The sequence below is a fragment of the Petromyzon marinus genome, chromosome 50, assembly GCF_048934315.1.
Source record: "Petromyzon marinus isolate PM22_M1 ecotype Great Lakes invasive population chromosome 50, UKy_Petmar_22M1.pri1.0, whole genome shotgun sequence".
In the NCBI taxonomy this organism is placed as follows: domain Eukaryota; kingdom Metazoa; phylum Chordata; class Hyperoartia; order Petromyzontiformes; family Petromyzontidae; genus Petromyzon; species Petromyzon marinus.
This window is the reverse complement of record NC_133716.1, coordinates 12,217,281-12,289,369: the sequence shown is the minus strand read 5'-3', so window position 1 is coordinate 12,289,369 and position 72,089 is coordinate 12,217,281. Positions and strand designations below refer to the sequence as shown.

At 48.6% G+C, this 72,089-nt stretch overlaps 1 long non-coding RNA gene across 1 annotated transcript; it reads right to left on the bottom strand.

Moving 5' to 3' along the window:
• Window positions 1–16,665: 16,665 nt before the first annotated feature.
• Window positions 16,666–28,370, bottom strand: LOC142931172 (uncharacterized). The gene is made up of 3 exons (XR_012947156.1): window positions 27,885–28,370; window positions 27,559–27,747; window positions 16,666–17,112 (listed from the first exon to the last, which is right to left on the bottom strand). It is a non-coding gene; the product is annotated as an uncharacterized LOC142931172 (long non-coding RNA).
• Window positions 28,371–72,089: the final 43,719 nt, after the last annotated feature.

The window sequence follows — 72,089 nt, the reverse complement described above, 5'->3', positions numbered from 1 at the left end:
CTACTGGGGTAGTCCATTACCGCAAATTAGCTTGGTTCGGGATGGTTGCCTTCAGAAATGAGCTGCGGTCACCGCAGACCCCGCGGCTGCCGATGGGCCCGGCTCGCACGCCGCAGCCGCGTTGTCCGTATATCTGTTCCCGTAAGTTCTTTCAGAAGTGGGATTTATTCTTCCATCCTTAATAATCACAATAAAAAATACCACCTGACAATCTTCTGTGCGGCGCTAGCTTCACTCGCGATCCTTTGACTCGCGTCCTCGCCAGTTCATGGTCATCGGTCCGAGACAACCCTTTGTACAGAAGAGGAAACGTCTCTCTTATTTATATCGAGTCGTGTGTGTGTGCACCGCTTCTTATCGCTTCTGTTACGTGGTTACTTTTGCACCGATTTATATTCGCTTCATTATGTGTGCTGCTGTTATGCTCCATGACGAGATAAGCGAGGTATTGTGGTTCATTTGTGGCAAGCAATGATGACCAGCAACTCAAAACGTAAGTTTGCCATTTCGGCGACCCATGTTCAGGCTTGCGAATAAGACTCCGTCAGGTCTGAGCCCTCTGCCTGGTTGAACTCAATCACCTTGACTATCTTCACGAAGAGATAATTTTTTTACACATGTCCCCGATGGAAACACTCAAAACAATCCCCCCTGTAAGTGTAATTTGGACGGTCATTTAAGTTGTTATATTTTGTTGCAATGCCACGTGTGGCCAAACCGTAAGTGAATCTTGGTTTGCATAAATAAAGATGTTCATATGTTTGAACGTGAACACTTGCTGGGAATTCTTCATAACACGGTCATTAATTACCACTGTAATGAAAAATAAGGATATATTTTACCCTTTCATTTGCATGGAAATGTTTGCATGCTTTGCCACAAGTACGTGTGGTTAATGCATACGTGATGTCATGCAAAATATATCTATTTAACATCTTAACGCCTCCTGTTTTTTGCCAGAAAGGGTAAATCCTTTTGTTTTATTTATTTATATATATTTTTATATTGGCAAAAATGCCCCATAGTTAATTACCACTGTGTATACAACAATAACAACAACAGCAGCAGTTTCCTGGCTTGTCGACTCTCCCCATGACCTTGGCTGATGAGCGATGCAGTCTGCAGATAATCCACGGCTTGCGATGTTGGCGTCGCTTCAACGCGATTTAATAACACAGGAGCGCAGCGTTTGCATGTACAAGGGCTCCTCACTCAGCCTCATCCAGACCACCAACTCAAAAGAACTGAAAGTGTGGCCAGGTCGTTGAGACCACATACACGGGTTCGGAGAGAATGTGGCCGCCCCAACAAGCAGCGTTGAAACGGACAACTGTGGAGACCGGGTTTTGTCCTCATTAGGACTCATCATCCATAACAAAGCTGTTTTGTTCATTTGTTTAGATCGCGTAAATACAAATGAGTCGTTAAACCCGCCACCACCCGACACAGCCAATCAGTAAAGTTCATGACGTAAAACAACACGCGACAATAAGTTACGAGTTCAGCACTCGCCGGTGTGTTGGAGAGGAATACCACCGCAACATTGCAATTCAAGTACCGTGACGTGTCGCTGGTGATGACAGCCAGCTGCAGTCAGGAGATTTGCCGGAAAGGACTCATCAGTAGAATTTTAGTCACCCATGGTTCAGCCACTCTTAACCCCCCCCTCTCACCACGGTGCCGAGTGGTCGCTACGCGCTTTGCAGCTCGTGTTGCAGCAATGCGGCGGGGTGACCCGCGCGGACTCTCACCGAGTTCCCCGGAGTGGAGCGAAGTGATTCCGATGCGACGGCCAGGCCGCTTGCCGTCAATTGGACAACCGCGCCTGGGTTGATATCGGCCTCGGCTCTCTCCCCTCTCTCACTGCAGAGGCTGCGAATGGGACGCGGCAGGGTGTGGTGGGGCTGGCGCTTGCAAGTGAGTGCGGGGCAGTGCTCGTGGATTGAAAGGCTTCGTGTGCTTGCGCGTGCGGCTGTGTGAACGCGTGTCTCTGATGTGTGTGTCTGTGGTGTGAAGGTGCGTGTGTCTGTATGTACAGGCGCGCGTGTGTGTCTGTGTGTAAAGGTGTGTGTGTGTAAAGGCGCGCGTGTGTGTGAAGGCGTGTGTGTGTGTTGTCGTGTGTGTAAAAACGTGTGTGTAAAAGCGTGTGTGTAAAGGTGTGTGTGTAAAGGCGTGTGTGTTGGCGTGTGTGTAAAGGCGTGTTTGTGTGGGTTGGCGTGTGTGTAAAGGCGTGTGTGTGTTGGCGTGTGTTTATGTGTAGGCGTGTGTGTAAACGCGCGTGTGTATTGGCGTGTGTATAAAGGCGTGTGTGTGTCGGCATGTGTGTGTGTTGACCTGGTCAAAGCCTATGATACCATCAGTAGGCCTGGGCTCTGGTTTGTTCTTCGTGCTTTCGGAGTCCCTGACCCGCTGCTCACGATCATTAAGGACCTTCATGATAGTGAGCGGGCCCGGGTAAAACTACGTGGTCGGGAGTCGGAGCCATTCCCTGTTCACTTTGGGGTGCAACAAGGATGTCCTCTGGCTCCCACATTATTTAACATCTATTTCGACCACGTAGTTCGTGAAGCCTTCAATAGCCGTACCGGAGGAATTTCCATCTGGTACAGATACAATGGGAGGCTGATCGATGCCCAGGTGCGGTCAAGGGATGGCTCCCTATTGCTCAACCATGTTATGAATGTCGATGATCTGGTAATTGCTGCTCACTCAGAGGAGGAGTTGGAGGCGCTGCTGCAGAACCTGGAGCTTGCCACTAAGAGGTGGGGACTTACCATCAGCTCCACCAAAACTAAGCACCTGCCTGGGTATTTTGTACCATCGGACACTCCATCCCCATAACTCCCAATTGGTGATAGGGCAGTTGTGGGGAGAGTGGAGAGTGTCCCATACCTGGGCAGTGTGCTCATGACCGGCTCCGTTTTGACAGCAGAGGTCTCACTCCGAATCAGTCGAGCGGCATTATATTTTTATCGGTTGCGTAACGCTGTGTGGAAGCTGCCTGGTCTGTCGCTCCGCACGAAGCTTCAGGTGTTCTCGGCCACAGTCATTCCTCTCTTCCCTACGCTTGCGAAACGTGGACCCCCCTAATGGAACATCTTCGCCGGTTAGAAACATTTAGGCTGGCCTGCCTACGATCCATCTTGGTTGTAACCAGGCTGGATTGTCTGAGGAGCTCACATATCCTTGAAATATCTGGAAAAAGTCCCATCAGTGAGCTCTTCCGGCAGGCAAGGCTGCGTTGGCTGGGTCATGTAGCCCGCATGCCCAGCCACCGCATGCCTAAACAGCTCTTGTTTGGCCGGATCGAGGGGGCTAAACGGACGCGGCATGGGCTAGAGAAGAGATGGAGTGATGTGGTATAGGAGGATGTGGAGCTGAGTGGACATGCCGATGACTGGTACCAGCAGTGTCAAGATCGGCCTCTGTGGAGGAGGCTCGTGAAAGACGCTGCTACTGGGCAGTTGGAGGTAGTCGCCCTCTAACAACAACGGAGGGCGGAGGAACGACGGTCACAACAACGAACGGAGCGCCGGGTGGCTAAAGCACAGCAAGTTGGCACGGTAGGGGGCACAGGTGGTGCATCAGCCGGCCATTTCGGTCATCTCAGTCAGTCGACCTGTGGCACCTGGGTCTGCCCCGTGACCTGCCAGCGGGCGTTCGACACTCCACGTGGCCTCAACGTGCACATAGCCTGGCACAAGCGTCGTGGTGACGTCACCGCCACTTAGTGGCGAATGGCTGTTATTGTTGTGTGTGTTGGTTTGTATGTGTAAGCGTGTGTGTAAAGGCGCTTGTGTATAGGCGTGTGTTTAAGGCGTGCGTGTGTTGGCGTCTGTGTATAGTCGTGTGTGTGTAGGCGCGTGTCTGTGTGTTATGGAGACAACCAGACAGCCGTCCCTGTGGCTTCATGTGTCGTCTGCGCCCATCTTCCCCCATGCTTCCTCTTCTCCACATGGGGCGTAATTAACTGCTTGCAAATCTATTATATTAATAGCCTTTCCAAATGCCAATGCAACTCATTAAAGCATCGCAATACTTGTGAGGAATCTGCCTCCAATGATCTAATGGGCCATTATTATCCTGATGGCTTTGCAAATCCCGCGAGCCCCGAATAAACCTCATTAGATGGGCTACAGCGAGTAGTAATAATAATTAGCCGGCTCCTGGTCCGAATCCGCGTTTTAATATCAGTTAATTTAGTTGTATTAATAAAGCCCACATCATTAGCTTTTCCTTAAGCTGTGTTAAACGCCTTCGTGCTGATTTGTGCTTTTCTCGCGCCGAAAGTGCCGCCGCTGCCCTCTGTTCTCTTCTTTAACGCCACGTTAAGTGGATTCCAATTTGTCGCTTTCAATGCCCCGGGGTTCAGATCGTGCACTCGCGGGCCTCTGTACAGACCCCACTCCCTGACTCCCCCGGCCCTGTCAGCCCATGGCCCTCGCAGCACAGAAGCCAAAGACAAAGATCCCCCGTGCAGCTTTTCACATTCTGTTGGGGCAAGTGCTGTTAGCGAGCACCTATAAAGGCCGGCACGGCAGACGACGGGGTGGATGGCCAGCACCACGCCCGGCCGCCTTTGTCTTCCTAGTGGCGATGTTTATGCACCGCACCAGGTACTCATTTGAGGCCGAGTCGACCTAGGTGGAGGCCCAGGACCGATTCAGATATCCGTGACTGGTGTTGAACGCAAGCGGGAATCTAACTCGGGACGCTGGGTTCGTATCTCAGCGCACTAAACTACACTACCGCTCCCAGAACCCAACACACACAGACACGCACACACACGCGCGGACCATCGTCTCCATCACATAACGCTGTTCCCCTCCACACCCGCAGCAACTATAGTATTTTTTATTTAACGACAACATCCCATCAGCCACGCGGAATTACGTCTGGGCGTTGCACAATTGCAGCAGCCATTGCGGTCCAACGCTCGCAACACCCGAGACGTGCCTCAACATTCGGCGTCACATCGGCAGGGTCAGGTTTGGTTTCGTTGCGACGGCCACTTTACACAATCGACAATCATCATACCTGTCAACCCCTTATCAGTGCCTACCTTATTACAGACCGATTGATACCTTATTGCTCATCCCGTGCCATTATAAATCTCAACGTTCATCCAACAAAGTCAGTCCCATCACAAGGGAGAAACAAACGGACCAAAAATGTGCCCGTATTGAAACGGCTGTACGCTGTATGGACCTGAAAACTCAATTTCCCTGCACTAGAATACGGCTAAACCGTATGGGTTGACAGCTATGAAGCATTTATGTTCGTTGAAGCTGGCTCCCTCACAGCAGCAACAGCAGCGAGGGGTGAGGCTCGATGGCCGTACCGAGCCCTCCATGCGGCTCATCCCGGATCACCAGGATTGCAGCACGGGTCACGACCCCCATCTCGAAGCACCACACCCACACGCTATGGCTATTGTATGGTGAAATGGACCCCTGCCATAGGAACGTGGAATGGTCATTGGTGGCTCAACGCCTATGGCGGAGGAGCTCACGACTCTCCACTCTTGGCTGAGCGGAGACTCTCTCACCTTCTGGTGCAAGCGCTGTGCGCTGTCTCCACTGTGTGTCGGGAAGCGTAAGTGTCCACCAGACGGATAGAGCTTTGGAGGAGAATATTTATTTTACTTAAACCAAAAAGAGTAACAATAAATGTGATTGTCCTTTTGGAAGGAATAATTCAGAATTCCCGTATGGTCCAAAGTTAACGCTGTGCACCTGTGCTGTGTGTTGTTAAATCCATTTGTTTCTAGCCTCCGACACTCGTTGTCTTTTTGTGTTGCGATCAGGGTTTCGTCCTTTACGGATCTGAATCGTTCTGCAGGAAATTCCGCGATAGCCGCTCTGCTGCGTGTGGGAGGCGTGAGTTTGCCGTGCAGATCTCATTGAGGCCCTTTTGGGGCTGGGTCCAAGTACAAAATGGGGGGGCTGGTGAGGAAGCATCTTTGGGGGCTGCCGGATATGGATGGGGAATTAATGCCACATGAGAGCGCAAATAAACAATGGAGCGTACATATTAGGGGTAATAATTTTTTTTACTCTATACATATTTTCAATTTCTCCGCACAGACCGGCTCCGCAGCGGCCGACAGAATGGACCGGCTCAACCATCCGCACACGTGAATGTAATGCATATTTGGGGCGGGGGAAGTATGCATGTATGTATGTTGAACTTCTTTCGCGCCGTACGCAGTCAACCGTGCTAATCGGAGGCGCCAGACCTCACAGAGCAGCGGAGGAGAAGGAGTGATCTCCTACTGAAGCAAAAGGTTTACTCGGGGATGTGACAAAAAGCCTCCTCGCATGGTGGAGCAAATGGCGCGTGAAGGGGAGCGGAGCGGTATGAGAGGACGCCAGTGACATGGAGGGTGGGAGCGTGCGGGCACGAGGTTGTACAGCTGGAGGGTGCGTGCGTGTATATGTACGTGTGTGTATGTTAAACTTCTTTCACACCGTACATAGCCAACCGTGCGAATTGGTGGTGCGGGGCAAGGCCAACAAACTTAACCTATAACGCAAAAAGCAGTTATAAAGAAATTAGTTTTCAATCGAGATTGAAAAGTGCATAGCTCCCGTGGTTTCCTAATATCGGAAGGAAGATCATTCAAGACGGCCACAGAAGTGTATCTGAAAGCGTGCGATACAGTGACCGTCTTTGTTCGATGGTTAGCCAAAAGCCACTGCTGCTGCAAGGATGAACAGAGTTCGCGTGAAGATGGTCTGTCTATGCTCCTTCATTTGTGGCAAGCAATGATGACCAACAGTGCCCAGTCCAGCAGCCCTCACAGAATCAGAATCTGTATTTAGCCTGGAAAAATCTGATGAGCTATGAAGCTCTTTTTCACAGATGTCTAGTATGTCCCCTTTATAGCCTTAACAGACTATGAAGGCCAGAACGACCCACCAATGGGTGGGTGGCCAACACCACGCCAAGCCGCCTTTGTCTCCCTAGATGCCATGTTTATACATTGCACCAGGTACTAATTTGAGGCTGAGTCTACTTAGGGGAGGCCTAGGACCTGTTCAGGTAATCGTCACTGGTGTTGGCCGTGAGCAGATAATCGAACTCGCGACTCAGGTTCATAGCATAGAGTAGCGCTAACCGCTACACTACCGCTCCCTACAACCAATGGCGGAGCCAGGATTTTCAGGTAGGGGGGACAACCCCTCCAGCAATGAAAAATGATAGGAGTTGTTAGTAAGTAAGGACTTGTCCCTTGCTTTTTATTTGACGCGTGTGCGGCAATGGCGCAGTCATTGATCAAGGGTCGAATTCGAACCGTGTGTGATCGGCATCGCGCTCACTAAAGGTATGCCCTCAGGGAAGTCGTGTACTGGAAACGCAACTGCGCACAATTCTGAGTCACTTATAACTGCTTTGTTGTTACTTATTGCCAATTATGGACTCATACTATTGTCCTATCATCTCATAGAGTCCCTGGCACAATACGCTACACAGTGGCAGTGGGGGTCGCAAAATGCCGATTTATCTTACCTATAAAAGGCATTTTTTGTCTGTGTGTCACACCTATTACCGTCATGAGGGGAAAAACGGTGGTCCAATCTCCGACCCCCAGGAACAGGTTTGCAGATTTACTGAGCATTTATGTGAGGTCCTGGGGGAGGGGAAAACATCGTGGCACAAAGTGGGGATGACCATGCTGAGGCTGCGGTGCCTCAAATATTGGAATAAGTCACCCCCTGTGAGTGGCTGGCTGAGGTGCCATCTGTTGAGGAAGTACTGAAGGCGATCCGGAGTCTGAGACCAGGAAAGGCACCGGGCAGAGATTATCTCCCAAGCGAAATGCTGAGGGAGGGTGGCATTTGTGCACAGACTGCAAGATATGACACCATAACAACAGTCTGGACCACTGGACGAGTTCCGCAGGATTGGAAGGATGCCCTGGTAGTCCCCCTATTTAAGAAGGGGGACCGCACAGACTGTAACAACTACCGGGGCATCTCACTCCTCAGTGTGCCGGGAAAGGTCCTGGCAAGGATTATTCAACATCGCCTTGCCAGGCACACTGAGGAGAGGCTTGCGGAGCCCCAATGTGGTTTCAGGAAAGGGCAGTCCTGCACAGATGCCATATTTTCTGTCCATCTGCTACAGCATAGGTGTATGGAATTCCATACACCTACATCTCTGCTTTATTGACCAGGTCAAGGCCTATGGTACCATCAGTAGGCCTGGGCTCTGGGTTGTTCTTCGTGCTTTTGGAGTCCCTGACCCTCTGCTCACGATCATTAAGGACCTTCATGATAGTGAGCAGGCCCGGGTAAAACTACGTGGCCGGGAGTCAGAGCCATTCCCTGTACACCTTGGGGTGTGACAGGAATGTCCTCTGGCTCCCACATTATTTAACATCTATTTTGAGCAGGTAGTTCGTGAAGCCTTCAATAGCTGTACCGAGGGAATATCCATTAGGTACAGATAAAATGGGAGGCTGATCGATGCCTGGGTGCGGTCAAGGAATGGCTCCCTATTGCTCAACCATGTTATGAATGCCGATGATCTGGTTATAGCTGCTCATTCATAGGAGGAGTTGGAGACGCTGCTGCTGAGACTGGAGCGTGCCACTAAGAGATGGGGCCTTACCATCAGCCCCACCAAAACTTGACAAAGTACCATCGGACACTCCACCCCCACAACTCCCAATCGGTGATGGGGCAGTTGTGGAGAGAGTGGAGAGTTTCCCATACCTGGGCAGTGTGCTTATGACCAGCTCCAGTTTAACAGCAGAGGTCTCACTCCGAATCAGTCGAGCGGCAATATATTTTCATCGGTTGCGTAGCGCTGTGTGGAAGCTACCTGGTCTGTCACTCCACACTAAGCTTCAGGTCTTCTCGGCCACGGTCATTCCCTCCCTTCTCTACGCTTGCAAAACGTGGACCCCCCCCTAATGGAACATCTTTGCCGGTTAGAAACATTTAGGCTAACCTTCCTACAATCCATCCTGGGTTTAACCAGGCTGGATTGTGAGGAGCTCACAAATCTAGATTTGAAGCTTTCGTGACTGCAATGATCCATACTCTTCGGTTCTATTCGGTAAAGTCACGTAGGTAAAAAATAAAACAACAGAAATCACGACGTTTCGGCCACAACACAAGTGGCCTTCATCAGGTGAAGGGACCGGACTGTCCAGAGGACAGCGTTGGAGTGAAGACAGCCAAGCCCAGGTCGCGTCCTTTAATGTGAAGGGGAGGAAACAAAAAACGCCTTGACAAAGTAATTAGCATAAAATGATGTAGCATTAAATGATGTACTGGACTGGCACGGGGGGGGGGGCGGGGGGGGGGGGTAGTTTACATAATATTGGTGTGAAGGGAAAAAAGCTGCTGTGAAAGTTTGGGATACCACTACTTGAATAAATGTACTGCACAATTGAAAAATAGTTTATTGTTTGGTATGATTTAGAACATCTTTCCAATGATTGCTTAATTTGAAACCATCCTCTCAGTTGAAATTGTGTCTGTGTTTGTAAATCTGAATTGCCTCGTGGACAAATCTCTGATAAAAATCCGTGGGTTTGCAGAGAACCTTGGTATCGGAGAAAACTATATCGTGATCACCCATAGCGTTGTAACAGTGATCAGCTACGGCAGAAGAATTCGTTCTGCTGTTTCAAATCTGATTTGTGCTCGCGAATTCGGTCAAAGACATGTCATTTCGTCTCCCCGATATAGCAATCACCACAGGTGCAGCTCAATTTGTAAACTCCGGGGTACTGTAAGTCAGGAATGACATCCTTCACGTATGGGATCAGGTCACGGATTTTGTGTACTGTATTGAACCGGACCAGGATCTTGTGTTTGTTTAGAATTTTGGAGATCTTTTTAGTAACGCCTGCTATATATGGTAGTGTGATGGTTTTGATTAGAGTATCAAGTGGTTGTTTCTGTATGGAGGGAGAAACAGCTTGGCGGATGGTACGGTCAGAGTATCCATTCGTCTTGAGGGCCAGATGTACATATTTTAATTCACTGGTCAGGTGGTGTTGGTCCGAAATGCAATGAGCCCTGTGGTATAACGTTTTGATGAGAGAATTCTTTTGAGTCGGGTGGTGGTGGGAATCAGGTATCAAGTAGGAATCTGTGTGGGTGGGTTTCCTGTAGACAGAATGTCCCAATGAGCCATCAGGTCTCCTCTCAAACAGAACATCCAAGAATGGCAGCTTGCCATCTTTCTCCACTTCCATGGTGAATTTGATGGCGGGGTGTCTGGAATTGATGTGGTCTAGGAAAAGGTTCAAAGCTGGGAGGCCATGTGGCCAAATGACGAAAGTGTCGTCTACATATCTCTTCCACAGGGAAGGTCTGAGGGTGGAAGTCTGGATGGCGTCTGATTCAAATTTCTCCATGAAAACATTGGCTATCACTGGTGACAAGGGGGAGCCCATGGGGGTACCCTCATTTTGTTTGTAGAAGGTGCCATTCAAAGTAAAGTAGGTATTGGTGAGGTAGTGCCTAACCAGCGCAGGTGTATCGGGGTCTAGTCCATGTTGGACCAAATTTTCAATTATTTCAATGGTATCAGGTACTGGGACCTTGGTGAACAGTGAGACCACATCGAAGCTGACAAGGATATCGTCAGGGGACAGTACAACGTCTTTGACCATAGACACCAATTGGGCTGAGTTAAGTACTGCTGAGGTGGTCTTGCCAGTGAAAGGCAGCAAGGTATCTGACAGATAACGGGCTAGCCTGTAGGTAGGGGAGTTGATCGTGGATACGATGGGTCGTAGTGGGGTGCCTTCTTTATGAATCTTGGGAAGACCATTGAATCTAGGGGGTCTTGCAGCAGAAGGTTTTAGGGAGGGACGTTTTGGTTCGATTAGGGAGGTCGAACTTGTGATGATCTTGTTGGTTTTTATCGTTAAGCTATTAGTAGGGTAATTTATTTTTTATTTTTGAGTAACTTCCATCGTTGAGCAGGTTCTGGATTTTGTTGTTGTATGAATCTTTATCCATAATTACAGTAGCGTTGCCTTTGTCGGCTGAGAGGATGACTATATCACTTCTGTTTTTTTAAATTCGCGAGTTCAGAGCGTTCATTTTTGCTGATGTTGCTAATGGGTTTCTTAGCATTCTTAAGAAGTGGCTATTTCAGCTCTCGCAACGTCTGCTTGGATGTGTCCTACGCCTTTGAGGGCTACATCGACCTGAGAGATGATATCATCTATTGGTATATGTTTTGGGGTGACAGCAAAATTTAGCCCTCTAGCCAGTACTGTTTCTAGATTGTCCAAAATCGGGGTGCTACTCTGATTAATGACGATTTTGTTAACGTCTAGTTTTGTTATATGTGGAACTGGGTTCTTCTTTGATAGGTGGTTGAATTTAGAAATCAGGTTGAAGGGATGTTGCCCACAATGTCACCTATTGTACATTTATTTTAAGGTCGCAGTTTTCCTGTTCATTGTGTCTTTGTGCACCACTGCCAACGCAGCATCACCAGAAATTTTTTTTAACTTTGTTAATTATGGAAATCTCGAAGAAATTTACTTCACACGAATGACAATAATTTTCTTCCATACAGTAACCTTTACTGCTGTTTTCAGTTATACTAACAAAAACAACAAAAAACCCCCAGTGTAATATGTAGTAGTAAGAGTCTTTCGTGACCAATATTATCCATAATAGAGGTTTTTGGGTTAAATAGCGTAAATATAAATGGGTCGTTAACCCGCCACCACCCGACAGTCAATTTGTAAGATTTGTCACGTAAACAAAACGTGGCAATTCGTTACTAGTTCAGCATACCGGTGTGTTGAAGAGTAAACCCATAACATCCACAATTGCCTCCTGAATCGGCGATGACCTCCAACTTACTCCGAGTGCGCGGCGATCGTTCCAACGCCCCCCCCCCCCACACTGCGGAGACGACCCCCCCCCCCGTCTCTCCCTCCCCTACGGGGCGCCGCGCGGCGTCTGGGCCGCGTGGACCCCTGGGGCCCGGCGTCTCCAGCCTCGCCCCCATCGATCGCCCCCCATCCCCCGGTGTCATGTGTCGGTGCCGATAGCCACTGCGGGGAAACTCATCCCCACACACACACAGAACTGTGTCCACCCACCCTCGACTGGCAGTGCGTTCGTTACTCGTGGTCTCACTGCAGGAATTGATGTGCTTTTGCACTTTATTTCTTTTAATTTCTATTTAGTGACTTGTTTAGCGTGCCTTTACTTTGCACTTCTATTGTGTTTTCGTACTGGTTCTTGCTGTAACTTTATGACACGCCCCATACTGGACATCTGTGGAAAAAGAGCTTCATAGCTAATCGGATTCCAGCAGTCTAAATAAAGATTCTGATTCTGACATTTAAATATTGTCACGCTCGTTTATCCAGGAAAGTCTAACCTAGTCTCAAGAGACTCTTTTTCAGGAGGGTCCTGCCAAGATTTCGGAGTAGGCGATGTTACTGCTGCTGCTGTGTGTGATCCAATTGGAGTAATATGCAGCTTTGGCCAATAACCTAGTTATACTATTTTAGCTGTGGAAGGAAGGCAACTGGCAGAAAACCTTTTGCCGAAAAGGGGGGGGGGGGGGGTTGGAGGGGGAGATCATACAAACTCTACACAGGAAGGTGTCTGGGTGAGGAATCAAACCCAGGCTTGTTGCTGTGAGACACGAGTGTTAGCACTGCAGTGCCACCCTGCCACCCAAAAGTCTAGAGCAGTGTCCTTCATTGCAAGACCCGCGGCTCACCGGTGGCCCCTGGTGGCCTTTAGTGCGGCCCCCGACAATACACGAATGTGAAAACACCCCTTGGCAGGCGGTGTGGCGGCCCTCACACTGATGATGTTTTATCGGCAAAAGTGCGCCCCCCCCCCCTTTGAAAACGAGTAGCATTTTGTGGCATTTAAAGTGAACTTTTGTGAATGGCTGTAGAATTTTGTGAATGGTGTAGAATCACAGCAGCTCAGCCGCCTCCTCATCTATTTGATTTCAAAAACGCTGTACATCGCGCACTGATAGGACAAATCTGTCTCAGAGCACTACGGTCACCGGGCTTCCCCGGGTGATGATCACCGGCCACCCACATTTCACCCCTCCATTAACCGATTCTGTATTGATTGGAAATGCCCAAAACAAAAGATTAATTGTTTTGAATTAGGCACTTGGTTTAAGTGTTTATAACTTTTAAATGTTAATTTTACAGTTTATTTTAAAACAAATATTTCTCGTAAAAAAACAGTCCGAAAATGTTTATGGTGGCGCTGTGCCACCTCATTTCATGGCCTGTCCGTGAATTATTGATTTTTGTTCTTCCACGAGAGTTTTGCAAAACTTAATCTGAGCAAATTCATGGCTCTAGTGACGAGTGACTGCTACGTCGTACGTGGTCAGAAAACGCTGTAAGCACAACGCGTTGAATGCACAAACATGGAAGCTGTTCAATTGTCATTCCTCGCAGAGGCAGCTTTTGGCTGGCCACTGAACAAAGGCGATCACCGCATCGTGCGCTTTCAGGTGAGCTTCTGCGGCCATCTGGAACGCTCTTCCTTCCGATATTACCAAGCCACTGGAACTATGCACTTTAAATCATCCAGATTGAAAACTAATTTCTTTATAATTGCTTTTTGTGGTTAGTTTGTTGTCTTTCCCCACACCTCCGATTAGCGCTTTTGGCTACGTACTGTGCGAATATAGTTAAACATACACACGTACAACTCGACGCGTCTAGGGCATCTGTTTCTGCCATCCTCACCACTTGTAGAGCTGCAAGGCCATGTTGAGCCGGAGAGTAATAATTGGCGTCTCGATCCGGGATGGCGGGAATTGATTTGTTGCTGCGATTTTGTAGCGGGTATTGTGTTGAACTTTACGAGACAGGATTACCGCACAGTAATCATAGACCGAGGTTGGCGGAATAACATGTCTTGGGCTTGGTCTCCAGTGGAGACTACGGCAGCCCCCAGCAGCTCCCCTCCATTGCTACCCTAATCGTCGTCTGTGAGCCAGGATCATCGCGAGGTTTCGGCCAATTTACTCTATAAAATTTTTATTTTACCAGGTAAGGCCCACTGAGCTGTATAGCTCTTTTTCAGAAGTGACCTGGCTATCACAAATGATAGCTCAACGAAGTGGCTTGTCATGTGGAAGTGTACAGTAGCCAAATACTCTAAACGCGTGTTTTTAAATGTGGAGGGAAACACCGGAGGACCTGGAGAAAAATCCACGTGACCACGTGGAGAGAGACACGCAAACTCTAAATATACAGCAGGCGTCAGGGTCGGGATCGAAGCCACGACCTCCTGTATACCAGGCGGGGCCTTTAACATCTCGCCACCGTGGCTTATTCCACGCTGGCAGCAATGGTAATCTTGGCTCTAAGACCCCGGTGGATTGTGTTATTTATTTATTTCCTTCCCGCCATTCACATTGGCAGTAAAATTACTAAGACCTTGCGATTTAAAAAAAGATAACCATTTTATTTCCATACTCTTTGGTTCTATTCGGTAAAGTCACGTAGGTAAATAATAAAACAACAAAAATCACGACGTTTCGGCCACAACACAAGTGGCCTTCATCAGGTGAAGGGATCGTGCTGTCACGAAGACAGCGTAGGAATTAAGAAAGTCAAGCCAGGTTGCGTCCTTTAAGCTGTGAGGGAGGAAACCAAACGCTTTGAACAAAGGAATTAGCATAAAGTGCTGATAGACCACCTAACACGGGGGGGGGGGGGGGGGGGAGGGGAGTTTACAAACGTTGTTTTGAAGGGAAATAAGCTGCTGTGAAAGTTTGGTATATCACTACTTGGATAAATATACTGTACCATTGAAAATTAGTTTAATGTTTGGTATGATTTAGAACATCTTTCCAATGATTGCTTAATTTGAAACCATCTTCTCGGTTGAAATTGTGTCTGTGTTTGTAAATCTGAATTTCCTCGTGGACAAATCTCTGATGATAACCTATAGGTTTGCAAAGGACCTTGGAATCGGAGAACACTATATCGTGATCACCAATAGCGTTGTAACAGTGGTCAGCAAACGGCAGAAGAATTCGTTCTGCCGTGTTTCAAATCTGATTTGTGCTCGCGAATTCGGTCAGAGACATGTCGCTTCGTCTCCCCGATATAGCAGTCACCACAAGTGCAGCTCAATTTGTAAACCCCGGGGTACTGTAAGTCAGGAATGACATCCTTCACGGATGGGAGCAGTCTTCTTTGGTTCTTTCGGTAAGGTCACATAGAATGAGAATAAAATAATAAAATAACACAATAAAATTCTCACGACGTTTCGGCCACAACGCAAGCAGCCGTCTTCAGGTCACGGATTTTGTGTACTGTATTGAACCGAACCAGGATCTTGTGTTTGTTTAGAATTTTGGAGATAGTTTTAGTAACGCCTGCTATATATAGTAGTGTGATGGTTTTGACCGGAGTATCAAGTGGTTGTTTCTGCATGGAGGGAGAAACAGCTTGGCGGATGGTACGGTCAGGGTATCCGATTCTCTTGAGGGCCAGGTGTACATGTTTTAATTCACTGGTCAGGTGGTGTTGGTCCGAAATGCAATGAGCTCTGAGGCCACTTGTGTTGTGGCCGAAACGTCGTGTTTTTTGTTTTATTTTTTTACCTATGTGACTTTACCGAATAGAACCAGTCACGAAAGCTTCAAATCTAGAATTTTATTTCCAGTTGGAAGAACGATTTCAAATAATGGGCTGTCATCTAGGAAGGAGCTTTTGCAACGCTGTGCTATCACCACCCACAAGCCATTCTCACAAATTGCACCTGCAAGGGGCATTTTGCAGATGCACACCCAAAATTTGGGCTTAATATTCAACAATGATCAGACGCCGTAAAATGATTTTTAGTTGTTTTTTAAAGTGCCGCTGCTGCAACTCTGAGTGCCAGTCCTGGGCTCGAGACATGCCCTCACTTCCTCTGCCTTGGCAAGCTGAGCAGAATGCAATTCAATACGAACTTTAATTCGTTTCACAAAGAAAAATCTGACCCTAGGTGGGTGCAGCGATCATGGCTGCGGCACGGGGAGTGCGTACTCACGAGACGGCATGGCGAGTCCACCTCGGCACTCCTCCGGGCACAGAGCACACGCATACTGTGCAGCCACACCATGCGTACATAGATGGGTGTACGTATGTAATGAGTGACTTCCGCGACACGTCGTGTAGAGGGTACGCTTCTTTATTTCACAATCGGGCACAGCACAGGCTAATGTTATCTTCTCCTTCTTCCGAGTACACACTTTGGATATTAACGCTGTTACCAACTACACACACGGTTAATCACATGGCGGGGCTCTACTCGTCCACTCAGTGGCTGACGGCGTGCCGGTAAGGGCGGTGGAACTCCACAGGAGATCTGCCACAAGGCCGAACGACGGAGAGAGATGATGGCGAGCAGCGACGCAGTCCGGAGTCAAGACTCCACACACCGACCCCAAGTCCTCCTCCGCCTCCGCTTATATTGCCGCAGGCGCAGGTAGGCTCCGCCTATGGCCACGCCCTCTCATGGAACTTTCTAGCCATTTCTCAGAGCTTCTCGGCCAGCCCCGCCCTTCACCTGTGGCCCAGAAACCTCTCCCTTGGGGATTGGATAATGTTTATAGTGGTGCCTGTACCTGTGCTTCCATTTTCCAATCAGTAGATGTCACTATCTCATTACATCACCCCCCCCCCCCCCCCCCCCGTAATGTAAGAGCACGTATGCGCAGTATAAGATTGACAATAAAGAGATGTAAACAGGACTCGTAGCATGTGCCTTAAAGAGCGGGACAATGCGTGGAACAAATTTCCCGCAATAACGAGGGGACACGGCGAGAAGGGGATATATAAGGGGAACGACGGAGGAAGGGAACAAAATGCAACAACCCTAGACACTCCGACATTCCCGAGCAACTCCAGAGCAAGGATCAACGGAACCGCAAGCATTTGGACCAAGCCCGCGACGCTGGTCCGTCAATGGGGATGGCCTTCTGCTCCCGCTCAGGTGGCGTCCCAACCACCGGATCGTCCGGGGCCGCGGACCGCAGCACAGGAGGCACAGGGAGCAGCAGACTCAGCAGCAACAGGCACATCCTCGATCCCGGCGAGGTCCCAAGCCCCGTCCACGGTTACAGGCCTGGATGCTGTAGAAGGCAGGACACAGTGTTTCCGACACACGCCCTCTGAACGAACCATCCCCGGTCCGTCGGACACATCAGACACCGGCAGGCCAATCGTTGGAGATGCAGAAGCAATACGTGGAGGGACAAACGGCTTCAACCGAGAAGGATGGACGAACCAACGGCGACGGCCCACCTGGATATGCACACATTGTGGCTGTTTCACCTCGACCACTTCCACGGGTCCTTGCCAGGGCTTATGTAACTTAGGAGATATACCAACTAGTACCTGGGGGCAATGCAACCATGCGTTGTCGCCGATGGACCATGGCAACTTGCATTACGTTCATTGTGCACCTGTGTTTTGGCAGCGCTAACTCTGGCCGCCTCTTGAGCCGTAGAAATGCTCTGTAGGGAAATTTTCACATGCTCAGACAATCTGGACTTCCCTTTATCCAATTATGAACCCAATTGGGCATCTATAGGGGGCACATTCTCCCTCCCATACATGAGAAAAAAACGGCGAAAACCCCATGGAAGTATGTGGGGCCATCCTATACGCGGCGAGTACACTCGGCACACGCAAATCTCAATCCATCTGCCCAGCGTTGACCGCCTGACAGAGCATGGAGGTCAAACTTCTATTCAGGCGCTTCACCATCCCATCTGTCTATGGGTGGTATGGCGACATCATAATTTTCCTAGTACTCAAAGCGTAGCAAACCTCACGCACCAATGTAGACGAGAAATTGCACCCCTGGTCAGTGAGCAATTGTTCCAGGGCTCCCTTGTCCATCACGTAACCATACAAAAACGCCTCCGCAATGGAGGCCGCTGACTGGTCAGGCAGCGGCCAAGCCATAGGCCATCGGGAAAAATATTCGAGCCCCACAAAAATAAATGTATTCCCTCTTGGAGTGGCCGGAAAGGGCCCAAGGATATCGAGCGCCACCAATTCGTTAATATGTGAAACCGAAATGGATTGCAGCGGCGGATTTGACTTCCGCTGCGGCGGTTTCCTGCGTGCGCATTCAACACATCCTTGGATCCATCTGGAAACATCGGCTGTCATCCCCGGCCAATAATAGTCATGCTGTAATGTCAAGAGGGATTTCCGGACACCGAGGTGCAACAGCTTATCCTCATGCAACGAGCGAACCAAGTCACCCCGGAGAGCGGTGGGGATGACAACCCACCAGCGATCCAACATATCCTCTCTCCACATCAAAAGGCCGTCATGATCAATCGGGGCCCAACAACTGACGCAATAGTTTCCTGTGCATTTTCCGCGTGACACCGCAAGACCCCTAAGGAATCGTCATTCAGCTGCTCGTGCACCCAAGCAGAGCGTACAAGCTGCAACACGCTATCGACCGGTGCAACCGGCCCAGCGGACTCCGAACCAGCAACTGCAGACATAACAGCAGCCAGCGGCAACACAGAGGGTCTACAATGGCCTGCCCCCGACGAACATGGACAACGAGGCGTTTGAGGCAACCAGGACAAGGCATTTGCGTTCCAATGTCGAGCACCCTTCCGATATATCACGCGGAACGAGAATTCCTATAAGATTTCAAGCCATCCTGAAAGTTGGCCAGAAGGTTGTTCGACCTTCAGGGAATACTGGAGGGCCGCGTGATCCGTACAAACAACGAACTCCCTGCCGTAGAGGTAAGGCCTGTATTATCAGATGAAATAAACAACGGCCAATAATTCCCTCCGAGTGACACAATAACGACGTTCCACGGGGGAGAAGACATGGCTGCCGTACGCGACCACCTTCTCAACCCCGTTTTTAACTTGAGACAAAACGGCACCTATGCCCGTGTCACTAGCGTCATTGTCCAGGATAAATGGCAGGGAGAAATCGGGATACTCGAGGGTGGGCGCGTCAGACAGCCGTTTACGAAGGGATAAATCTGCAGCCTCTTCCTCCGGACCCCACCGGAACCTTTTATTCTTAGCAGTCAAAGCATGCAAGGGTTTGGCGACCATAGCAAATTGTGGCGACCGTAGCAAATTGTGGCATGAACCTACGGTAGTCTGACACAAACCCAATGAAACTGCGCACATCACCCACACACTTGGGGGTCGGCCAATCACACACACAGGTCGTTTTCTCCGGATCCGTGGCGATGCCCTCAGTGCTAACAATGTGACCCAAATAGCGCACTGAGTTTTGTAACAAATGACATTTCACTGGCTTAAATTTCAGATTGGCTGAGCGCATCTTAGCGAAAATGTAAAGCAGACATCGAAGATATTCGTCAAAAGTGCGTCTGAACACGATAACATCGTCCAAATAAATGAGACAAGAGGCCCCTTTGCAGGCTAGTCAAGACGAGTTCCATGAGTCGCTGAAAGGTGGCTGGAGCCGAATTCAAGCCCATCGGAAGGCATTTAAACTGAAAGAGTCCCTGGGGCATGCAGAACGCGCTTTTAGGCTTTGACGAATCATCAAGGGGAAGTTGCCAAAACCCCGAAGGCAATTCGAGAGTAGAGAAAAACCGCACGCCGGACAAGGCATCCGGACTCCTGGTCGCTACCTCCCGGCGATGCATGCGTTGAGCACCCTGTCATCGTAGAAGCCATGATGAGCGACACCAGCTGCACAACCACCGTACGCAACGAGTCTAGTTGCTCTGCCACCTTCCCCCAGCCGTCTTCGGGCTGCCGGTGTGGGGGTGTTGCATTCGTGCCAACCATCCCTGGTGCAGCGACCTCTCCCGCCGTGGTTTTCATAACCGGAACCATGGCTCCCGGGGTCGGCAGGTCTTGGATTCCATTTTCATCATCGTCGGAAGACGCCACCATTGGGTTATGCTTCTTCTGATGTTTAGACATCTTCTGTTAACTTGTTTTCCTTGTTTTTAACCACTTCTGACTCCAATGTAATGAGCGACTCCGCGACACGTCGTGTAGAGGGTACGCTTCTTTATTTCACAATCGGGCACAGCACAGGCTAACGTTATCTTCTACCTCTTCCGAGTACACACTTTGGATATTAACGTTGTTACAGACTACACACACGGTTGATTACACGGCGGGGATCGACCCGTCCACTCCCGGCCTCGCCGCTGGCTGATGGGGTGCCGGTAAGAGCGGTGGAACTCCGCAGGAGATCCGCCACGTGGCCGAATGACAGAGATAGATGATGACGAGCAGCGATGCAGTCTGGACCCAAGATTCCACACACCGACCCCTCCTCCGCCTTCGCTTTCTATTGCCGGAGGCACGGCTAGGCTCCGCTTCCAGCGACCCCCTATCGTGGAACTTTCTAGCCGGTTCTCGGAGTTTCTTGGCAAGCCCGCCCTTCACCTTTGGCCCAGATACCTCTCCCTTGGGGATTGGATAATGTTTATAGTGGTGCCTGTACCATTTTCCAACCAGTAGATGCCATTATCTCATTAAACGTAGACAAAGTTCCCCCCTATAGCCTTAACAGACTGCTGAGGCAAGTGCTGTTAGCGAGCACCCATGAGGGCTGGCTTGGTACACGAGGGGGTGGGTGGCCATCACCACGCCCGATCGCCTTTGTCTCCCCAGTGGCGATGTTTACACACCATACCAGGTAGTCATTTGAGGCTGAGTCGACCTAGGGGAGGCCCAGAACTGGTTTAAATAATCGTCACCGGTGTTGGCCATGAGCGGAAATCGAACCCGGGTTGCAAGGTTCATAGCGCGGAGCGCTAACCGCTGCACCACCGCTTCCCGCAGTGACACAACAACACACTGCTGCGCAGCCTTCGACACCCGCTGAAAATGCCCCGCCGATAATTCGGCAGGGCAATGTCACTTTGTCATTTTAAAGCCGGCGCGATGGTTTTGGTAATCTCTGTGAAAATCCACGGGCGGTCCACGAAGAAGGTCGCACTCATTACACACAAAGTGCTCGGCACGCTTTTTAACTATTACATTTTTTTATTTTATTTTCCCAGGTGATGCCCACTGAGCTATACTATAGCTCTTTTTCAGAAGCGACCTGTGACCTGGCCACACATGATAGCTCAACGAAGTGGCTTATCACGTGGAAATTTATATCAGCGAAATACTCTAAACGCATGTCGTTTTTATATGTGTAAGATCTGAAGAAAAATCCACGCGACTACGGGGAGAGAGAGACATGCAAACTCTAAATATACAACAGGCGTCATGGTCGGGATCGGACATTTAGAGCCCCAAAATACTCTAAATAATCTAAACGCATGTTGCTATACACACCTTGCCCGTGACATTGGAGGCTGCTTTGGTGGTGCGCAAGCCCGTGGTGGAGATTTAATGTTTGTTCACAAACACCACATTTCTTACCGCAATGCGGCCCCCCGGGAATCGTTCCTCGGGTCGAGGGAGGATTGGAAGCGCCTGGTTAGAGGACGCCTCTTGCATCAGGCGAGTGCCGATAACCCTGAGACACCCCCACCCTCCTTCATTACCCACAACCGCAACCATTGCGTTGTCCACGAGAGGAGATCAATCATACGCGTGCCCTGCGACGTCACGATGGAGGCTGCCCCTCTCTTCTCGCAATAAAGACACGCGGCGGCGGCATCACCGCGAGGGGGGCCTTGGGAAGTCCTTGTCGCGTGCGCAAGAGAGCGTTGGTATCGCGAGAATTGCAATTGGAAAATTTACGTGTGTGTATGTATGTATGTGTGTATGTTTAACTTCGTTCGCACCGTAGGTAGACAACCGTTCTAATTGAAGGTGGGGCGAGGGAAGGACATCAAACTAAATACGAATACCGACGCTGACTTCCCAGGGTTCCACGGTGGCGAGATGTTAACTACCTTGCCTGGTATACATGAGGTCATGGGATCGATCCCGACCCTGACGCCTGCTGTATATATGGAGTTTACGTGTCTCTCTCTCTCTCACTCCGTGGTTGCGTAGATTTTTCTCCGGGTCCTCCGGTTTTTTTCCCCTCCACGTTTAGAATCAACAACGTGCGTTCAGAGTATTTGTCCGCTATCAATTTCCACATGATGATACGCCACTTTATTGAGCTATCACTCCTGGCCAGATCGCTTCTTAAAAAAAGAGCTATAGTATAGCTCAATGGGGCCTTGTAAAATATACATATAGTGTAGTTTTAGTTTGATCGAGGTTTTTTTTTCTGCAGACGCAGTGCGGGATGAGTTCCATCTCTGCTGCTGAAATGCACGGCAGATCACGTTCCCAGTTGGAAACTTCTCCACTCGTTCTCCACATCTGCCCCATCACTCACAGGGTGTTAAGGAAGTGATGCATTGAATGATACAAAATACCCAGGCAGGTGCTTAGCTTTTGGTTATGCTGCTGCTAAGACCCCACCTCCTTAGTGACATACTCCAGGCTCAGCAGCAGAACCTCCAATTCCTTCTCATAGTGAGCACTGACCATCACATCATCAGCAGACGTCGCGTGGTTGACCAGTTAGGGAGCCATTCACACGAAGGCACAGGTTCCCCGTATCGCCTGAACAGACTCTTCAGGGCACGTGCTGTTAGCGAGTGCACGACGACAACAGAGGCGGCGGCGGTGACCCCGGGGGTCTCGCACTGGTCGCGGTCACGTCGTGTAATTCCACCGGCATACGCAGTGCGTCAGCATTGCCCGCGGTGCCACGCGCTCGCTCTCTCTCTCTCTCGCATACATGGCGCGAATGCGTGCGATTCTTTTTTCCACTCTTCGTAAAGCCTGAATGCCGCCAATGATGTATGGAGAGAGAGAAAATAAAACCACGAAAAACAGAGCGAAGAGACATGACCAGAAAAACGAGGCTTGCTTCGAGAGCTTGGGACAGACTCATCACCCGCTACGCTCCTGGTTGTTCAAAATGCAAACGCATTCGGGTAACGAGTTCTGGCTAAAAACCTCTACCGAGCGTTACGTTCGGGCTACATTGTAAATGATCTAGGGGTCGGAGCAGAAATGGGTGCCAGCTAAGGTAGCAGATCTCTCGTCGTAACTATTTATACGGCTAATAAATGTGAATTATAATTTGACAACCCCACTCATCTCAAATGGTTATCACATGATTATTTTTTATTGGCCACATCAGTAAATTGTAACTGTTAAAGCTTTGGCATCTTAGGTGTTACCGGGCTCATGGATCAATCGACTTCACTGCCACAAAATGTTCCTGGCTCGACCAACACTCTGAGCAACGAGCTCGGAACGCCACCAGCAATGGTGAACTGTCTGGGCCTGCACTTGAGAGAGTCGGCTCTGTTGCACCCACGGGGTCACCTCTCCAATCGCGTCCAGGCATTTTGAGAAGGGTCGCCTAGGAACGGCTCGGACCTGCTTCTTGCGTGCGTTGTGATTGAGCAGAGAGCGAGGCTCGCCCAGTGAGCTCGCAGCTCCAGGCGAGAACGCGGGTGGTTGACGGTGGCTAGGAGATGTTAACTACCTCGCCAGGTATGCAGGAGGTCGTGGGTTCGATCTCGATCCTGATGACTGCTGTATAGGTAGAATTTGCGTGTTCGCTCTCCCCGTGGTCGCGTGGATTTTCTCCGGGTCCTCCAGTGTTTCCCCTCCACATTTAAAATTTTAGTCACGCGTTTAGAGTATTTGGCTGCTATAAATGTCCACGTGATGATAAGCCACTTCCTTGAGCTATCATTTGTGTCCAGGTGGCTTATAAAACAACATCTACATCGCTCAGTGGGCTTTACCTGGTAAATAAAATAAAATAGTTTAGTTTTAGTTTCATAATAAAGGTTTTTGGGTTAGATCGCGTTATTTATAAATGTGTCGTAACCCTCCACCACCCGACACGGCCAATCAGCAAAAAAAAGTGTCACGTTGACAAAAGACAAATAATTCACTACTTTAGCCCGCCGGTGTGTTGAAGAGTGAATCCACAACATTTATAGTTTGAGTACGACGTTTCGCTGGTAATTACATCCAGCATCATCGGGCAATTCGCATCATCGGGCAATTCGCCCAATGATGCTGGATGTAATTACCAGCGAAACGTCGTACCCAAACTGTAAATGTTGTGGATTCACTCAACACACCGGTGGGCTAAAGTAGTGAATTATTTATCTTTTGTCAATGTGACACTTTTTTTTGCTGATTGGCCATGTCGGGTGGTGGAGGGTTACGACACATTTATAAATAACGCGATCTAACCCAAAAACCTTTATTATGAGTAATATTGGTCGCGAAAGCCTACGTGTTAAACTTAGTTTTAGTTTGATGGTCTCCACTCGATCACAAAAGCGCCACAACGCGATCCATCACGCGAAGTGGAATTCGCAAAATCGTTTGGGGTTTTGGTCTGGCCCGGCTTTCGCAGTTAAACCCCACGCCCGTGAGCTGATGATCGATGTCAAGCGAATCGCTCATCGGCTACGTGGAGAAGAGCGGTGCCATTGCGAGGGAGTTGGTTCCTGGAGCTTGGTGGCGAAGAGCGACGCGGGGACTTGATTTGTACAAATATTGCGCTGGTGCCACATGGTACGTATGTTGAACTTCTTTTGCACCGTACGTAGCCAACCGTAATAATAGGAGGTGCGGGGGACGACGACGACAAACCACCTAAACACAAACGGCAGTTCTAATGAAATGAGTTTGCAATCTAAGAAAACATTTTGTTAAATCTAGGAAACAGGAGCATCTTTCCTCTGCCTTGGCGCACGGCTGCATGGGATGATGACGACGATGCTGATGATTGTCAAGAGAGCGAGAACGTGCAGGAGCGCAGCTGCGTTGAACGGTAGACGATTCGTGACTCGCTCGTTCAAGGCGCACACAACTGTTCATCTGGAGACACTCGTGAATACGGCACCTCGTGAATACGCCACCTTTGTCCGGCAGTCGTGTCTCGTGCTATACTCCAACTGAGTATTCACGACGTCTCTCTCTCTCGTTTCTGTGCTCTATGTCGAAGGGCCATTGCCTTCAAACGTCACCTGTGATGCGTTCTACAGCGTTTCCCCCCTTTCGCACGGGGTGCGATTACGCCCCGTGCAGCGCAGGGAGCCCCGGGAGAGTTCCGACTCACGGCAAGGGATGACGTCACCACGCTCCCCCCCCCGCCCCCCTCCCCCATAGACCAAGGCGACCAACCAGGGCCCCGTCCACCTTACACTCACCACCAAATAAAAAGATCCCCCCCCACCCCCGGTGTAGTCTTAACAAACCGTTGGGGCAAGTGCCATTAAGCGAGTAGCAGCACCTATGACAGCCGGTACTGTGGCACACGACAGCGGTGGGTGAGCAGCGCCACGCCCGGCCGCCTTTGTTTCTCCCGAGAGACGATGTTTACACATCAAGTCAGGTACTCATTTGAGGCTGAGTCGACCGAGGGAGGGCCCAAGACCAGACAATCATTACTGGTGTTGTCTGTGAGCGGGAATCGATCTCGTGTCACCGGGTTCGGTAGGATTAATGTATATGAAGAAGGGCTATTGCCCGAAACGTTGCCTATTATATATTTTTCCCTTTCAAGGCCACACAGTGTTATTGACGAAAGCGTCAGGTCAAGTGTTGTATAGGGTTCGTAGACTCGAGTTAAACGTCACAGCGACGTTCGCCGTCAAACTGCTGCTTTAATCAGAATGCTCGTTTTACCCAGGAGCGCCTCACTGAGGCCCGTGACTCTTTTTCAGGAGGCTCCTGCCAGTCTTCGCAGTCAGGGAGCGATGATTGCCACGCGGAGTCCCAGGTGAGCAATTTTTCAGAACATTTTTCAAATGTGGACCACGACCTATGGCACAACGTGGCCGACCGCCAGAATGTGAAACTGTCGTTGCTGATCTGCGTCTACATCAGCCGTACGGAAGAAGAGTAGAAGAAGAAATAGAAGTAGAAGAAGTAGAAGTAGTAGAAGAAGTAGAAGTAGTAGAAGTAGAAGAAGTAGTATAAGTAGGAGTAGAAGGAGTAGAAGTAGTAGAAGAAGTAGAAGGAGTAGAAGTAGAGGAAGTAGAAGAAGTAGAAGAAGTAGTAGAAGTAGTATAAGTATAAGTAGAAGGAGTAAAAGTAGAAGAAGTAGAAGTGGAAGAAGTAGAAGGAGTAGAAGTAGAAGGAGTAGAAGTAGAAGGAGTAGAAGTATAAGAAGTAGTAGAAGGAGAAGGAGTAGAAGGAGTAGAAGGAGTAGAAGTAGAAGAAGTAGAAGAAGTAGTAGAAGTAGTAGTAGAAGTAGTAGAAGGAGTAGAAGTAGAAGAAGTAGTATAAGAAGTAGTAGAAGGAGAAGAAGTAGAAGAAGTGGCCGACGCTTGCAAAAATAGGTCACGTGGTCGTTAACGTCACTCGCGCGTGAAGGAGACGGCACGTGGTATTTCAATCACTGTTACTTCAACCCGCAGTATTAACCAGGGCGGCCGCTGGACATCGAACCGTGAACTTTTGCCATAGTGAGGGGCACTCGCCTTGTGAGCCGCGGCCTGGGGCTGCGTGAGCCTCCGCGTTGCAGCTCAGCCCGTGCTTCTCGCGGATCGATTTTCGGACATATTAATGTACAGTATGCACGGTGAACCTTTTTCGCAGCGTACGTAACCAACCGTGCTCATCGGAGATGCAGGGGATGGACAACAAACTACTAACTAAAAGCAGTTCTAAAGAAATAAGTTTTCAATCGAGCTCCAGTGGCTTCCTAATATCGCAAAGAAGAGCGTTCCAAACGGCCGCTGGAAGGGCATCTGAACGCGCACGATGCGGTGACCATCTTTGTCCGATGTCTTAGCCAAAAGCCGCTGCTGCGAGGATGACCAGAGTTGGCGCGATGGTTTATAACCCCTTGACGAGATCAGCAAGGTATTGTCGTTCAATTGTGGCGAGCACTTTGTGTGTAATGAGTGCGACCTTTATAATGAATTCGTTCGGCAACCGGAAGCCAATGCAGCTCGGCGAGCACTGTATAGACTTGGTCGGATCTTGCAGTACCGGTCGCGACACGTGCGAGAGAAGTTTGTACACGCTGTAGCTTGGTAATGTTCTTGTGAGACGTCCCGTAGAGCAGTGAGTTGCAATAATCGACCCTTGTCGATACTATGCTACACGCCACCGTCACGACTCAATAGTGGTCGAATGTGTCGCAGAGCCCTGATATTAAAATTGCAGGACCTGACGATGTTTATTATTATCATCACAAACCGAGACCCACCCCCCACATGTCCACAGTTAGAGGTAAGTGACAATAATACCAGCGCGATTACACCATTAATGCATTTGTAATGCGTTTCAATATTCAACGCAAACTCAAACTTCCTAATAAAATTCGTGTCATGGTGATAAACACGCGAACGCACATTCCTAATTGGCCACCGCTCCACGGCGTAAACCAAACAGTCGAGGCTAAATTAGCCGAGATAATTGCATCACACACTTAAGAATCATGGACGTTACGCGGCCCATTAATAGCAAACACCCTTATTGTCTTCATCAATCACGCGCGGAGAGCAGGTACTAATTACGGTAATGAGATCACAGGTAGGCTTGCCGCGGCCATCCTTCACGGCCGTTATTAAATGCGGTAAGCAATACCTGTAATTTATGCCGCGCCTGTTTGGGGCCCGGCAATTAGGAGGAAGGCGCCGCGCGAAGCTCAGCAGAGACATCCACGGAGGAGGCCAGGGGCCAACTGCGGCTCGGGCGGCTCGCAGCCCCCAGCCCACGGCTCGCGGTCCCCAGCCCGCGGCCCCCAGCCCACGGCTCGCAGCGCCCAGCACGCGGCTTGAAGCCCGCAGCAGGATCAGCAGAGAGGGCCTCACAGATCGCGAGAATACAAATATAGGAGAGACTCTGAGCATCGCGTGGAGGTAATAAATAATAATGCGCGCTTAATGCATGTGGGGGAATGTTCGGCTGACCCAAGTTGGCGCGAGGAGTGGGGCTTCGTGGGGATTCCGCGCTTTAGTCGCTGATCAGAAACTTCTCCAAGTTTGTTTGTCGTAAGAATGCAAGTGATAAGGGTTGCCTATAACTGTATGGGTTTGAAAGGTGGCAATGCTACCATTCCCGCACTCACCCACCCACCAACTCACCCACCAACTCGCTCATCCAATCACCCACCAGCTCACCCAACCAATTAGGGTTGTCACCTGTTCAGGAATTGAGATCTGTTTGTCGGGTGCTAGGAAATGCTTTGTCGCGAGGACTGGTGCCGCCATTGTGTTGAACTTTAGTGTGGTTACACTGCAGATGTTTCATAATAGACCGAGGCCGGCTTGGCCTGTGGAAATGTTGGCAGCCCCGAGCCGGCAGACAAGCAACGTCGTCTCTCTCGCATGTCAGGGGCATACAAATAATGAGCGTGGTGAGAGTGCAATTTCTCTTGATTCACATTCCAGCTGTGGTGGGAACAGCACGAGGGCCCCGTTGCCAGCCATCCCCATTTAGTAGCCAAGGCATATTTATCAATTCTATTGTGTTCACTTTTAAGTGTAGCCTACAATTATGGTAATAATAATGCGCAAGATTTACGAGGGTGCTTTGTGCAAGGTTGTGAGTAATAGCACCTTCAAATTTTATTCAAAAAGTTGAAGAGTCCAATAAATAGAGTAATCTAATATCGCATCTCTTCTGGATAAAAAAATATGATGTGAAGGGCGGTGTGGAACGCACGTGTGTGTAACAGGCGTGTGTGTGACGCACGTGTGTGTGTGTGAAAAACCCACGTGAGTGTGTGACGTGTGTGTTTATAGCGCACGTGTGTGTGTGTGAAAAACCCACGTGAGTGTGTGACGTGTGTGTTTATAGCGCACGTGTGTGTGACACTGGACCCACAGCGGTGCGTTTCACGATATTTCATTCTACTGATGTTACTCAAATAGCCACGATTGAGAGCGTTACTCTTCTTCACCTATTTAAACAACTCGTCGCGAGGTTACCAAATAATGCAATTAAAGCCCTCCACGTGCGGTGTGCGATGTGTGGCCAGTTGCGCTGATGTGGTGGGGTTGGCTACTGTCTGGGTTTGAGTCACCCCTCTCGGTAGAGCCACCCCTGTCTGGTCACATGCACGCAATTGATTAGGGCGAGGCAGGGGTGACTCTCCCAGGCAGGGGTGACTCTCCCAGGCAGGGGTGACTCCCAGGCAGGGGTGGCTCTCCCAGGTAGGGGTGGCTCTCCCAGGCAGAGGTGATTCTCGCAGGCAGGGGTGACTCTCGCAGGCAGGGGTGGCTCTCCCAGGCAGGGGTGGCTCTCGCAGGCAGGGGTGGCTCTCCCAGGCAGGGGTGGCTCTCCCAGGCAGGGGTGGCTCTCCCAGGCAGGGGTGACTCTCCCAGGCAGGGGTGACTCTCCCAGGCAGGGGTGACTCTCCCAGGCAGGGGTGACTCTCCCAGGCAGGGGTGACTCTCCCAGGCAGGGGTGACTCTCCACGTGCTGACGGCACGCCCCTCGAAGTCAATGGTAAAACACGGCAGTGCTGATGCCCACATCGTTTCTCATCTCCCACATCCCGAGTCGTGCTGATGCTAACATGTCAAAAGATGCCTCTTGTCACATCGCATCCTGACTGCCAACTCTCTCCTCTAAGCCCGCCCCCTATTACCTCAATACACTCTCCGGCACCTGCTCATTCCCAACGCGACCCCAGATCAAACCACAAGATCCACCCTCCATGGACTCGCCCCTCCCCGCTCGTCCTCCTCGTCCTCACCTCATGTCGCCAATGTTCCCCACTCCAGTAACCAAGGTCTCCTGACAAAGGCCCCAGTCAAGCACCGCTCAATGGGAGGTCACTTCTCCTCCGCTGTCCCTGCGTCTATCACTCCCCTCCCTCTGGACATTCGCGCCGCTAACTCCATCTGCTCTTAGGTCCAAGGCTCGGCAATCTTCGCGCGTTTCCCTCTCTGCGTTTGACCGTCTCTCTCACTCGTACCGACCCCTCGCCCCCCTCACCCTCACCACCGATCATTACCCCCCCTTCCTCCCACCTCCCAGCGTGCCCCCCGCTCCTGAGATACGCGTGCTCGTATTATAAATCCAAAATCAGAATATTTATTTATACTGGAGGAATCCGATGAGCTATAAAGCTCTTTACCACAGATGTCCAGTAGAGCAGCGCCGATGAGAGTGTAATTGGCTAGAAGGCTGCTAATGCAGAGGCTGAGTAACAACTACAGATTCACATTCAGGTGGTCAAGCCCAGATAACCGCGTCAAGAGCAGCGGAGTGTATCATCGCTGTGATGTCTCCTTCGTATTTGTGGATCGGGGCATTGCGTCGTTGTATGGTCTGTTGCGGATGACCATAGTCGTATGTTACGACTGGAGAGTTTTTTTAATTTCCATTTGTGCATCATCAGCTATCCGCATCCGCTGTTGCCATGGTATAAGCAGTGGGTGATGCGGTTTAGGGGTGGACCATGAGCAGCTTCTTGGAAGGAAGATCAAAACCGGGGGTAGTATCGTCTGCGTTGACTCTTTCACAATAACGTGGCGGTGTTTGTGAGTTATTTTGAACTCCATTCAGCGTCGTTGCTGATTGCAGAGCGAAGGGGCCCTGCGCGAATCTCGCGTTTGTTGTTGCAGCCGGGACTCGCTGGCAGAGCGAGAGCCACTCCTGCGCTCGTGTCCAGTTGTTCTTCCCCCCGCGCCTTCGATTAGCGCGGCTACGTATGATGTGAAAGAAGTTCAACACACACGTACATACCCTCACACGGAGACCCATAGACACGCACAGAGACACATAGACTCACACAGAGAAACAGACTCACATAGATACCTATAGACGCATCATACAGAGACCCATAGGTACACACAGAGACCCATAGACTTGCACAGAGACCCATACGCAGAGATCAATAGACTCACACAGATATGCATAGATTAATCACACAGAGAGCCATAGACTAAAAAAGAGACCTGTAGACTCAACCCCCCCCCCCCCCAAGCCATAGATTCATCACACAGAGACCCATAGACTCAAAAAGAGACCCGTAGACTAAACACACAGAGAGCCATAGACTCATCACACAGAGACCCATATGCTCACACAGTTACCCATAGATTCACACAGAGAGCCATAGACTCGCACAGAGGTGCATAGATTAATCACACAGAGAGCCATGGGTTCACAGAGACCCATACGCAGAGACCCATAGACTCACACATATGCATAGACTCATCTCACAGAGAACCATAGGCTTATCACACAGAGAGCCATAGACTCATCACAGAGAGAGCCATAGGCTCACACAGAAACCCATAGACTCACAGAGAGACCCATAGACTCATTATATTATCAGACATCTATAGACTGACACAGAGACCCATAAGAAATATAAATTAAATATAAATAACACCATCATTTAAACAAATAAAACTCAACCTAAGAGAAACACCAACTATAAATGTATGATTTAAAGCTTTCGTGACTGCAGGGATTCATATTCTTGGTTCTTTCGGTAAAGTCACGTAGAAGGGAAACAATAGATATTTTTCTTATTTTATTGTTTCCCTTCTACGTGACTTTACTGAAAGAACCAAGAATATAAATTTGTGGCTCACCCGAATTCCCCACACAACAGAGGGGGTTTGGGGGGTGGGGTGCGTTTTTTTTTCCGAGCGGCGTCTTCTCTGCGCCTTCGCGAGGCCACTCCCCGGCCCCGCCGCCACCACCGCTCAGTTGCACGGGGCCCAGCGTGCGGCCGCTGACGACGCTGAGCGAGTGGCGTATGAGGGGAATGCAAATGAAGAGGCTTTCCAATTCTGCGAATCAGGTGCCGCATCAGTGAGTACCTGGCCCAGGAGCGATCCATCAATCTTCCCGCATTTTGTGATCCATTGAGACGCTGCGTGCCGCTCGTCGTGTGCGGGGGAAGGATGGAAGAGGCGCCCGTGATGATGCCTGATGTGTTTGTATGTATGTGTGCTCAACTTCTTTCGTACCGTACGTAGCCAACCGCGCTAATCGGAGGTGCGTGGTAAGGACAACAAACTAAACACACAAAGCATTTGTAAAGAAATTAGTTTTCAATCGAGATTTAAAAGTCCATAGCTCCAGTGGCTTCCTAATATCTGAAGGAAGAGCGTTCCAGCCGGCTGCAGAAGCGCATCTGAGAGTGCCACGCGATGCGGTGACCGTCTTTGTTCCATGGCCAGCCAAAAGCCGCTGCAACGAATTTGAAGGAAGGGAACATTTTAAGAGCAAATGTAACAACTTAGCTCGAGACCAGTCCCTCCATAAATAATTTATATTATGGGACAGGAAAGGTCCCAGCATCGTTGTTAGAAGGCGCTGGCAGGATTGGTGAAGGGAGGTGAAAAAAAACCCCACAACCATAAGCCATAATATTTATTTTGTTTTGGACTGAATAATGTCCAGGGCACGAATTGTTTGGATCAAGCCCATGGCTGCTGTTTTTACCGGAACCACTTGAGTAAACATTTATTATTATTATTTGATATATAAGTAGCCTCTTACCAAACTTGTTGAAGATTATACTATTGCCCATGATGGCGGCACGCGTACAGGAGCTTGATGCCAACGTGGGGGTCTGCCAGCCGTAACGAGAGGGCTGAGGGCTTCAGGAGAGAGTTCGCGTCGTTTTGCTGTTCTTACTCCATTGAAGGAGTGCAGACTACAGCTGTTCCACCGCATGTTCCACAATGTGTGTTGCATAGTCACAATAGCACGACTGTGGCTCGTCTGTAATGTGTTTCTGGATGACTATATATGCGTCTATGAGTCTGTGACTATCTTAGTGTATCTGTGTGTTTCTATGTATCTCTATGCGTCTGTATGGGTTTACTATATGGTTTATTGTATGGGTTGCATGGTCACAATCGCACTACTTTGGCTTGTATTTAATGTATCTCTGTATCTCTATGAGTATATGTCTATGAGTCTATATGAGTATCTTAGTATATCTGTGTGTGTTTCTACGTATCTCTTTGGATTTACTATATGGTCCATTGTATGGGTTGCATTGTTACAAGTGTACTACTTTGGTTTGCCTTCAATGCATCTCTATGGGTCTCTGAATTTATACGGGTCTATGTGTGTCTCTCTGGGTCTGAAGCACTGCAGACCGCAATGGTTCACTATAAGGCCCCACAGTGTGGGTTGCTGATGTTCATGATGAGCACGTAACTCTCATGCACAACAGGCAGGAGTGGGTTTTGTGCTTCGTCAGTTCTGACCTAACCTTGCAAGGCATGCATTCTCTATTTATGGTGTCTACCAATGATTTCCTGTGATAATGAGCCACGGAAATCCCCGTGCTATCCTCGGTAAGGGCAGTGGCAATTCGACCTTCGGGTGGTGAGTCCAGGGACACTCCACCACTCGCCCGCCATCACAAACTTGTACGGTATGTACGTATGTTGAACTTCTTTCGCGCCGTACCTAGCCAACCAAGCTAATCGGAGACTTGGTGCTTGTATCACAGTGCTACATTTAGAATCAACATCACGCGTTCAGAGTATTTCGCTACTGCTATAAATGTCTACATGATAAGCTACTCCGTTGAGCTATCATTTGTGGTCTGGTCGCTTCTGAAAATGAGCTACATAGCTCAGTGGGCCTTACCTGGAAAAATAAAAAAGTAGCTTAATATTTCGATTTAAAGCTTTCGTGACTGCAAGGATTAATCTTCTTTGGTTCTTTCGGTAAAGTCACGTAGAATGAGAATAAAATAATAAATTAATAAAATAACACAATAAAATTCTCACGACGTTTCGGCCACAACACAAGTGGCCTTCATCAGGTGAAGGAACGAGACTGTCCCTCTACGTGACTTTACCGAAAGAACCAAAGAAGTAGCTTAATAGTTTAGTTTACATTCAGTGCCTACTGGATATCTGTGAAAAAGAGATTCATACCTTATCGGATTCCTCCAGTCTACATAAAGATTCTGATTCTGCCTGATATTGGAAATGTAGCAGTGCCGGTGTGAAACCTCTCATCCTGCAGCCAATTTCTCCTCTGCAGAGACATTACGGCTTGAGTACAGGAACTGTCATAACAACGTGACGATTTAAGTGTTTGTGGTCCGGGGAAGCTGCCAGTATGCCGTACCCATCTTATACCTGCCCATTGCCACCACGGGGTTCATTTATCCATACTATGACCCTCCTTCAGGTGTGGGTGGAACTTAATGACCACCTTAAATATCAGCAAAATAACACCCGAATGGGCACGAAGCAGCAGCAATTCTGGACACTTTCCTATCAAACATTTGGGACAAATATATAATTTCCACCGATGAAATGAACCCCCTCGTTCAGAGCCTCCCAGCCTCTAAGCCGTCACGCTGCCCCTCCACTCCAACAGATCCACATTTGCATTTTTACCAATCATCAGATGCTTGCAACGCCTCATTACTCGATGTGCATTTCAACGGCGGAGAATGGTAGCAATGTACATACATCTAGAAACTAATTCTTTTTTTATTATTTCATCAGGTAAGGCCCACTGAGCCATAGAGCTCTTTTGTCAGAAGCGACCTGGCCACAAATGATAGCTCAAATACGTTTCTTATCATGTGGAAATTTAAAGCATGATAAGCTACTTATGATGAAACAAAAATTATAGCATGTTTCTAAATGTGGAGGGAGAATCGTAGAATTGGAGAACCCGGAGAAAAATCCACGTGACCACGGAGAGAGAGACGTAAACTCCAAATATACAGCAGGCGTAAGGGTCAAGGATCGAATTTTGACCTCCTGTATACCAGGCGAGGTAGTTAACATCTCGCATGGGGGAGAAGGAGAGGGTACTGGACTGCGCTCATGAAGGGCGGGGTAGAATATTCTGCTTGCGTGGTGCCACAGCGACGATCAAAGCCGCCCGTGACGAGAGAACCCACTGAGAGATCCCTCCCAGAGATCCTTCCCAGAGAGCCCACCAAAGGATCCCACCGAGAGATTCCCACCGAGAAATACAACCGCGAGATCCCACTGCGAGATCCCACCGAGGGATCCCACCGAGAGATCCCACCGGCAACGAGAAAAATGGCGTGGGGCCACAAAACGGTAGTGAGTTCCAAACAACAAAGGGAGGGCCGGTGCCGCTTACGCTTTCGCGATCACCGCCACTCGCGCCATGCCCCTAGCGCCCGTGCAAGGGGGGCCTCGCGTCGTTTGCGAGGTCTCCCCCCCCGCCTAGTTGGCCCGTGCCGAGCAGATGGTGCGCTCCCCGCTAATTCACTCGCGAGGCCGAGTGATGAATGGGCTCCTCCGTTGGCTCTTGACGCCGCTCAAATTATCGTCGGCGAGCACCTCCTACGCCGTGGAGGTGCTCGCCAAACGTTCGAGGCGCGTGTGCTGCTTTTAACGTCGCCTACGTGTCCCGACACTGCAACAAACTGATGAGCGCCGTAGTTTAGTATTTGTTTAGCGGGACCTGCCACACGGCATCCCAACGCGCTCTTTCTGGCCCCCCTCGCTGATTGTATACAAGCTAGAAATAATTTATGAAGCCTATATTATTATTAAACACTGCAATTCAATTATGTAAAATTAAATGACCTCGCAGCTTTGGACTCTGGAGCTGTCAGATGATATCAGGGAAACATGTTATTTTATGTTGCCAGGACCATTACAATTATTAAAATAACAATGTGCGTGTAATGAACATCGATAATTGTAATTTACTGCGTAACTTTTTTTTATATGGTAGTATTGTTACTCTCTTCGTTCTGTAGTGATGAATGTCTTTTATGTGATTTTAGTGGTAACTTTATGCTTGAGCTAGAAATGTGAAGCGAGTGGCCGTGCCGCGTGGGAGCCGTTCCCAGCCCTGGTGTGGGCAATGTTGAGTCTATGGGCAGTGTTGAGTCTATGGGCAGTGTTGAGTCTATGGGCAGTGTTGAGTCTATGGGCAGTGTTGAGTCTATGGGGAGTGTGAGTCTATGGGCAGTCCCGAGTCTATAGGCTGTGTTGAGTGTATGGGCAGTGTTGATTATGTGGGCAGTGTTGAGTCTCCGGGCAGTGCTGAGAATACGGGCAGTCTTGGGTCTATGAGCAGTGTGAATCTATGGGCAGTGCTGAGTCTATGGGCAGTGCTGAGTCTATGGGCAGTGCTGAGTCTATGGGCAGTATTGAGTCTATGGGCAGTGTTGAGCATGCCCAGTTTGAGTTTATGGTCAGTGTGAGTATATGGGCAGTGTGAGTCTATGGGCAGTGTTGAGCCTATAGACAGTGTTGAGACTATGGGCAGTGTTGAGTCTATGGGCAGTGTGAGCCTATGGGCAGTGTGAGTCTATGGGCAGTGTGAGTCTATGGGCAGTGTGAGTCTATGGGCATTGTGAATCTATGGGCAGTGTGAGTCTATGGGCAGTGTGAGTCTATGGGCAGTGTGAGTCTATGGGCAGTGTGAGCCTATGGGCAGTGTTGAGCCTATAGACAGTGTGGAGACTATGGGCAGTGTTGAGTCTATGGGCAGTGTGAACCTATGGGCAGTGTGAGTCTATGGGCAGTGTGAGCCTATGGGCAGTGTGAGTCTATGGGCAGTGTGAGTCTATGGGCATTGTTAAGTGTATGGGCAGTGTTAAGTCTGTAATGTTCGATTTCACTCGGACAACTTTTGTCTTTCTTCGAACACTGCTTTATTTACAACTCTCAGCATGTCCTCAATATTTTACAGTATCCGTGTCGCCACGGATCGCCGTGCTTCACTCGACTCGCTCGCCACTTTTGTCTCTGCACTCCCCACGATTACTTCGCTTACTCCGCTGCTAACTTCTTCGTCTCCGCTCTCCGCTATCACCGTCACTATGCTCTCTCCACTGCTAACTGCTTCGTCTCTGTTCAGCTCCGCTATCGCTACGCTCTCTCCACTGCTGGCTGCTTCTCTTCTTCAGCTCCGCTATCGCTACGCTCTCCCCACTGCTGGCTGCTTCTCTTCTTCAGCTCCGCTATCGCTACGCTATCCAAGCTCCGTCTCCATCTCTGTCTCCCAAACTCTATCTCTCCAACTCTGTCTCCAAGCTGTCCACACTTCAATTCCCCACTGTTGACTCCAACTTCAATTTCCCGCTGTTGACTCCAAGCTCTCCAACTTCAACAACCTCCCTTCAATTGCCGACTCCCCAATTTATCCCTGCTCTCATTACTCCCCAATTAATTAGTCCGTGCCCCAACGACGCTCGGCGTCGTTCCCACCTGTTTCTCCCCCAGACCTTTAGGCGCCACTCTAGCCTTGGAAACAGCTCCAGCCAATCACAGCCGTCCTTGGCTCTCCCAGCTTAATTGCCCTAACATAACCTGCACTGTATTTGCCTTCGCTACAGGCTGACCCAACATAACACGTGTGTTATCATGTAATCACGCTGTTTGCACGACGCACCTTCTTACTCCACTACAAGTCTATGGACAGTGAGAGTCTGGGTAGTGTGAGAGTCTGGGTAGTGTGAGCATATGGGCAGTGTGAGCATATGGGCAGTGTGAGTCTATGGTCAGTGGTGAGCCTATGGGCAGTGTGAGTCTGGGTAGTGTTGAGTCTATGAGCAGTGCTGAGTCTATGGGCAGCGTGCGTCTACGGGCATTGCTGAGTCCATGGGCAATGTTGAGTCCATGGGCAGTGCTGAGTCTATACCCAGTGTGAGTTTATGGGTAGTGTGAGTCTATCGGCATTGCTGAGCCTATAGACAGTGTTGAAACTATGGGCAGTGTTGAGTCTATGGGCAATGTTGAGTCGATGGGCAGTGTGAGTCTATGAGCAGTGTGAGTCTATGAGCAGTGCTAAGTCTATGAGCAGTGCTGAGTATATGTGCAGTGCTGAGTCTATGGGCAGTATTGTGTCCATGGCCAGTGTGAATCTATGGGCAGTGTGAGTCTAAGGCAGTGTTGAGTGTATAGACAGTAATAATAGGGTTTTCCCCTTTTTTTCTGGCAACAAAACTGAAACCTTTTTACAATGATTAATGTCTGCATTAACCACAATACCTGCAGTCAAAATGCAAACAAAAAAACATACTATGATAATATATGCATTGTCCTTGAAACTGATTTTGACTGCAGGTATTGTGGTTAATGCAGACATGAATCCTCGTAAAAAGGTTTCAGTTTTGTTGCCAGAAAAAAGGGGAAAAACCCTATTATTATATTTTGTTACTGGCAAAGGAGGTCTAAAAATGTATAGACAGTGTTTAGTCTATGGGCAGTGTTGAGTATATGGGCAGTGGTGAGTCTATGGGCAGTGTTGCGTCTACGGGTAGTGTGAGTCTCTAGGCAATGCTGAGTCTATGGGCAGTGTTGAGTCTATGGAAAGTGTGAGTCTATGGGCAGTGTTGAGTCTATGGGCATTGTTGAGTCTATGGGCATTGTTGAGTCTATGCGCAGCGCTGAGTCTATGAGCAGTGTGAGTCTATGGGCAGTGTTGAGTGTGCAGTGGGTTCGAATTAGGCGCACACACAACTTGGAGGCAACACTATGATAACAGTAACCAACGTAACACTGTACATAAGGTGGTGACCACCTTCCTAATCTCACTGACACTCTGGGAACACTACACAGCGACCAAGGCAGGCAACGAGCTGCCTGGCCACGAACGACGATCAAGAACTTGCGGACCGATGATTTATGTCTTCACTCCGGAGTTGAACAGCCTAGCTGTGCATTCACACCCCGCTTGTAACCGCTGTGGCGTGGCCGGGAGTGTGGTGTATAGGGCTCGAAAGGACACATGATTTCGCAATGCATTGTGGGCCGTCAGCGCCATTTTCAGAGTTTGCTTACATTGCTGAGTTAAATTTGCATTTAAAGCTTTCGTAACTGCAGGGATTTATATTCTTGGTTCTTTCGGTAAAGTCACGTAGAAGGGAAACAATAAAATAATAAAAATATTACAAACAATCAAATTCTCACGACGTTTCGACTGCAACACAAGCAATCATCATCAGGTGTGAAAACCACAAGAAAATTTTTAAAAAGTGGCGGTTATTTTTAACATTAGCACCACAGAGAGAGATTTGACAGTTTGTTCAGATGGATGAGTCCATCTATGTTCGGAAAAGAGGGGGGGGGGGGACGAAAAATAATTGATTGATCACGCTTGATTCCTTGTAAAAGGTTTCAGTTTGGTGGTTTAAAATCTTAACACCTGTTTTGTTGCCAGAAAAAAGGGGAAAACCTAGATTTAAAGCTTTCGTGACTGCTAGGATCCATACTCTTTGGTTCTATTGGGTAAAGTCACGTAGTCTCGTCCCTTCACCTGATGAAGGCCGCTTGTGTTGTGGCCGAAACGTCGTGATTTTTTGTTATTTTATTTTCACCTACGTGACTTTACCCAATAGAACCAAAGAGTAGGGGAAAACCTATTCACATATTTTGGTACCGGCAAAGGAGGTCCCATGATGGGGCAGTGTTGAGTCTATGGGCAGTGCTGATTCTATGAGCAATGTGAGTCTATGCCCAGTGTGAGTCTATGAGCAGTATGAGTCTATGGGCATTGTTGAGTCTGGGCAGTGCTGATTCTATGACCAGTGTGAGTCTATGGGCAGTGTGAGTCTTTGGGCAGTGTTGAGTGTGTAGACAGGTGGCTGTTCTTTAAACGCTGTAGCACTGCTTCCAGTACCTCCAGGTGCTCTTTCCACGTTGCTGTGTGGATGTGTATATCATCAACGTAGTTTACAGCCTGGGGAATGCCTGTCAGCAGCCGTCTCATCATTCGACTGAACACTGCCGGTGCATTTACCACACCGAAGGGCATTTTCGTAAAATGATACAACCCACCATGAGTTGCAAATGTCGTCTTATGCCGATTGTTCTTTGCCACTGGTATTTTGCCAGTACCCTTTTGTCAGGTCAAGCTTTGAAAAGTACCGAGATCCCCCCCAGTTGCGTGAACAACACCTCCATGTTTGGGATAGACTCGGCATCTGCCACCGTGATTCTATTAAAGCGTCGATAATCCACACAGAATCGCACTGTGCCATCCTTCTTTCCCATGCAGACAACAGGGCTGGAATACTGAGAGTCTGACTCCTCAACCACCCCCATATCAAGCATTGCCTTCACTTCATGATCAATTTGATCCTTCACTGCAATTGGCACGGGGAAAGAGTTCTGTCTCACAGCATGTTATCTGTCAGCATGATGCGGAAGGTAGCTAGTTCTGTACTGCCTGGTCTACTTGTTAGTACCATATTATACCTTTGCAAGAGGTTCCACACTTGTTGCTGTTGTTGGGGCCTTAGGTCAGTACCAACACTAACGTACCCCCACCTCTCTTCTGGATCCTGTGGTAATGGTACCAAACCAATTCCTAGTTCCTCGCCTACCTTCCCATCTTCAGCCAAGCAGATGTTACCCCCCATCACTACCTCCAAGTGGGTGATGCCACATCCATTCACCTTCATATCAGGCTGCAAAACAGGGGGCGTTCCTCTCTTAATATATTTCTTTTGGATGTTGGCATGGTACAGGCGTTCAGTCCCGTTGACCTCTACCCTGTAATCTGCCACTCCCACTTTTCCTATTCCCTTATATGGACCTTTCCATCTCAGCAGAAGTTTGTTTTGCTCAGTAGGCAACAACAGTAGAATGAAATCACCTGCTATGACCCGTCTTATATAATCACTTCTGCTTCCCTGCGGCTGTCCTTAATGACACCCTAGCCAATTGGCAGGTTTGCTCCAGCCTCTGCCGGGGCTCAAAAACATGGTGGTAGGTCGTCTTCACCTCTTCCTCAGTCTCGTCTTTTGACCAGTGTTTGAAGTATGCTTAGGGGTCCATGCACCTAACGACCATGTAAGAACTCAAATGGGGCAAACCCCAAGCTTCCTTGTGGTGCTTCTCTGTAGGCAAAAAGTAATGCTGGTAAATATCTGTCCCACATACGAGGCTGCTCTGACGACATACGTCGCAGCATGTTCTTAAACGTCCCATTGCATCTTTCGACCAGCCCATTACATTTTGGTTATAAGGGGTCGTCCACAGTTGTCTGACATACAATAATTTACCGATCTCCTTCTTCAAATCTGTCGTTTATTGTGTTCCTCTATCCGTCAAAATCTCTGTGGGTACCCCAACGCGACCGAAGATTTCGACCATAGCTTCTGCCACTTCAGCTGTCTCAATCGTTTTTAATGCTACAGCCTTGGAGTAATGTGTAGCATAGTCCAAAGTTAAAATGTATCGGTGTCCCCTTTCTGTCACTTGAAGAGGTCCTACTAAATCAACACCCACCCGTTGAAAAGGTGTGTCAATCAATGGTATCTGCCCTAATGGTACCTTACTTACTCTGCCTTTTGCAACTCTCCATTGACAGATATCGCATGATTGACAGTAGCGCTCTGTCTCTGGCCATTCCAGGCCAATACGCGAGTCAGCGTCCGCCTAACGCCCATGTGCCCAGCCATCAAAGAATCATGTGCTAAAGCCATCATTTGATTCCGTAATTTCTGTGGGACAATCAACTGCGTAAACATTTTCCCATTGTCCACCCTTGGACTCTGGAATTTTCTCTGTAAAACAGCATTGATTATCACAAGTTGGCTAGAAGTCCCATTTGCTGTTTCAAGGGCCCGACCGAGCTTAGCTTTTTTCTACAAAGTTGTTAAACTCGGTCCCAAGGTGTGTAGTTCTTTCAGCTCTTGTGATGTCATCTGCTGCCCTCCCATGGCTACCACCTACAAGGGTTTCACCGGGATTTTGGCCTTCTTTGCTTGCTCACGAGTAACCAAAACTTGGGCAATTTCTGCCCCTCTAGTATTCACCCTAGCTTCATGTCGCTGTAGCCAAGTCGTATCAGGGTCTCCCGGCTGCCGTGTCCACGAAACATTCACAATCACTACATGAAACAATGGGTGGTCCATGCATAACACATGTACAACCCCCTTTAAGAATGGAGATTATATTTCCACTCTTGCAAGTGGACATTGACGTGCTGTCCCATCCATCAATAAGCACAAGCTTGTTCTCCCTTCCAAGCAGCATTCCTCCACGTACTTCCGATCCACCACGATCCCACTACAGCCTGTGTCTCTCAAGATAGAGACTGCATGCTTTACTACCCGAACGAATAAACCCTGGTTGCCTCGGGTAGTGCCGACTGTCCGCCCACATTCCTAACACGGGAATTGCAGTTCCATCTTGCAACATGGCGGACTGCCTAGCCCTCACAGATGTCACCTCTGCTTCTCCCACCAAGCCAGTGCGGAGCTTTAGATCTCTGCCCACTGGTCCTGGTTGGTCTCTTTTCTGACAAAATCTCACAATATGCCCTGCTCTCCCACAGAGGTAACATTTCATGGGTTTATAAGAGTCATTGCCTTCCCCCTTTTCCTCATGCATGCTGTGGCTATTTAAGTGACTGCTGCTTCGTGACCGTTCTGTATTAAGGACCACCACCGTTTCATATTCACCAAAGTGCATTGGCGGCTCTTGAAATATTGATTTGAATTTTTTACTGAATTAAAGAACAAATGCTTCTCTTCTTGTTATTTTGGTTGCCAACCCCTGGCATGCACAATAACTTAGCTGCGCTTAGTCCTGACCAATCACGCGACTATATCGTGACCTGTGACGTGAGCTGACCCAGCCGTATCAGCGGCTGTAATCAATGCAGCTTCCGTGCGTTTAAAAAGACTAGTCCAAATATTATTATAATTGTCATTAGGACTGCACAGTAGCTCTCGCAAGGATCGCGCACTGCGCGAGCGGTTCCCCCCCCCCCTTGCTCATGACACTGCGACTATGACAGATGGCACAGCATCCCTTCACAAACGAATGGCACGTGAGGAGCGTACAGGCGCGCCGACATATTATTTTCCCTCTCCATGAACGTGCCTAAAAATGATTAAAACAGAGTTGCTTTTTATGTTTGTTTGCAATCGTCAGTGTTGACGACGGCTTTGCGACGAACCGGTCGGATGCGCCGAATACCTGAAAGGGGGGGGGGGCGAGGTGGGGAGAAGGAGGCGCGCTTTGCGCTTTAAGTCGTTGGGCAACGGTGGAGGAGCCGGCAGCCCTCCAAAAATCTGGTCTCTCCACTGCGCCAAACTCGCAGGCCCGCCCCACCCGCTGGACATCGGTGAAAAAAGAACTTCATAGCTCATCGGATTCTTTCCGTTTAAAATAATAATTCTCATGCTGATTTCCGTACCCGGAGCTCTTCGCTGATCAATGTCTGCTCGGGCTTGGTGAGGAGCGACTCCAATTTTAGCGCATTAGGCTACGTACGGTGCGAATGAAGTTCAACGTTTACATGAGACCATTTTCATCACACCCTTAATTTAAAGCCAATGGATTCTACGATTAAACGATACACTTCACAAGTCAACTTTTGTTGTCCTCACACTCTTAACACATTCCTCTAACTTGCTAACGATGTAACTCATTATATACATTACGTAGGTACAAGGGAGCGCTCGTCGCGTTCCAACGTCGGCCGAGATTGCTGCCCCCCCGCCCCCCCGTTCGCACGCAACCCCCACACGACCGCCCGCCTTTTGCAAAGGGAGCGACCCCTCTAAGCGTGTCTGTGTCGGGGCAGAGCGCAGCGCGTTGCTCGACCTCGGTGACAAAGTGGCCCCGACGGGAGTAATTAGAAGCGGCGGCCGATTACAGGGGACCTCGAGCGGTGCAATCGGCGTGCCCCCCCCCCCCACCCCTGGGCACGCGAATTTTGCCTGCCAGGCTTGGTTGTCAGTGGCCTTATTGGCCATGCGGATCGCAAGATAAGCGGGATACGTCGGTCATTGTGCCCATTCCAAAGCAGCGGATCAAACTCGGTCCGTCCGGGTCAATTCTCACCTCGACATCTTTCGTCGACTCAGTGTATATAATCCCCGTAGAGTTGATAGAATGAGTACCAGTTCGTGGGAAGTATATGCTAAGTCATGCTTATGTGTGTGTATGGGTACACGTGCATGAAGTGACACCCTGGACACTTATGCAGACGAGATTGTTCCACCTCAAGGGAGTTTGCGGGTGAAATACTGTAATAAATTATTTAAACAAAGCCCCGCGACCACCAAGAGAGGTGATGGAGTGACACCCCAATGCTGGCGTGAGCCCAGAGACTGTCTCTGGCTTCAGAGTGGGACAGCGCGAGGGGTTCACACTGCCGTGGTGAGGACCCTGCGATCTCGTCATTGGCCGAGCTTCCGGTGCCATTGGATCCCCTTGCATGTTGCTGAGCACGTGGGCTCAAGTTGAGTGTCGGCAGTAGATGCGGTCGTTGCAGATTTGTGAAACTGAGTCCGGATCAACACGGGTGATGCTCCTTGTCAGTGTGTGGCCGCCGTTCATGTTAGCCAGCGGTGGAGAGGCCAGTAACATTGACAATATTTTGCTCGCTCGCCAACGTTCTTACAGTTTTGCTGAAAAAAAAGTATTTGCCCACGCTGTAACAAACTTAGTAATAATAATGATTTACATTTGTAAGGATTATTTCATCCAAGGATCCCAATGCACCGTGTAGAGAAAGCAAGGAAATAAGACGGAGCCAGCAGCTTAAACGATCAAAACTCTGGGGAAAAGGCCATTGTTATAGAGGTGAGTTTTCAGGGAAAGATTTAAATCGCTCTAACATTTCTGTTTGTCTATTTACCAGAGACCAACGCGCTCCATAGTCTTGGAGCTGCACTGGCAAAAACTCCATTCACCCACAGGAATGGAGCCGTAACCTTGATTTGATTGTGGAGGGTCATGGTTAAAACCTGCAGGACGATCTCGCCCTAAAGAAACTAATTATGTATCATAATAATGGTCGCGGAAGCCCTCGTATGAAAATTAGTCACCCCAATCGCTGTCGCTGGGAAGCAAAAAAAATAATTCCCACAAAATGTTGAATCGGGAGGAAACGTTTGCCTCCAGAGACTCGCTCGACTGCAGCGCTCCGCTCGCACAGCAAGCGTCCGAGCAAGGTGGCTGTGCACCAGCTGCCCTTTGCCGGTTGCAGTTCCCTCTACTGCCGCTCACTGTGTGTGCGGAATCATTGCCAATCTGTCGTGCAAATGCGTTTGATGGTGGGCCACTTGTTTTCAAAACATTTCACAGGGCAGTGATTTCAGGGTATCTCGATTTGTTTCTGGTCACAGACCATGTGGTAATTCACCGCCGTCGCCAAGAAGACGTCGCACCGATATCACAACTCTAAATAAGACCACACGGCTCCGATTAGCATGGTTCGCTCCGATTAGCACAGTCGGCTACTTGCGGTGCGATAGAAGTTCAATATACGTACATACTGTACATACATGTCGATGTACCGAGCGAGCAGCCAGTCCATGACGTGGTGAGATTCTCTGCTGTGCGGTGTAGATTACAGAAACAATATTTGGTGCTCGCATAAATTACTCGAAATAAAACGTGTCAGATTTCATCATCCATACAGTTTTCTTTGGGTTCGATCGCATAAGTATAAATGTGTCATTAACCCGCCACCACCCGACACAGCCAATTAAGTAAGGTTTGTCACATAAACAGAACGTGCCAATTAGTTACTAGTTCAGCACATCCGTGTGTTGGAGAGTAAACCTACAACATTTACAATTTAATTACCATGATGTTTCGCTGGTAATTACAACCAGCATCATCAGGCGATTTTGACAGAATTTGCGAAAGCCTTCATGTCAAAGTGTCAAATTCCGTAGAACGTACGCATCGGGAAATTCTCCTTTGGCTGCGAAACTCGCATTTGAAACGGTACTGAACGTGTGCGGACGTAACATTTCGCCTGAGTGGCTGTGTCGGAATCCCTACACACCACCAGCCCGGGGCCTATGGCTCATTATCGCCATCGTTCATGCAGCCCTGCTCCAGCCTGGGCCAAGTCATCCCACAGATGACCTCTCAACTCATTCGCAGAGCTCCCAAAACGTTTAAACGCGCCAGATGATTCACGCATTGTGTGTTGTGTTTGAACGTACACATAGCCTGCCACACACCCCGTGGTGACGTCACCGCCACTTAGTGGGTAATGGTGGTTGTCTTTGTTGTTTTATACATTTAAATATATTTATGTATACCCACGTCTTTAATATTTACCGCGTAGTAACTGTTTAAAACATTTTTAGGAAAGTGCGAGGCTTTTGGCAAGCAGAGCCGTAATGAGCTCCGGTCGGTGGGTCGGTGGGCGATGTCGGTGCCGGATTGGGCGCCCGTACCTGCCGAGTGATTGATGTGAGTAATAATGGCTGAGTTTGCCAGCGGCCAGCAGAACTGCATGAGCCGAGTCATGCGGCTCGCTGATTAATTTACCGCTAACTATCTGCAGCACAGGCTTTATCCATTACATGTCCGGCTGGGCACGGGCCCTGGAGGGGTGCGGGGTAGGGTGGGGGGGTGCTCGCTGTATATTTCTCTCCTTATCCTGTGCCAATTATTAACCGAACTGGGGGTCTCAAATCAGCAACTCTGGAAGTTTGCAGAGGAATAAATGATTTGTGCGATGTCATTACGCGTTCACTGAGAGGAGACGGCGGATTTTACGTGTCCAGCCTGCAGCAATATTACCCTCGTTATGAGCACGACATAGCGCCCGCTACATATTTAAGAGTTTATAATCATCGCAGTTAAGGGCGACAAATGTGTCGTAAAATATGCAACTTAATTATAAATATGACAAAAGAATAATATGCAATTGTTCACAACCGGGCTGCATGAAATACAGATTCATAGCCCGATCAGAGAAGCATTAAATTACCTGTTTTATGTGCTATGTATAAGGGTTATTGTCCGAAACGTTGCCCACAGCAGTGCGTATATTTTCTTTTTTAGAAGGCCACACCTCCGATTAGCATGGTTGGCTATGTACGGTGCGAAAGAAGTTCAATATTTACACATACAGTGCGAGAAAAAAGTATTTAATCCCCTGCTGATTTTGAACGTTTGCCCACTGACAAAGAAATGATCAGTCTATAATTTTAATGGTAGGTTTATTTGAACAGTGAGAGACAGAATAACAACAAAAAAATCCAGATAAAACGCATGTCAAAATGTTATTAATTGATTTGCATTTTAATGAGGGAAATAAGTATTTGACCCCTCTGCAAAACATGACTTAGTACTTGGTGGCAAAATCCTTGTTGGCAATCACAGAGGTTAGACGTTTCTTGTAGTTGGCCACCAGGTTTGCACACATCTCAGGAGGGATTTTGTCCCACTCCTCTTTGCAGATCTTCTCCAAGTCATTAAGGTTTCGAGGCTGACGTTTGGCAACTAGAACCTTCAGCTCCCTCCACAGATTTTCTATGGGATTAAGGTCTGGAGACTGGCTAGGCCACTCCAGTACCTTAATGTGCCTCTTCTTGAGCCACTCCTTTGTTGCCTTGGCCGTGTGTTTTGGATCATTGTCATGCTGGAATACCCATTTACGACCCATTTTCAATGCCCTGGCTGAGTGAAGGAGGTTCTCACCCAAGATTTGACGGTACATGGCCCTGTCCATCGTCCCTTTGATGCGGTGAAGTTGTCCTGTCCCCTTAGCAAAAAAACACCCCCAAAGCATAATGTTTCCACCCCTATGTTTGACGGTGGGGATTGTGTTCTTGGGGTCATAGGCAGCATTCCTCCTCCTCCTCCAAACACGGCGAGTTGAGTTGATGCCAAAGAGCTCCATTTGGTCTCATCTGACCACAACACTTTCACCCAGTTGTCCTCTGAATCATTCAGATGTTCATTGGCAAACTTCAGACGGGCTTCTGTATGTGCTGTCTTGAGCAGGGGGACCTTGCGGGCGCTGCAGGATTTCAGTCCTTCACAGCGTAGTGTGTTACCAATTGTTTTCTTGGTGACTATGATCCCAGCTGCCTTGAGATAATTGACAAAATCCTCTCGTGTAGTTCTGGGCTGATTCCTCACCGTTCTCATGATCATTGCAACTCTACGAGGTGAGATCTTGCGAGATTAACAGTTCTTTTGTGTTTCTTCCATTTGCGAATAATCGCACCAACTGTTGTCACCTTCTCACCAAGCTGCTCGTCCATGGTCTTGCAGCCCATTCCAGCCTTGTGTAGGTCTACAATCTTGTCTCTGACATCCTTTGAGAGCTATTTGGTCTTGGCCATGGTGGAGAGTTTGGAATCTGATTGATTGATTGCTTCTCTGGACAGGTGTCTTTTATACAGATAACAAGCTGAGATTAGGAGCACTCCCTTTAAGAGTATGCTCCTAATCTCAGCTCGTTACCTGTATAAAAGACACCTGGGAGCCAGAAATCTTTCTGATTGAGAGGGGGTCGAATACTTATTTCCCTCATTAAAATGCAAATCAATTTATAAAATTTTTGACATGCGTTTTTCTGGATTTTCTTGTTATTGTCTCTCACCGTTCAAATAAACCTACCATTAAAATTATAGACTGATCATTTATTTGTCAGTGGGCAAACGTACAAAATCAGCAGGGGATCAAATACTTTTTTCCCTCACTGTACATAGACTTACAGACTCATAAACTCATGACACAGAGACCCATAGACTCCTTCTCCCGCACCGTCGATTAACACGTTTGGCTCCATACGGTGCGAAAGCAGTTCAACGTACAGACAGACAGACAGACGTACGAACCACCAGGGTTGCACTGTCGTGGAGACGCGGCCATGCCAGAAAACAGCGGTCACAGCCCCACACGGGGAAACCGCTCACACCAAAACTACAGCAATGTGTGTGCCGCTCTCTTCCTTGCACGATAACCCAGCCGTTGTCGTCGTTGTTGTTGTGCTGCCTTGAAACCCAGCTTGCATTTGGTGTTGACAAATCGGCAGGACCATTGGAACCTCCTTTGCCAGTAGCAAAATATGATAATTGTTTTTTTACCCTTTTATCTGGCAACAAAACTGACACCTTTTTTACAAGGAGTCATGTTTGCATTGACCACAATACCTGCGGTCGGAATGCAAACAAAAAAGGATAATGTGTGCACTGTCCTTGAAATTGATTCGTCCACACCCGAGACAGCTTTCCTTAGAGCCTTGTCTCACATGGTGTTGGACCAGATGACGCCAAAAGGCGCACAACTCAAAAACAATGCACCATCAGAGTATGAGAGCTCGGGGTAAGCATTAAAAAAGGTGTCAGTTTTGTTGCCAGATAAAAGGGTAAAAAAACAATTATCAAATCGGCAGGAGTTTACGTACTCCACTTTGTATTTCAAAACTTTTGTATATTTCCGCAGGGTAGGCTGTCCCCCCATCACCCCCCTTATCAAGCAGGACTCGTCGTGTACGCCGTGGGGCCTGGCGGATATTCGTCGCGTGCCGTTGTCTTTCTGTCGCCCAACGTCCTGCAGCGACGGCCCTTGTTCTTGTGTGCAGCAAAAGTCTAAAATTTAAAAAAATATTTTAAAGAACGGTATGTTTATTGATTTCCAGCGGCTTGCTCACTTTTTCTCTATTTAGCTCTTCGGGGCCGTCCATAAATGACGTCACGCGATTTTTGACGATTTTTGACCCCCGCCCCTCGTCACACGGCATCACAAAAAGTCAGACCCCCCTCAAATATGACGTCACAACGCTCTGCCCCCCCCCTCCCCTAAAACGATATTTCCATTTTGAAAATAAAAAATGCTGCAAATCACTTTAAACTATTGTCATTGCAGTGCGTAGCGTATTTAATGTGGCGCTGCACTCTGATGTTGTAGGAGTGTTGTTATAACAATTAGTGTTATAGCAATTCTATATTTATTTAAAGTTGCGCATTTTGATGTGACGTCACATTTCTTAAACCCCCCACCCCCCTCGTCACACATCGGCACAAATGCCTGACTCCCCCCCCCCCCCCAGGTGCGTGACATCATTTATGGACGGCCCCTTTCATCGTGTGTGTTGTATTGTTTGCTGTTGTAACCTGCTGGACCCGCCACTACTGGACATCTTGTGAAAAAAAGCTTTGTATTCTTGGGTCTTTCGGTAAAGTCACGTAGATAGGTTCAAAGAAAATAACAAAAAATAACAACTACGACGTTTCAATCGCAACACAAGCGGTCATCTTCCTTGTTATTTTTTGTTATTTTCTTTGAACCTATCTACGTGACTTTACCGAAAGACCCAAGAATATGAATTCCTGCAGCCACGAAAACTTTAAGTCAAGATAATAACTTTGTAGCTCATCGGATTCCTCCAGGAAAAATACAGATTCTGATTAGAAACTGGCTGAGTATCTCGTTGGCCTATCACCTAAATAATGGGAAGAAAGCCTGGGTGGGCAGGGGGAGGAGGGGCCCAGTAGAGCTGTCTGGTAAATGAGGCCGCCATGGCAGTGGCGAGGAGATGTTAACTCCCTCGCCTGTATGGAGGAGGTCGTGACTTCGATCCCCACCCGCATGCCTGCTATGTATTTCGAGTTTGCGTTCAATTTTTTTCCGGGTCCTCCGGTATTAAAATATTGAAATACCATTATTACAATATGTTAGTACCTCTATTTTGTACGCTTCATTGCTTATTTACGCTCGCAGCTGGCATCAAGTCCTCCTATATTCGGCAGCCCCCAAAGATTCTTCCCCACCGGCCCCCCATTTATTTTCTGGACCCAGCCCAAAGTGGGCCAATGAGATCTGCACAGAAAAATCACCCCAATACGTCACATCGCAAATCGAGCCACGAGAAATTACACTATTTTTATATCGCACAACTAAATTTAAATACAGTATATCCAGAATTTGGGCCAGCTCGTTTACAAATGCCTGGGCCGAAGTTTAGTCTCAGACCATCACTGGACACGGCTCTCGGAATGTGGAGATCATCAATTCCGAGCCGCTGTCATTCACGTGCGTGGCGACCGTGCGGCGAACGCTTGGAGGTACGGGCAGGGCAGGCAGGCGGTTAGTGGGGCGAGTGGACTGGGCCCTGCACCAACGGTGTCCCACGGCACCACCCCACGTTCATTCTCCTCCCGAGCCGATGAAGCTCTGTTACGGAGTGCCCTCCACTCTAATCTAAAACTAAACAACTTTTTTTTTTACCAGGTAAGGGCCCACTGAGCTATGTAGCTCTTTTTAGAAGCGACCTAGACATTACACATGATAGCCCAAAGAAGTGGCTTGTCGTGTGGAAATGTATAGCAGCCAACTACTCTAAACGCATGAAGTCGATTCTAAATATGGAGGGGAAAAACCGGAGGACCTGGAGAAAAATCCACGCGACCACGGGGAGAGACACAAACAAACTCCAAATATACAGTAGGCGTCATGGTCGGGACCGAACCCATGACCTCCTGCACACCAGGCGGGGGAGAAATCATCTCGCCACCGCGGCGCCACGACCAGGCCCCTCCATCCATTCACGCGCTCTCCTGCACGGCGCGTGCTCAAAACAACGATGGCTACCTTTCGACACTTCCCCATCCTATGGCAGAGCCTTTGTTCCATACAAGGTCCGTTAGACGAAACGTCGGTGTGAATGCGGTGTTTTTTTTCGGTGCATTCATTAAGTAGCTGTGGGCGTTTGTATTCAAATATGCAACTTAGCTGCAGACAATACGCACCTCCTCGTTACAAACAGGTGATGCATTCCTCTTTGTGGATGTCTTCAAAGTGCAACTTGCTTATGAAATCGATCGCTGGAGCATATTTATATAGATATATTTCTGTGTTTATATATTTATTTTGGGCCATGTACCGGGAGATTTGCATGGGACTGAATAGTGAGTTTCTCCAATGTCCGGTCAGGCCATCACGTGTTGAAGCACTGCAGCTAATATCACGACAGCAATGAATGAATGCCTTCGTGCGTTTGTCTGTCACTCATATCCGGCGAGTCCAATGCAGATGCGAGCTCTGTTCACCCTAGAATGGGGGGTGGTGGGGAGGGGTTGTGCTTCGACTGAGGCGCAGCAGGTCAATCTGTGCCCAGATCGCGCATAATTGAAATAACAGGGAGAGTTAGAGGAAGCCGCGTTAATTGGTCTGTTTTGGCGTTGATCGCCATGGTTCGTGCACTAAAACGTGGAAATAAATTGCCTTGCAAAGAGGCAGCTCTGTGGAAATCCGAGTCGGAAATAAAAGAATAAAGTGAATAAGAAAAAAACGGCGAATAACGATGCATCCTATTAAAACAATTATTTAAGCACGACATGTTTATGTTTACAGGCTGCTGTGATATGTGTTTACATTGAACAAAATGATAACAATATCAACCCCCATTAAGAGATATTGTGAGCTATCTGTAAAACAAAAAAAGGCATCTTCATGCATCAATAACCGGAGTAGAGACGTGAAGCAGTTCACCTGAAATAAGTCCCGGCAACTCCTTATTAACAGCATGATATTAAGATATGATCTATAATATTAACGCTCATAATTGGCACACAAGCATACCATGAATAACCCCCGCGTGTGTGCCTATTGTGGCGTGGATTTGTGGGGTAAAGGCTGCACGTACGTTGAACTTCTTTCTCATCGTACGGAGCCAACCGTGCTAATCGGAGGTGCGGGAAAAGGACAACAAACTGAACACAAAACACGGCTCCAGAGAAATTAGTTTGTCAATCTAGAGCATTTAAAAGTGCACAGCTCAAGTGGCTTCCTAATATCGGAAGGAAGAGCGTACCACACGGCCCCAGAAGATCGAGACTTTAAGCTACCAGTAACCCAAGAAGCCTGCCGATAGTATTACACACACGACCCGAGAATTGGCCTGAGCTGAGATTTCTCACAGCTCCATCCGGAAGTGAACAGACTAAAGTATCGTGAGATAGGGGGGAGAACCTTAGGGGTTGTCAGGGCCATTCGTACACAATGCCTTTGTACGTGAAAAAATCGACCTGTTTATTTCCCCCGCGTGTACACTGTTCCGCGTGGAGATACCGGTCTGTCCGTGCCACCCAGCTCCGCTTGTGGGCCCATTCTGCACCCCGGGTCTTCTCGTCCACGCTGGTTGTGTGCGCGCTCGTGGCTTAGTTGACTGCAGTCACTGGAATATGACAGCTGTAGCATTGCAGGTATCCACGCACGATACGTCTCTGTGCCCTTGCCTGTGGACATTTTCCGATCCCCCCCCCCCCACCTGCCCTGACTGGACATCAGTGAATAAAGAGCTTCACAGCTCATTGACTTTCTCCAGGGTAAATGAAGATTCTGATTATTAACATCCGTAGTTCACAGGCGAACGTGGCCACGCCACCCAAACGATGGGCCGTGGAGTAAAGCACGTTCGTCTGCGCTCCTTCATTAGTGGAACAGAGAAACGACACGAACTCTCTCTCCGAAAGCCCTCTTGTGGCTGGCAGACATCGACGTTGGCACCCATGTCCTGAATAATATTGCTGCTGCCATCACGAGCAAGAATGGAATAGCTCACCCAGCATTGATTCAAGCAAGCCTGACTCTGCTGCTGATGTGGTGGTGAACGTTAAAAGCGGTCCAGTGTTTACTTGTTGTTGAACACGAGTTGCTGTAATTACGTTCTTCCAGATGGTTCGAGTGCCTGCCATTGAGGTTCGTGTGTCTGATAAGATGTGTAAAAAGAGACTTCATATATTATGTGGAGGGACAGATGTGGCAAGGAGGTTTATCGTCTGCCTGCTTATTTCATAATCTAGTTATGAGTGATGTATGTATGTTTAACTTCTTTCGCACGGTAAGGAGGCAACCGTGCTAATCGGACCTTGTAGAATTGCAGCCACTGGACAGTTGTGTTGAGGTCATTACCGAAGGAGCTAAGGATGACTGTTGTTATAAAACGGATTCTGATACCACATATGGGGGGCAGAGGCGCAATGGTTAGCACACTGCACTCATACCCGGTGACCAGAGTTCAATTCCCAGCCACGGATAACATCCATGGCGAGTGATGACCGGACCGGTTCTGGGCAACCCCCGTCTTCACCAAAGCCACACTGACCAGCCGTGGTGAAGTATGGTCAAATAACATACGGCGTGGGGAGGCTTTCATTCAACAGTAGATTGACAGAGGAGGGTTACTCTCCGAGAAGACACTTAACCGAGTCTTGTATTACCGCGGTCAGAGACACAACGCGGTAGTTTCTGTGACTGCTTTTGCCTAACAACTGAAAAAACCCCGCGTGGCCAGTCCTCCAAGAAAGCTGTCAAAATATCCAGGGAGAGAGAAACTGATTTTCTCAACAGTAAGTTACATAAAGCACCGTTTTGCTAGCACTGCTTTCCCTCCCCCCACGCACGCAATTCAACCTATTAATCAAAGTGCCCTCGGTGAGTTATTAGTTAAAGTTTACAAGCTTATAAATAAACATGCTTAATTTATGCTCAACGTATGCCCATTAAAATGTACTGGGGGTAGTGGAGACGCAGTGGTGAGCACATTGGGCGAAGAACTAACAGAAACGAAATTTCCAATCACAGGCACAATGAACGTCAGTGTACTGTATAGCGATACTTGAACTGATCCTGGACCCCGTTCGCCACCACCACCCTTTTAGCAACTTGCACTGATCCGCGTCGTGAAGTATGGCCAAACAAGTCCCATGGCACGCATTGGATTGACAAACAGGCTTCCAATGATTATTTTATTTTGTTATTCATAACCGGCGCAATTGGAAGGTGTTAAGATTTAATCCCAGTCGGGTGACGAGCCAGCCCATCATCCCTCTCCGGTCGATAAAGTAAGTATCACTTTGTGGTGACGTCAGTAGTGGTCCTCTGGGAATGTTTGGCCCCGCCATAGGATTGTGGAATTTCCACCACTGGCTCAGGGCTCTAAACGTAAAATGGGCACTGATTCATGCTCAATATAGCAGAGTATCGCTCTGGCTTGTTTTACTCATCGTATCTTATTATATATTTGTATAGAGAGCGCCTTCGCTCAAGGCGCTTCACGTAGTTTTAGAAAGCTCTAACAACAATAGAGTGATTTAGATGCAAGGGTAGTGCAATTGCCGAAGAATCAGAATATTTATTTCTTCTGGAGGAATCCAATGAGCTATAAATCTCTTTTTTTTACAAATGTTCAGTAGGGGCGGATAAGAACGTTACAACAAACAGTGCAAAAACATGATAGTTGTGCAAAGTGCAAGAAAGGTAAACAAATCACCCAAAAAATATACAAATTAAACTAAACCATCCCCATCCTACCAGACAAAGCCTATTGAGGTATAAACTTTTTTTTCAGAAGCGATCTGGTCACAAATGATAGCTCAACAAAGTGACTTCTCACGTGGACATTTACCTGCAGTAAAATAATCTAAATCAGTGGTTCTTAACCTTTAATGCAGCCTTGCACCCCTTTGGTTCTCAGGCGTTAAATAATTTATAATGTTCATAAATACGTAGGTTTGATCAAATAAAGTAGTTGTACTTATGTGCATGTGCTTAATTTGTGTTTCGATAATTTACCTTTATAACAAAAATCTGGCCATGTCTCGCACCCCCAAAAAGGGCATCTCGCACCCCCAGGGGGTGCATGCACCCTGGGTTAAGAACCACTGATCGAAATAATATTAATGCAACGGAGGGGCACGTGGGGGGGGGGGGGTGTCACGAAAGGGCTATAAAGGAGGGACGGGATGGCGTGGAGGGCCGGGGGAAGGAAGAGAAAGGGAATCTGCGGCACTTTTGGGTCGCATAAACACTGCCCGCTGGAAGCCTTTGGGTGCGGCACTGGCTGCTGTGGGATACGGAGCTCCTCTTGAGACAGGGAGCTCCTCCTGAGACGGGGAGCTCCTCCTGAGACGGGGAGCTCCTCCTGAGATGGAGAGCTCCTCCTGAGATGGGGAGCTCCTGAGACGGGGAGCTCCTCCTGAGATGGGGAGCTCCTCCTGAGACGCGGAGTTCCTCCTGAGACAGGGAGTTCCTTCTGAGACGCGGAACTCCTCCTGAGATGGGGAGCTCCTCCTGAGACGGGGAGCTCCTCCTGAGACGCGGAACTCCTCCTGAGACGCGGAGTTCCTCCTGAGACGCGGAGCTCCTCCTGAGACGGGGAGCTCCTCCTGAGACGGGGAGCTCTTCCTGAGACGCGGAGCTCCTCCTGAGACGCGGAGCTCCTCCTGAGACGCGGAGCTCCTCCTGAGACGCGGAGCTCCTCCTGAGACGGGGAGCTCCTCCTGAGACGCGGAGCTCCTCCTGAGACGCGGAGCTCCTCCTGAGACGCGGAGCTCCTCCTGAGACGCGGAGCTCCTCCTGAGACGGGGAGCTCCTCCTGAGACGCGGAGCTCCTCCTGAGACGCGGAGCTCCTCCTGAGACGCGGAGCTCCTCCTGAGACGGGGAGCTCCTCCTGAGACGCGGAGCTCCTCCTGAGACGCGGAGCTCCTCCTGAGACGCGGAGCTCCTCCTGAGACGGTCGGCCACGTTGCTCTGCCGGGCAAGCATTGAACGTTGTAATTTCGTGAAACTGATTTCATTAATAAAACAAAACATTTGACACCATAAAAATATCGAATGCAGTTTGGTTTTCTCTCTTTGGTGGCGACGCGGTGGTGACACTCGTGGTTCACAGCAAGACGGGTCTGGGGTCGATTTCCGACTCGGGCACCTCTCAGTGTGGAGTGTGTATGTTCTCTCCCCCTGAATAAAAGTTTTCGTGACTGCAGGAATTCATATTCTTGGGTCTTTTGGCAAGTCACGTAGATAGGTTCAAAGAAAATAAGAAAAATTTACCAACAACTACGATGTTTCGATCGCAACACAAGCAATCGTCATCAGGAGAAAAATAGTGGGAAAGCTGTTGAGGCAGGATGTTTTAAAGGTTTGAAATGGGTGTAGCCCAAGGGTCATAAGCGAAGTTGGCGGGGCTAGTGATGTTAAAGTGAGAAATTTGCATGTCAATGTAAGATCCGAGAGCTCCCTCCACGACGACGAATCTGTGGAGGTGGCCATTGTCTTGTGAGAGATTAGCATGTCAATGTACGATCGCAGAGCCACAATCACATCAAGGAAAACAAGCAACAGTGGCTGTGTTAGTGAGACATTTAACCTGTTAATGTAAAGACATTTAACCTGTTAATGTAAAACCAGAAAGTCAAAAATAACTACTAACATCGGAAGGTAGGATGGGAAACATCACCGCCAGTTTTGACTTAAACTGGTTACTCTTTAGTTCTTTCGGGAAAGACACGTAGGTAGAAATAAAATAAAATAAAAAAAATTACCACGTTTCGATCGCAACACAAGCAATCCTCATCAGGTGGGACAACCACAGCAAGAAAATGCTGAAGTAGGCAGGAGAGCTGCCGTGGCAAGAGGTTATATAGGTAAGAAAGGGGGGAGGAGGCAAGGGGGAGAGAGAGGGGCTGGTCACCCCGTGGTCCCCTTATAAAACTCAACGTTTAACCTACTCATAAAACTCAACGTTTAACCTACTCACGCCGGTTTGTGCCCGCCCTCACTGTTGGGCATATTAGCGGAATACACCACGCCGCCGTTGACCCTGGCCACTGACCGAGCAACCAATGTTCCTATCAGCCCCCTCCGCAGGAATGTGTTAATTGAAAAGAGACGAGATGGCTTAATGGCACACTGTCTACAGGAAAGCCACCCATACGTATGCCTACCTAAAACCTGACACCCACCACCATCCATCCCAGAATAATTTCCTCATCAAAACTCTACACCATAGAACTCGATGTATTTGCGACCGACATCACCTAGCCAGTGAACGGGAACACGTATACCCAGCCCTCAACCGTTGGGAAAGAACCATCTGAGGACCCAATCAAAACCATCACCTTGCCAAAGATAAGCAGGGGTCACTAAAAATATTTCCAAAATCATGAGCAAACACAAAATTCAGGTTCGAATTTACACAGTACATAAAATTCGTGATCTGATCCCATCTGTGAAGGATGTGATCCCTGACATGCAATACCTCGGTGTCGACAAACTAAACTGTATCTGCGGCAGTAGTTACATTGGGGAAACTAAGCGACATGTCATGGACCGTGTTCGTGAACATCAGGCAGATCTGAAACACGGTAGGACCAATACCTCGGCCATGGCTGATCATTATTTTGATGCGGTGGGCACACGAAATTGATTTCTCTAAGACGAATTTACTTTGCAAGCCCACTGCCTATCAACAAAAATTCGTTCATGAAGCCATCCATATATAGAGACACAGACACAATTTCAACCGAGAAGATGGGTACAAACTGAGCAATCATTGTCAGGACGTTATTAACCAGTTTAAGTCAGAACTGGCTGTGATGTTTCCATCCTACCTTCCGATGTTAGTAGTTATTTTCGACTCTGGTTTTACATTAACAGGTTTAATGTCTAATCCTAGATTTGAAGCTTTCGTGACTGCAAGGATCCATACTCTTTGGTTCTATTCGGTAAAGTCACGTAGGTAAAAAATAAAACAACAAAAATCACGACGTTTCGACCACAACACAAGCGGCCTTCATCAGGTGAAGGGACCAGACTGTCTCGAGGACAGCGCTGGAGTGAAGCACAGCCAAGCTCAGACCGCGACCTTTAAGCTGTGTGAGAGTAATTAAGGTGCCTTGACAAAGGAATTAGCATAAAAATTTGCATTTAAAAGGCGGACTTAGCATGATGAAAGGTAGGGAGGGGGTCGACCTGTGCAGGCTGGCGAGGGGGCAAGGTAGCGTCCACATGCTGGTGGTGTGGAAAGGGGATTTTAAGAAGCTGCGAAAGTTTGGGGTACCACTATTTCAAAAATATACTGTACCATTGAAGATTAGTTTAATGTTTGGTTCGATTTAGAACGTCTTTCCAATGGTTGCTTAATTTGAAACCATCTTCTCGGTTGAAATTGTTTCTGTGTTTGTAGATCTGCATTGCCTCGTGAACAAATCTCTGATAAAAATCCGTGGGTTTGCAAAGAACCTTGGTATCGAAGAAAATTATATCGTGATCACCCACAGCGCTGTAACAGTGATCAGCTACGGCAGAAGAATTCATTCTTCCGTGTTTCAAATCTGATTTGTGCTCGCGAATTCGGTCAGAGACATGTCGCTTCGTCTCCCCGATATAGCAATCACCGCAGGTACAACTCAATTTGTAAACCCCGGGGTACTGTAAGTCAGGAATGACATCCTTCACGGATGGGATCAGATCACGAATTTTGTGTACTGTATTTAACCGGACCTGGATCTTGTGCTTGTTTAGAATTTTGGAAATCTTTTTGTAACGCCTGCTATATATGGTAGTGTGATGGTTTTGACCAGAGTATCGAGTGGTTGTTTCTGTATGGAGGGAGAAACAGCTTGGCGGATGGTATGGTCAGAGTACCCATTCCTTTTGAGGGCCAGGTGTACATGTTTTAATTCACTGGTCAGGTGGTGTTGGTCCAAAATGCAATGAGTCCTATGGTATAAAGTTTTGATGAGAGAATTCTTCTGAGCTGGGTGGTGGTGGGAATCAGGCTTCAAGTAGGAATCCGTGTGGGTGGGTTTCTTGTAGACAGAATACCCCAACGAGCCATCAGGTCTCCTCTCAAACAGAACATCCAAAAATGGTAGCCTGCCATCCTTCTCCACTTCTATGGTGAATTTCATGGCGGGATGCCTGGAATGGATGTGGTGTAGGAAAAGGTTCAGAGCTGGGAGGCCATGTGGCCAAATGACGAAAGTGTCATCCACATATCTCTTCCACAGGGAAGGTCTGAGGGTGGAAATCTGGATGGCGTCCGATTCAAATTTCTCCATGAAAACATTGGCTATCACTGGTGACAAGGGGGAACCCATGGGAGTACCCTCATTTTGCTTGTAGAAAGAACCATTCCAAGTAAAGTAGGTGTTGGTGAGGCAGTGCCTGACCAGAGTAGGTACTTCGGGGTTTAGTCTATGTTGTACCAATATTTCAATTATATCAATGGTATCAGGTACCGGGACCTTGGTGAACAAGGAGACCACATCGAAGCTGACAAGGATATCGTCAGGGGACAGTACAACGTCCTTGACCATAGAAACCAATTGGGCCTCAGACGTTCCCTGTGGAAGAGATATGTGGATGACACTTTCGTCATTTGGCCACATGGCCTCCCAGCTCTGAACCTTTTCCTACACCACATCAATTCCAGACATCCCGCCATCAAATTCACCATGTAAGTGGAGAAAGATGGCAGGCTACCATTCTTGGATGTTCTGTTTGAGAGGAGACCTGATGGCTCGTTGGGGCATTCTGTCTACAGGAAACCCACCCACACGGATTCCTACTTGAAGCCTGATTCCCACCACCACCCAGCTCAGAAGAATTCTCTCATCAAAACTTTATACCATAGGGCTCATTGCATTTCGGACCAATACCACCTGACCAGTGAATTAAAACATGTACACCTGGCCCTCAAAAGGAATGGATACTCTAACCGTACCATCCGCCAAGCTGTTTCTCCCTCCATACAGAAACAACCACTTGATACTCCAGTCAAAACCATCACACTACCATATATAGCAGGCGTTACTAAAAAGATTTCCAAAATTCTAAACAAACACAAGATCCAGGTCCGGTTCAATACAGTACGTAAAATTCGTGATCTGATCCCATCCGTGAAGGATGTCATTCCTGACTTACAGTACCCCGGGGTTTACAAATTGAGTTGTACCTGCGGTGATTGCTATATCGGGGAGACGAAGCTACATGTCTCTGACCGAATTCGCGAGCACAAATCAGATTTGAAACATGGCAGAACGAATTTTTCTGCCGTAGCTGATCACTGTTACAGCGCTGTGGGTGATCACGATATAATTTTCTCCGATACTAAGGTTCTTTGCAAACCCACGGGTTTTTATCAGAGATTTGTTCACGAGGCAATTCAGATCTACAAACACAGACACAATTTCAACCGAGAAGATGGTTTCAAATTAAGCAACCATTGGAAAGACGTTCTAAATCGAACCAAACATTAAACTAATTTTCAATGGTACAGTATATTTTTCAAATAGTGGTACCCCAAACTTTCGCAGCTTCTTAAAATCCCCTTTTCACACCACCAGCATATGGATGCTACCTTGCCCCCTCGCCAGCCTGCACAGGTCTACCCCCTCCCTACCTTTCATCATGCAAAGTCCGTCTATTAAATGCAATTTTTAATGCTAAATCCTTTGTCAAGGCACCTTAATTACTCTCACACAGCTTAAAGGTCGCGGTCTGAGCTTGGCTGTGTTTCACTCCAGCGGTGTCCTCGAGACAGTCTGGTCCCTTCACCTGATGAAGGCCGCTTGTGTTGTGGCCGAAACGTCGTGATTTTTGTTTTATTTTTTACCTACGTGGCTTTACCGAATAGAACCAAAGAGTATGGATCCTTGCAGTCACGAAAGCTTCAAATCTAGAATTGATAGCCTCTACGGGGAGGGTTTTCACCTATCTGTTAGGGCTTTTAACAGACAACGGGACAAGAAGTCACAGCTCATCGAGATGCTAACCTTCCTCAAAAGATGCCGCGACCACAAGGTAGTACCCATCGCCTTCACACTCACTTCTGCTGCTGTGTCCTCACCGAATTCTAAACAGATTCTGTTTAAGGCCAGCCTCTCTTTAATCTCAGAGAGGATAAGACTACTCCGTTTTGAACTCGATACTTTAGACAGGACTCTCCTACAAGCTCATTTAACGTTAATACAAAAAATGTCACCTTCTGATTGGAACCACGTAGACAACATGACTGCTTCTTCTGCCGATTCACTTTCAATCAAATGCAAAGCTAACCTAATTGCTAAATTCAGCCACCTATCAAAGAAAAACCCAGTTCCACAGATCACAAAACTAGATGTTAACAAAATTGTTATCAATCAGAGTAGCACCCCGATTTTGGACAATCTGAAAACAGTATTGGCTAAAGGACTAAATTTCGCTGTCACCCCAAAACATTTACCGATAGATGATATCATTTCTCAGGTGGATGTAGCCCTCAAAGGTATAGGACACATCCAAGCAGACTTCGCGAGAGCTGAAATAGCTACTATTCTTAAGAATGCTAAGAAACCCGTTAGCAACATCAGCAAAGATGAATGCTCTGAACTCGCGAAATTAAAAGAGAGACATGATATAGTCATCCTCTCAGCCGACAAGGGCAATGCCACTGTAATTATGGATAAAAACTCATACAACAATAAAATTCAGGACCTACTCAATGATGGTAGTTACTCACCAATCAGAAATTACCCTACTAATAGCCTAACTATGAAAACCAACAAGATCATCACAAGTTCGACCTCCCTAATCGAACCAACTAAACGTCCCTCCATAAAACCTTCAGCTGCGAGACCACCTAGATTCTATGGTCTTCCAAAGATTCATGAGGAAGGAACTCCACTACGACCCATCGTATCCATGATCAACTCCCCTACCTATAAGCTGGCACGTTTTCTGTCGGATACCTTGCTACCTTTCACTGGCAAGACCTCCTCAGCAGTACTTAACTCAGCCTAATTGGTTTCTATGGTCAAGGACGTTGTACTGTTCCCTGACGATATCCTTGTCAGCTTCGATGTGGTCTCCTTGTTCACCAAGGTCCCGGTACCTGATACCATTGATATAATTGAAAATTTGGTACAACATGGACTAAACCCCGAGGTACCTACTCTGGTCAGGCACTGCCTCACCAACACCTACTTTACTTGGAATGGTTCCTTCTACAAGCAAAATGAGGGTACTCCCATGGGTTCCCCCTTGTCACCAGTGATAGCCACTGTTTTCATGGACAAATTTGAATCGGACGCCATCCAGACTTCTACCCTCAGACCTTCCCTGTGGAAGAGATATGTAGACGACACTTTCGTCATTTGGCCACATGGCCTCCCAGCTCTGAACCTTTTCCTACACCACATCAATTCCAGACATCCCGCCATCAAATTCACCATGTAAGTGGAGAAAGATGGCAGGCTACCATTCTTGGATGTTCTGTTTGAGAGGAGACCTGATGGCTCGTTGGGGCATTCTGTCTACAGGAAACCCACCCACACGGATTCCTACTTGAAGCCTGATTCCCACCACCACCCAGCTCAGAAGAATTCTCTCATCAAAACTTTATACCATAGGGCTCATTGCTTTTCGGACCAACACCACCTGACCAGTGAATTAAAACATGTACACCTGGCCCTCAAAAGGAATGGATATTCTGACCATACCATCCGCCAAGATGTTTCTCCCTTCATACAGAAACAACCACTTGATACTCCGGTCAAAACCATCACACTACCATATATAGCAGGCGTTACTAAAAAGATTTCCAAAATTCTAAACAAACACAAGATCCAGGTCCGGTTCAATACAGTACACAAAATTCGTGATCTGATCCCATCCGTGAAGGATGTCATTCCTGACTTACAGTACCCCGGGGTTTACAAATTGAGTTGTACCTGCGGTGATTGCTATATCGGGGAGACGAAGCGACATGTCTCTGACCGAATTCGCGAGCACAAATCAGATTTGAAAAACGGCAGAACGAATTCTTCTGCCGTAGCTGATCACTGTTACAACGCTGTGGGTGATCACGATATAATTTTCTGCGATACTAAGGTTCTTTGCAAACCCACGGGTTTTTATCAGAGATTTGTTCACGAGGCAATTCAGATCTACAAAAACAGACACAATTTCAACCGAGAAGATGGTTTCAAATTAAGCAACCATTGGAAAGACGTTCTAAATCGAACCAAACATTAAACTAGTTTTCAATGGTACAGTATATTTTTCAAGTAGTGGTACCCCAAACTTCCGCAGCTTCTTAAAATCCCCTTTTCACACCACTAGCATGTGGACGCTACCTTGCCCCCTCGCCAGCCTGCACAGGTCGACCCCCTCCCTACCTTTCATCATGCTAAGTCCGCCTTTTAAATGCAAATTTGTATGCTAATTCCTTTGTCAAGGCACCTTAATTACTCTCACACAGCTTAAAGGTCGCGGTCTGAGCTTGGCTGTGTTTCACTCCAGCGCTGTCCTCGAGACAGTCTGGTCCCTTCACCTGATGAAGGCCGCTTGTGTTGTGGCCGAAAAGTCGTGATTTTTGTTTTATTTTTTACCTACGTGACTTTACCGAATACAACCAAAGAGTATATGTTTAATGTCTCACTAACACAGGCACCGTTGCTTATTTTCCACGATGTTGCGGTGGCTCTGCGATCTACCATTGACATGCTAATCTCTCACAATACAATGGCCACCTCCACAGCTTTGTCTTACATTGACATGCTAATCTCTCACAATACAATGGCCACGTCCACAGCTTCGTCTTACATTTACATGCTAATCTCTCACAATACAATGGCCACCTCCACAGCTTCGTCGTCGTGGAGGTAGCTCTCGGATCTTGCATTCACATGCAAATTTCCCACTTTAACATCACTAGCCTCGCCCACTTCGCTTATGACCCTTGGGCTACACCCATTTCAAACCTTTAAAACATCCTGCCTCAGCAGCTTTCCCGCTATTTTTTATCCTGATGACGATTGCTTGTTTTGCGATCGAAACGTCTTAGTTTTTTGTTACTTTTTAGTTTTTTTCTTTGAACCTATCTACATGACTTTACAGAAACACCCAAGCATATTCTCTCCTCTTGTTCTGCATGGGTTTCCTCCAGGTTCTCCGGTTTCCTCCTATTGTTAAACAACAAAAATGCAACTAACTAACTACTGGTATTGGCTAAAACATCCCAATGTATTAAACATTTATATACATAAGAAATACTCAACTAGGATTACACACACGGCAACATCGCCCCTCTGCTGCGCAATCTTGGCAGGATCATCAGGACAAAGAGCCTTGGGACTCGGTGAGACTTTGCTGGGAACACAACGACAAGCATTGGTGTTGTCCGATTCAAACCCAGTGAGTTGATCCACTCATTGCCCATGCACAACGGAGGATTCGCGCTCATTCGCTCGTAAACAATATGCTTTACTTTGCAGCTGAGCTTACTGTCTTCCCACTCCCCCAACGGATCTTGAGTCAAATCCGCTCTGTGTCGGGTTGTACGTTTGGGCCGGACGCTTCCCCACTCCCAGAATCCTCGGATGAGAAGCCGGGCAGAGCAGCGGCACAGCTGCGTCGGCGCTGCGCAGATTTCGTTTTGAATGTTACGAGAGGCTAATAAGCTCCGGCTATAATTGGAATGTGTTGCTGGATGGACTTGAGAGCTTTCGGTTCACATCTGCGCTTTAATTTAAACGCCCCAATCCTTTCTTGTGACATCCTTTGCAAGCAGTTTGCAAGCACGTCAGATTGATTAATGACTTGAGAAATGTCGCAATAAAGAAATTATTTGTTCTAATTGAATAGCAGATGCTGCCCACGGCCACGTCCGTTATATATCGTCGGCTTTTAATATTATACACGTGTTTGACATTTTATAATAAGTTCATAAAAAATAAAATGTTTATTAAAACAGAAAATTGTTTTCCAAGTACGTTACTCTGCTAATATGCGCATGTGCAGAGTGAACAGTGCAGTAAACGCGTGCAGAGTAAATGCGTGCAGAGAAAACACGTGCAGAGTGAACTCGTGCAGAGTGATGACGTGCGGAATGAACACCTGCAGAGTGAACACGTGCAGAGGGAAAGCGTGTAGAGTGAACGCGTGCAGAGCGAACACGTGCAGATGGAATGCGTGCAGAGGGAAAGCGTGCAGAGTGAACGCGTGTAGAGTGGACACGTGCAGAAGGAATGCGTGCAGAGGGAAAGGGTGCAGGGTGAACGCGTGCAGTGTGAACGCGTGCAGGGTGAATACGTGCAGGGTGAACACGTGCAGGGTGAACACGTGCAGGGTGAACACGTGCTCACGGCGTATGCTGAGCTGTGCGTAACCAAAACGTGCACCGGAAAGATTTGCCCAATTGCCAAAACATTTATAGATGAACACCGTGGGCGTTGCTGGAGCTCGGTTTATGGGGGAGAACGGACGATTCTCGCTCAGAGCACCCTCCTTGCTCGCTCGCTTGTCTTTGTTTAACGTCGCGTTGAACTTCTTTCACACCGTGCGTAGCAAACACCGCTTCTCGGAAGTGCGGTGTATGTATGTTGAACTTCTTTTGCACCGTGCGTAGCCAACCGCGCTAATCGGAGGTGTGCGAGGACAACAAACTAATACACACAAAGCAGTTCTAAATAAATTAGTTCGTCAATTGAGTTAATTTAAAAGTGCACAGCTCTCAGAGGATTCCTAATATCGGATGGAAGAGCGTTCCAAACGGCCCCAGAAACGCATTTGAAAGTTCCCCGCGATGCGGTGACCATCTTTGTTTGATGGTTATCCAAAAGCCGCCGCTGCTACGGGGATGACCGGAGTTTGCGTGGTAGTCCATGCTCCTTGACGAGCATAAGCCATCACCGCTTCTGATGAGACCCAGGAAGGTTAAAGCCGCTTTGGGGGGTTTACCGCTCATAAGCAAATGCTGCCAGTGGAATGCAGCGCATCCAAAGATGCTCGGCACTCTGCGGGCAAGGCATTGATCGGGAGGGTCCAGTGATCGATGGATTGACAGCTATTTTCATATCAGCGATGGACAAATCAATGGTCTGTTTGTCAGCATCCCGCACGCACGCAGACGCAGGTGTAACCGGCATGTGGAGACGAGAGGTAGAATTCCACGAGGAGTGCCGTGGATGTCGCGGCGCGTGTGCCACACGGAGGGCGGGCGATGAGTGGGTGGCCCTTGGGCTGCCGCCTCTCCGGGTTCAACCCGGGCCGTCCTGACATTGGCATCGGTGTGTCTGTCAGGTGGCAGGAATTGTTTTTTTTTTGTACAGAGATCTTGTACTGGTGTTGTGCTGAAGTTTATTACAGTATACTCAGTCGCGTAACGAGCGTGGGGGTGCCTTGGCCCTCCCCTGGTGGCCAAAGATACGAGTTGGGGCGCCCATTTACGTTCCACCTTTGATTTAAATTTCATTAGTAGCAGTGACGTAATATTGCAAAGACGTACTACGACGGAGCTGGAGTGGCTGCATTTTGCGACGACGGAGCGCCCCTTTCAGCGTTAAATGTTCGAGACCGTGAGCTTAACGATGATGTGATTGGACGAGGTGAGCCACGATATACAGATAGCCTGGGTGCGACCGTGCTAGACACATCAAATATTGGGGGTTCCGACCTGACCGATTGCCGCACCCCCTGAGCTGATAATGTAGCTACGACACCACTGAGGAGACTGCGCGGTGTTGATAGAAACTCGGCTGACTGATATATACGTCTTGGTTTAGTCTGGGGTGGTGGGACGGGTGGAGGGCCCCTCGGTGGCACTGAGAGGCGGTGACCAATGTCGGATGGCGGGAGTCTGTAAACGCATTTTGTAGGTCATGCGTTGCCTGGGATCTGGTAGAAGAAAGGCAGAGAGGGCGCGGTGTGGTGGCCCGCTCTTTGAGTCGGTGGTCTAAAACGAGAACATTGCCGTGGGTTCACTTCCCTTGGGCCTGTTGTTCTGTATGAGGCCGAGCGGCAGCTGTGATACATGCGGACGCTGCACACCGACGTGCGTTGATGAATCTACGCGGTGGCACCCAGGTGCGTCTGAAGGCGACGGCCTCTTTCATGCTCCCTTGACGGTTTTCCCCTGAACCCCTTTTAAACTCCCAGAGAGAGAGAGGGGGGGCGAGGGGGGGTGTTGCTATTTATTGGGGGGGGGGCGGGTTGGAGTTGGGAGGGGGAGACAGCACACGACCTCCGAGGCTACGCCACAGAATCGCTCGGCGCGCAGCTCCTACGACGACTCCGACGACCACGACGACAGCGCCGTGATGGGCACATTGCTCGCAAGCGCGGTAATGCAGGCTGAGAGCGTGACCCACTTTTCCGCTCGCATTTACATCGCGGGCGTTCTGCGGGTTTTAGCGCGAGTCTGCAGCTCACGGACGACTCGCCGCACCCCGTGGCGGCTTTTCAACGAACTCGATGCGGAATGAGAGCCGCCGCGATCAAACTTCGGCGCGCGCGTTCCCGCGGGGGACAGGGGCCTGTGACAGGGGGTTGTGACAGGGGGCTGAAACAGGGGTTTGAGACAGGGGCCCGGGATAGAGGGCTGTGTGGGCCACCAGCGGGACAGCGGGCGCCTCGTAGTCGCGTTTGAGAGAGAGAAAAACGCGTGCGGTTGTTGAAGACGGCGTTTTCACTGCCGTGGCCATTGCACCGCCACCACCCCCCCACCACCGCCACTGCCAACGCCCCCACCGCCACGACCGCCACCACCTCCACCACTGCCACCGCCATCGCTATCACCTCGAGGAGACGCCGCCTCGTCGGGGCGTCCGGCACGCGAGGCGTCGCTGTGCGTAACGCGCCGCTCGCCGCTACGTTGCCGGGGTTCCAGGGTCGGCGGGTGCCGTTGAAGTGAGCGCTCTAATTGCCAATTATGGGTTGCGCTGCACGGCCGTTTGCAGCGCAACGTGCAGCGATGCTTGGGCGCGTGGCCGTTTTGCGCGCAAACACTCGGTGAAGACGCCTGAGCCTCGGTCATTTACAACCAATACCATCATCATGAGCCACGATCAATCCACTGCTGGATGAAGGCCTCTGGAAGCTACCCGCTACCTCTCACGATGTTGGGACGAATCAATCCATCCAGCCCCAGCACACGAAGTGATGTAATCGTTCCGTCTCCCCGGGGTGGATGTGACCCCCCTTGGACGCGTTCCATTCCGTGGCCGCCACTCCGTCATAACTCTTGACCATCGTCCTGCCCAAGCCCACGAACTCTTTCTCACAAGTTAGAATGAAGGCATTCACCTGCGCGTGTTCCCCTACCCGCGCGTGTTGTCTTACCCGTCTCAGTATTCCGTGGTAGAACGCAAACCAGAGCGGCAGAACGTTCCGTGAAGCGATCGCACTGACGGGCGCACGCGTGAGTTTATTACCTGCGAACTTTGCGCAACGCGAGTGGCTGTTGAACACGGTGGTAGAATACAAATGAAAATATCGCCACGCTGCCGATGAAAGACACTGTGTTTCGATGCCCGCCCAGAGTTTGCTGTCGTGGGAACCAATGCTACTGAGTGTGTTCACAATCAGAATCTGAATTTAGACTGCGGCAGGAGGAATCCGATGAGCTGCGAAGCTCTTGCTTGCTGTGGGTGGATCAGCAAGTTACAAAGGCAAAGAATACACAACAACACGATAGGAGTGCAACATAGAGAAAGTGGTAAGCAAGTCACGAAATATAATAAAATAATGCATGCACTAATTACATACGTTCGATTTATCCACATTGGGCAAGGCAGCAAAAATATCAGCAAGACAATCCCAGACCACACCAAGAAAACACCACACAGCAACATTCCCTCAATACAATTGCGCATTAACGTTGAACTATCGACACTACATGGGTAAGGATCAAAGTTGCAAAGCAATTTTGCCAATGTGACTGCTGCATGCAGCACTAATTACTCTGCTTCAGAATATGTTTTTTGACGATTTACGACGCTGAAAGAGCGGGAAACGAGGTTGTTCCAAAACTTTGGTGCTGCTGTGCGGCTAATAGGGAATGTTAAAGAAAATATAAAATATAAAAACAAACGAAGCTGTATCATGGGAACATTTTTTGCCAGTATCAAAGTATAAAAAATAAGAAAGGTACTTTTGGGGTTCTCTGGTCTGACACTGGTGGTGAGACTCGGCCATAAAGAAGGCTGTCTCTGGCGTAGGCCAATCATCTTCAAAGACAACGCATATGTGATCAGAGCATTTGTGTTTGCATGTTCACCACAAGCACTGTGTGTGGTTAATGTAGACTTTATTCCTTGCAACAGGTACCTATTTGGTGTTTGAACATCTGCACACCTACTGTTTTTTTACCAGAAAGGGTAAAACCTACTATTGTTATTTTTATTACTTTGATACTGGCAAAAAAGGTATCCCATAATATTGCTGCTCACACCGAGCTATAAACGCTCTGATACGTCCATTGACTTTGTAGTGTTCACCTCTTAGCGTTCTCTGGTCTAACACAGGTTGAGACTAGGCCCAAAAGAAGGCTGTCTCTGGTGTAGGTCAATCAGTTTCAAAGACAATGCATATATTCTCAGAGCATGTTTGTGTGTATGTTCACCACAAGTACGTGTGGTTAATGCAGATTTGATTCCTTGGAGAGTAAACCCGCAACATTTACAATTCGAGTACGACGTTTCGCCAGTGATTACAACCAGAATCATCATACGACAGCCAGATTTAAGTAGAAATTCTCCTCCTGTTTCAGCTCTAAATAGAGACATAAATGTGATGTTGTCACTTTGAGGTGCGAAGCCCCCAGAGGGAGGAGGCGGGGGGGTAAACTGGTATTTGAACATCTTAAAACGAAGTTGCGTTAGTTTGTGGAGGGACGGATAACGTTAGCGAGCGTGTTCAATGCAGTGCCCTTGTGAGTCGATGGAATAAGTGTGGCCTTCCTGGTTAAATTAGTAGTAATAATAATACAAAAAATAAATAATGCGTGTTGTAATAGGATGAGCCAACGAATGTCAGGAGATGTTGAAATCGGTGTTCAATGCAAATTGACCCCGCGACACGCGACGCAATTATCTGACTCTGGCTCGGCTCCTCGGCGGAAATACTTTGCGCTGATGACGGGATCGAGCGAATTCGACAATCGATGGTGGGGGATCCATACCCCATACCTCCCCCACCAACCGCACCGCCGATAGGTTCGCCAAATAGCATGCGGCCAACATGTAAGAGATGTGGGGCGGTGTTACTGTTAAAAATAACCGCGCCGAATGCGGCCCCTTGGGGTAGTCGCGCCGGGAGGGCCGCTGTCACCGCCGTGGGAACGCAGCAATCGCGTGGCTCTCGCGCTTTGTGGGGGAGTTCTAGGTCGACTCGGCCTCAAATGAGTACCTGGTGCGGTGTTGTTCACTTGGCCACCGTGGAGACAAAGGTTCGGCTGGGCGTGGTGCTGGCCAACACCACCCCCATCGTGTGTCACAGTACCGGCCTTCATAGGTTCTGCTACTCGCTCACAGCACTTGCTCTAAAATGGGACCTTTATTGCCAGTATCAAAAGACAATGCATATATTATCAGAGCATGTTTGTTTGCATGTTCACCACAAGTACATGTGGCCAATGCCCACTTGATTCCTTGCGAAAGGTATCTATTTGGTATTTGAACATCTTAACACCTGTTTTATTGCCAGAAAGGGGAAAACCTGTTCTTATTTTTTCAGCACTTGCCCCAACAGTCTGTTAAGGCTATATTTGCGGGGAACGGTGGTGTAGCAGTTAGCGCACTGCGCTATAACCCTGGCGACCCGAGTTCGATTCCGGCTCACGGCCAACACCGCTGACAATTATATGAATCGGTGCTAGTTCTCCCCTAGGTCGACTCGGCCTCAAATGAGTACCTGGTGCGGTGTGTAAGCATCGCCACTAAGGTGCTGACCAACCCACCCTGGCGTGTGCTGTTGCACCCTTCATAGGCGCTGCTACTCGCTACTAACAACACTTGCCCCAACAGTTTGTTAGAGGCTACACGGGGAGGGGGGTGTGGAGGATCTTTGTTTGCGCAAGGCGGGTGGCGCCCGTGGATTGACGGATGACGCGAGAGGGGGGGGGGGTCTCGGCTCCACACGCCCCCCGCGTCTCGGCGAAGTTCCCCGCGTGTCGCGCTCGAGGACGCGGCTGTCTGCCGGCTTGACCACCTGCATGTGAAATTGTAGTTGTTGCATCCATACGAAAGAAAAAAATCGGTATCGTTCTCGTGAGACCGACCCTGTGCGTGCGCCGTGCCGTGCCATGCTGTGCCAAGCGCCGTGCCATTTCTCTATTGAATGGCAATGCTCCCGAATTGATAATTATCAGTTTGGGATGTTTGTTGACAAATACGAAACCACAGATTTTAGTTACTGCGTCAATGTTCTTCACGCGATCACGGAATCAATACGTACAGGAAGCCAGAAATGCTCAGGGGCTGTAGGATTGTTGGGCATTGCGCGCCTCTCTCTTAGTGGATATTCCACATTTAAACTAACGCAATGCAAGTCATCCTTATTGTTATTACGCTTATTAGGTTGTAATTTAGTTGTGAGCAGTTGCCCGTGTGGGCCTGTGACCGCTGTTTTCTGGCAGGGTGCCCCTCGGTGGTTCGCTCCGCACGTGGCATGGCCACATCTCCACGGCGGTTCAACCCTGGTGGTTTGTACGTACGTCTGTCTGTCTGTACGTTGAACTTCTTTCGCACCATACTTAGCCAACCGCGCTAATCGGAGGTGCGGGGGGAAGGACAACAAACTAACAACACAAAAAGCAGTTTTAAAGAAATGAGTTTGTCAATCTAGATGATTTAAAAGTGCGTTGCTCCCAGTGGCTTCCTAATATGAGAAGGAAGAGCATTCCA